Raw genomic sequence first — 72,089 nt, forward strand, 5'->3', positions numbered from 1 at the left:
AAGTATGTTTTGTGTCTCCAAGTTGACCAAGTCAGCCCTCCATAAGTCAAGTCGTCTTAGCCTTTAGAGACACCTTTTCAAATAAGGAAGCTACTATATATTGGCATTACTACTCCACCATTTGGTAACCAATTCACACTTCATCTGTGGTAAGGAAATTTGGAGATGTTTGAGGCATTATTCTTCTAAGAAATATGAGATACCTAAGGCATATTCTTCTATAATAAAGAATAAGTTTTTTGTGACACTAGGACAAGGACTGGGGATGGACTACAAGTTGAATTTTGGCCCTATTTAGAACATACATGAGGCACATCCTGGGATGACTTATAGTATATTTATTATGACTGTTGAAGGCTATTTTCATTCATGGAGGGCTGACGTGGTACTTGAATAATTTGCTCTACTAGTCAGGTTAGATGTGACTTGGATATTTCTCTTATTGGCAATGATTTTATGAGGAAGGTTTGCTAGGTTTTCCTCATTGTGGGTTTTCCCAGGGTAAACTTGTTTTGTCTTTTGGTGCATCATGATATTTACTATCTTTATACTTGCATAATTGAATGTATAATTTCTTATGACATAACTAGATGAAGTGAATTCTAAAAGAAAAGAATATATATATATATATATATATATATATATATATATATATATCAGTCACAAGTAATTATCATGATCATAAATTCTAGTTTGCAAATGAATTTCAACATGGTAACAGAGCTAGTTTCAAGAAGCTGTTTAAAATGAAGTTTGAATCACCTCTAAATTGAGGTCTGAATTATTTATGTTGTCTGTATTATCCCTGTGATGAATTCTGGAGGTTTTCAATATAAGTAACAAGTCCTCTCTATAGTAACCTGAACTATATAATGATGATTTGAGTATATGTGATAAGTCCAAACCTTCTCCTCTCTGTGGACACCTCCTCAATAAATCAGAGCCTTTGTGAAACTAGTAAGGACCAAACATCTGTGAAAATTTGATGAATCTGAACCTCTGTGGGACAATGAAATGACCATGCCTCCATGTTCAATATTATTAAATTTATGGAACATGATCATGTCATATAGGAAGAATCATTTTCCCATAATTGAAACCAAATCTAGTTAACGATGATCCATGTATTTGTTTAGATTTGATCCTTATGCAAGAATGGTTGAGTCCCTATGATAAATCGAACATCTAAGCTCTCTTTATAGTGGTATTGTTTCATATTTTTGAGCTACTATCCAAATTTGTATATCTGAAGAATGATCCAAACAGAAGTCCAAGTTTGCTAAAAAATCTAAGCATATTACAATATTCACTTTTTAAGAGCACATTTAATAAGTCAAAGTTATCAACATGACTATGAGCTAACTCTGAGATTTGTAGCATTCATCTAAGGTTTGTGGAAGGGGTCTAGTTAGTGCACTAATTTGAGCTACGACGAAAATATACGAGCATTATTTTCTAAGATATAAATAGAAGTTCGAACATATTCTATTTTTTACGTATAAAGACTAAGCCCTAACTCTATGATATTATGGAAAAATCTAAAACAACATATTTCTGTGAAAGGAGACCAGTCTCAACCTTTTGATATATGAAGAAAAGTGACATGTTTGAGCCCTGAGTCTTGTGCATTCTTGTTATGGTCTGACCTATAACCTTTTGGAGGATAAATAAGCCATTGTGTCAAGCCCATATAAAAGACAAAGTATCTCAGGATATTCACACCATTACACATAAGGAATTCAAAGACAATAAAGCCTAATAGGCCAAAAAAGTAAGATAATAAAGGATCCAAGACCATGGAAATAATTCAAGAAGAATCCTTAAGTTAAACCCCATTGAAACCCTTGTTGCTATTCAAGGACTGATGCAAGATATAAGTGTAGATACGATGTAATATGTCCTATTTTTGATTCGGTAATTACAAACCATAATTATGTCAAGAAAACTAGGGATATCTCATCTCCTTAAACTTGTCATATCATTGGATTTATGGAAGGATGTTAAGGGTTTAAACAAGGAAAACTTAGGGTTTGTAGACAAAAACCTAGAACTGGTCGTTTTCGCTGAATAAGAAGCCCTAGATCTTGGGAATGACAAAAATAATATCATGCTGATGTGAGGACAAGGATGGTGAAGATTACAAAAGGTCCAATATTAAGAGGGATTTGACTTTTCTCAAAAGATAAGTATTCTATAACTTTCCTCTTTGATTAAAGTTATTGCTACTAATTTTGTAGTTAGTCTCTTGTCTATATATGGCTTGGCTGTAATCATTATTTAATATCCTCTCAGAGAGGATTGTAAGAAAATGGCTAGGGTTACCGAGGCATTGGCGGTAGATGAAAAAACTAGAAGAATGAAGCAAAGGATGAGAAATTTTATGATGTGTACTAGAATAAGAATCGAGTTTGAGGGGAGCGAGTAATTTAAAGTATGTCTTGGTTATCTATGCCTAAGAGAAGTCAAGATCTAGTATGCAAAAGATGGAAGTATAGAAGCAAGAAGGTTCTCCCAATAAAAGGAAAAGGTTCATACAAGACATTGACCTCAGAGGGAAGAGTTACCTCCGATTTTTGAAGGACATGAAAAATGAGTCTCATGATTGAAGAAGATTTTTTAGTTTGATATTGATTGATTAGAGCAAGAATGATTTTAATAATTTGTTTCTAATGAAAGGAATCGTGAATCAAGGGGTATTGCCTTTAGATGGAGCTGAAAGAAAAATTTGACATGAAGGATCTTGTATTGATACACTACTACCTCGGACTTGAGGAATCATGTGAAAAATATCCTCATGTAGTTTGGATTACAAACCCATGACAAACCAATTTGAAGAAGTGGAGAAATTCTAATTCAAATATTGTTGATCCATCATTGTACTGGAAGCTGCTAGGTTCTCTGATGTATTTGATTCGATTACTGTGATGGTAGTGCTGATGATGAGAAAAAGTACTACTAGTGGTTTTTTTTGCTTGGGATCTGCTATGGTTTCTTGGAAGAGAAGGAAGCAAGATTTTGTTGCACTAGGCACTCCTCAGGAAAAATATATGGTAGCTTGTGTAGTTAGCTATGAAGCAGTTTGGCTCCATAAAATGTTTGATGGATCACTTGATGGTGTGATGGATTCAACTGTGATACTTTGTAATACATTGTATGAATATTTACATAAAACTTGGTTCTTCATGGAAGGTCGAAGCACATTATGATGAAGTACTACTATTTGAGATATGGTATTTATGGGTGCCCAGAATCTACAATAGATCTCCATGGATAAACATGTAGTTGATGAAAGGAAAGCATGAGTATTTTTGAGACAAGCTTGGACTTGTGGATAACTCCTCCTAGATTGAGAGGGAGCGAGGATGGACACCTAGTTTCTCCCTGTGTCATGTACTATGACTGATTAGGATTAACACCCTAAGTCAAGTACATGGACTCGGATAGGGAGAATGGTAGATTGGATAAGCATCATGGACTAACATTCTTGTGTCATGTACTATGACCGATTAGGATTAACACCCTAAGTCAAGTACATTGACCCGATTTAAGAATGGTTTGGTGGATTGACATTTCCTTGTGTCAAGTACTGTGACCGATTAGGAATGGCACCCCTAAGTCAAGTACTGTGACACCGAATTAGGAAATGGTCCTGTGGAGAATATGTTTTGAAGAACCTAGGTGAAGTATGTGCATCAAAGAGGTGATTGTGTGGTGTCTTATTGAATGCCTCCCAACATGGTGCCCTGATTTAGTGGAGAGATAGAGCTTACTTGAAAAGGCCTTGGTAATTTGAAAATGTTGGTTATGATGATGTTATTGATGATGCTTATCAATCTGGATCATTTCTTATAGAATATTTCGACTAGATAATATACCGATGAGTCATTATGAATACCTCCCTAGTTAAGAGGGAGTGTTCGAATTGTAACTAGGTTCAGTCTTCATAATATATATCTTATAATTATGATTTTGTAAAGAGTAAAAAAGAAAATTATTTTAGCATGTCCCATTTGGAAATTTAAAAGAAAGAAAATTGAATTTTTAAAAGTATGTTTTTGTGTCTCCAAGTTGACCAAGTCATCCCTCCAGAATTCAAGTCAACTCAACCTTTAGAGGCACCTTTTCAAATGAAGAAACAATTATATATTGGCATCACTACTCCACCATTTGGTAACCAATTCACACTTAATCTGTGGTAAGGAAATTCATAGATGTCTGAGGCACTATTATTCTAAGAAATATGTGCTACCTGAGGCATATTCTTCTGTGATCAAGGACGAGTTTTCTGTGGCACTAGGAGGAGGCTTGAGGCTAGACTACAAGAAGAATTTTGACCCTATTGAGAATAGCAATGAGGCATATCCTGGGAAGACTTATGGCATATTTCTTATGACCATTGAAGGCTATTATAATTCATGGAGGGATGACTTGGAATTTTAATAATTTGGTCTATTGGTCAGGTTAGATGTGACTTGGATATCTCTCTTGTTGACAATGATAGACACTCTTCTACCTTCACTTGGGCTAAATGTTGTGTTTATGACCTCTATCCAAGCTTAAATAGAGGCTTGGCCTTAAAGAAATATCATCGCCAATGCATAGAAAATATACCACATCCCCATGCCCAAAAAGCTTCTTAGAAACTCGTCCTCTACATCTTGGACTAGAACTCAAATTTATCCTCCTCTCCAACTCGGCTAGGGCTCTTACAGCCTACAACTACCTCAAAAACATTCTCTCTAAATTTGTGAGTTCATATGTTCTCAAATGAGCCACACTGATTGGTTATATATAGTCATTTTGGGACGTGGCTTTTCACATAGGAGGCCAACTTGAACTTCTTTGAGGTTGACCTTGTAAAACACAAAATATAAAATTTTCTCTTGAAATATTTACCAAATGACTTGATGATGCTAGCCCACATAAATTTGTGCCTCATTAAATAATAGAGGGAGAGGATCCAAACCAATTAATAATAATTCCATTTATCCAATTAGAATTATTTCTTTGGGGTGAGAGGGGCTTCTTTTGGGTTATATGGGTTTCTCATGGGAAATTCATCCCATAGCTAGCCCAAATTTCAACACCTTGCACCACCCAACCTCCCTAAATATAATGATAAAATAGAGAAATAACTGTGGGCTATTGTACTAGGGATAATGGCCCACTTACAAGAAAATTCAGCCAATTCTCCTTGCTAATGTGACCCTCAAGAATCTTAAGAAATGCCTCTAAATAAAAATGCAATTGAAATGCAAAGACTGAGAAATATATGTAACTTTAGTCCTATGCCACTATTATACCTGTAGATTGCTTTAGATTTACTAGATGCTTGGAGACTTTGAAAAATGCCATTGATATCTTCAACCAAGTTATACCTCTAGTCAATTTTCACTTCTCCTAAAACAATGACTTGAAATCCCTGAATGATTACAATTTTATATCTAGATTCCTGCAGACTGCTCAATGTATGGGACAAGGATATAAGTTTTCTCCACAGGTGGATATCCATATAGTTCCTTAGTGTTGAAATTGTAACTAGGTTCAGTATTCATAATGTATATCTTATCATTATGATTTTGTAAAGAGTGAAAAATGTTTTATTTAAGTCAAAATAAAATTATATCCCATTTGGACATTTAAAAGAAAGAAAATTGAAATTTTAAAAGTATGTTTTGTGTCTCCAAGTTGACCAAGTCAGCCCTCCATAAGTCAAGTCGTCTTAGCCTTTAGAGACACCTTTTCAAATAAGGAAGCTACTATATATTGGCATTACTACTCCACCATTTGGTAACCAATTCACACTTCATCTGTGGTAAGGAAATTTGGAGATGTTTGAGGCATTATTCTTCTAAGAAATATGAGATACCTAAGGCATATTCTTCTATAATAAAGAATAAGTTTTTTGTGACACTAGGACAAGGACTGGGGATGGACTACAAGTTGAATTTTGGCCCTATTTAGAACATACATGAGGCACATCCTGGGATGACTTATAGTAGATTTATTATGACTGTTGAAGGCTATTTTCATTCATGGAGGGCTGACGTGGTACTTGAATAATTTGCTCTAGTAGTCAGGTTAGATGTGACTTGGATATTTCTCTTATTGGCAATGATTTTATGAGGAAGGTTTGCTAGGTTTTCCTCATTGTGGGTTTTCCCAGGGTAAACTTGTTTTGTCTTTTGGTGCATCATGATATTTACTATCTTTATACTTGCATAATTGAATGTATAATTTCTTATGACATAACTAGATGAAGTGAATTCTAAAAGAAAAGAATATATATATATATATATATATATATATATCAGTCACAAGTAATTATCATGATCATAAATTCTAGTTTGCAAATGAATTTCAACATGGTAACAGAGCTAGTTTCAAGAAGCTGTTTAAAATGAAGTTTGAATCACCTCTAAATTGAGGTCTGAATTATTTATGTTGTCTGTATTATCCCTGTGATGAATTCTGGAGGTTTTCAATATAAGTAACAAGTCCTCTCTATAGTAACCTGAACTATATAATGATGATTTGAGTATATGTGATAAGTCCAAACCTTCTCCTCTCTGTGGACACCTCCTCAATAAATCAGAGCCTTTGTGAAACTAGTAAGGACCAAACATCTGTGAAAATTTGATGAATCTGAACCTCTGTGGGACAATGAAATGACCATGCCTCCATGTTCAATATTATTAAATTTATGGAACATGATCATGTCATATAGGAAGAATCATTTTCCCATAATTGAAACCAAATCTAGTTAACGATGATCCATGTATTTGTTTAGATTTGATCCTTATGCAAGAATGGTTGAGTCCCTATGATAAATCGAACATCTAAGCTCTCTTTATAGTGGTATTGTTTCATATTTTTGAGCTACTATCCAAATTTGTATATCTGAAGAATGATCCAAACAGAAGTCCAAGTTTGCTAAAAAATCTAAGCATATTACAATATTCACTTTTTAAGAGCACATTTAATAAGTCAAAGTTATCAACATGACTATGAGCTAACTCTGAGATTTGTAGCATTCATCTAAGGTTTGTGGAAGGGGTCTAGTTAGTGCACTAATTTGAGCTACGACGAAAATATACGAGCATTATTTTCTAAGATATAAATAGAAGTTCGAACATATTCTATTTTTTACGTATAAAGACTAAGCCCTAACTCTATGATATTATGGAAAAATCTAAAACAACATATTTCTGTGAAAGGAGACCAGTCTCAACCTTTTGATATATGAAGAAAAGTGACATGTTTGAGCCCTGAGTCTTGTGCATTCTTGTTATGGTCTGACCTATAACCTTTTGGAGGATAAATAAGCCATTGTGTCAAGCCCATATAAAAGACAAAGTATCTCAGGATATTCACACCATTACACATAAGGAATTCAAAGACAATAAAGCCTAATAGGCCAAAAAAGTAAGATAATAAAGGATCCAAGACCATGGAAATAATTCAAGAAGAATCCTTAAGTTAAACCCCATTGAAACCCTTGTTGCTATTCAAGGACTGATGCAAGATATAAGTGTAGATACGATGTAATATGTCCTATTTTTGATTCGGTAATTACAAACCATAATTATGTCAAGAAAACTAGGGATATCTCATCTCCTTAAACTTGTCATATCATTGGATTTATGGAAGGATGTTAAGGGTTTAAACAAGGAAAACTTAGGGTTTGTAGACAAAAACCTAGAACTGGTCGTTTTCGCTGAATAAGAAGCCCTAGATCTTGGGAATGACAAAAATAATATCATGCTGATGTGAGGACAAGGATGGTGAAGATTACAAAAGGTCCAATATTAAGAGGGATTTGACTTTTCTCAAAAGATAAGCATTCTATAACTTTCCTCTTTGATTAAAGTTATTGCTACTAATTTTGTAGTTAGTCTCTTGTCTATATATGGCTTGGCTGTAATCATTATTTAATATCCTCTCAGAGAGGATTGTAAGAAAATGGCTAGGGTTACCGAGGCATTGGCGGTAGATGAAAAAACTAGAAGAATGAAGCAAAGGATGAGAAATTTTATGATGTGTACTAGAATAAGAATCGAGTTTGAGGGGAGCGAGTAATTTAAAGTATGTCTTGGTTATCTATGCCTAAGAGAAGTCAAGATCTAGTATGCAAAAGATGGAAGTATAGAAGCAAGAAGGTTCTCCCAATAAAAGGAAAAGGTTCATACAAGGCATTGACCTCAGAGGGAAGAGTTACCTCCGATTTTTGAAGGACATGAAAAATGAGTCTCATGATTGAAGAAGATTTTTTAGTTTGATATTGATTGATTAGAGCAAGAATGATTTTAATAATTTGTTTCTAATGAAAGGAATCGTGAATCAAGGGGTATTGCCTTTAGATGGAGCTGAAAGAAAAATTTGACATGAAGGATCTTGTATTGATACACTACTACCTCGGACTTGAGGAAGCATGTGAACAATATCCTCATGTAGTTTGGATTACAAACCCATGACAAACCAATTTGAAGAAGTGGAGAAATTCTAATTCAAATATTGTTGATCCATCATTGTACTGGAAGCTGCTAGGTTCTCTGATGTATTTGATTCGATTACTGTGATGGTAGTGCTGATGATGAGAAAAAGTACTACTAGTGGTTTTTTTTGCTTGGGATCTGCTATGGTTTCTTGGAAGAGAAGGAAGCAAGATTTTGTTGCACTAGGCACTCCTCAGGAAAAATATATGGTAGCTTGTGTAGTTAGCTATGAAGCAGTTTGGCTCCATAAAATGTTTGATGGATCACTTGATGGTGTGATGGATTCAACTGTGATACTTTGTAATACATTGTATGAATATTTACATAAAACTTGGTTCTTCATGGAAGGTCGAAGCACATTATGATGAAGTACTACTATTTGAGGTATGGTATTTATGGGTGCCCAGAATTTACAATAGATCTCCATGGATAAACATGTAGTTGATGAAAGGAAAGCATGGGTATTTTTTAGACAAGCTTGGACTTGTGGATAACGCCTCCTAGATTGGGAGGGAGCGAGGATGGACACCTAGTTTCTCCCTGTGTCATTTACTATGACTGATTAGGATTAACATCCTAAGTTAAGTACATGAACTCGGATAGGGAGAATGGTAGATTGGATAAACATAATGGACTAACATTCTTGTGTCATGTACTATGACCGATTAGGATTAACACCCTAAGTCAAGTACATTGAACCGATTTAAGAATGGTTTGGTGGATTGACATTTCCTTGTGTCAAGTACTGTGACCTATTAGGAATGGCACCCCTAAGTCAAGTACCGTGACATCGAATTAGGAAATGGTCCTGTGGAGAATATGTTTTGAAGAACCTAGGTGAAGTATGTGCATCAAAGAGGTGATTGTGTGGTGTCTTATTGAATGCCTCCCAACATGGTGCCCTGATTTAGTGGAGAGATAGAGCTTACTTGAAAAGGACTTGGTAATTTGAAAATGTTGGTTATGATGATGTTATTGATGATGATTATCAATTTGGATCATTTCTTATAGAATATTTCGACTAGATAATATACCGATGAGTCATTATGAATACCTCCCTAGTTAAGAGGGAGTGTTCGAATTGTAACTAGGTTCAGTCTTCATAATATATATCTTATAATTATGATTTTGTAAAGAGTAAAAAAGAAAATTATTTTAGCATGTCCCATTTGGAAATTTAAAAGAAAGAAAATTGAATTTTTAAAAGTATGTTTTTGTGTCTCCAAGTTGACCAAGTCATCCCTCCAGAATTCAAGTCAACTCAACCTTTAGAGGCACCTTTTCAAATGAAGAAACAATTATATATTGGCATCACTACTCCACCATTTGGTAACCAATTCACACTTAATCTGTGGTAAGGAAATTCATAGATGTCTGAGGCACTATTATTCTAAGAAATATGTGCTACCTGAGGCATATTCTTCTGTGATCAAGGACGCGTTTTCTGTGGCACTAGGAGGAGGCTTGAGGCTAGACTACAAGAAGAATTTTGACCCTATTGAGAATAGCAATGAGGCATATCCTGGGAAGACTTATGGCATATTTCTTATGACCATTGAAGGCTATTATAATTCATGGAGGGATGACTTGGAATTTTAATAATTTGGTCTATTGGTCAGGTTAGATGTGACTTGGATATCTCTCTTGTTGACAATGATAGACACTCTTCTACCTTCACTTGGGCTAAATGTTGTGTTTATGACCTCTATCCAAGCTTAAATAGAGGCTTGGCCTTAAAGAAATATCATCGCCAATGCATAGAAAATATACCACATCCCCATGCCCAAAAAGCTTCTTAGAAACTCGTCCTCTACATCTTGGACTAGAACTCAAATTTATCCTCCTCTCCAACTCGGCTAGGGCTCTTACAGCCTACAACTACCTCAAAAACATTCTCTCTAAATTTGTGAGTTCATATGTTCTCAAATGAGCCACACTGATTGGTTATATATAGTCATTTTGGGACGTGGCTTTTCACATAGGAGGCCAACTTGAACTTCTTTGAGGTTGACCTTGTAAAACACAAAATATAAAATTTTCTCTTGAAATATTTACCAAATGACTTGATGATGCTAGCCCACATAAATTTGTGCCTCATTAAATAATAGAGGGAGAGGATCCAAACCAATTAATAATAATTCCATTTATCCAATTAGAATTATTTCTTTGGGGTGAGAGGGGCTTCTTTTGGGTTATATGGGTTTCTCATGGGAAATTCATCCCATAGCTAGCCCAAATTTCAACACCTTGCACCACCCAACCTCCCTAAATATAATGATAAAATAGAGAAATAACTGTGGGCTATTGTACTAGGGATAATGGCCCACTTACAAGAAAATTCAGCCAATTCTCCTTGCTAATGTGACCCTCAAGAATCTTAAGAAATGCCTCTAAATAAAAATGCAATTGAAATGCAAAGACTGAGAAATATATGTAACTTTAGTCCTATGCCACTATTATACCTGTAGATTGCTTTAGATTTACTAGATGCTTGGAGACTTTGAAAAATGCCATTGATATCTTCAACCAAGTTATACCTCTAGTCAATTTTCACTTCTCCTAAAACAATGACTTGAAATCCCTGAATGATTACAATTTTATATCTAGATTCCTGCAGACTGCTCAATGTATGGGACAAGGATATAAGTTTTCTCCACAGGTGGATATCCATATAGTTCCTTAGTGTTGAAATTGTAACTAGGTTCAGTATTCATAATGTATATCTTATCATTATGATTTTGTAAAGAGTGAAAAATGTTTTATTTAAGTCAAAATAAAATTATATCCCATTTGGACATTTAAAAGAAAGAAAATTGAAATTTTAAAAGTATGTTTTGTGTCTCCAAGTTGACCAAGTCAGCCCTCCATAAGTCAAGTCGTCTTAGCCTTTAGAGACACCTTTTCAAATAAGGAAGCTACTATATATTGGCATTACTACTCCACCATTTGGTAACCAATTCACACTTCATCTGTGGTAAGGAAATTTGGAGATGTTTGAGGCATTATTCTTCTAAGAAATATGAGATACCTAAGGCATATTCTTCTATAATAAAGAATAAGTTTTTTGTGACACTAGGACAAGGACTGGGGATGGACTACAAGTTGAATTTTGGCCCTATTTAGAACATACATGAGGCACATCCTGGGATGACTTATAGTAGATTTATTATGACTGTTGAAGGCTATTTTCATTCATGGAGGGCTGACGTGGTACTTGAATAATTTGCTCTAGTAGTCAGGTTAGATGTGACTTGGATATTTCTCTTATTGGCAATGATTTTATGAGGAAGGTTTGCTAGGTTTTCCTCATTGTGGGTTTTCCCAGGGTAAACTTGTTTTGTCTTTTGGTGCATCATGATATTTACTATCTTTATACTTGCATAATTGAATGTATAATTTCTTATGACATAACTAGATGAAGTGAATTCTAAAAGAAAAGAATATATATATATATATATATATATATCAGTCACAAGTAATTATCATGATCATAAATTCTAGTTTGCAAACGAATTTCAACATGGTAACAGAGCTAGTTTCAAGAAGCTGTTTAAAATGAAGTTTGAATCACCTCTAAATTGAGGTCTGAATTATTTATGTTGTCTGTATTATCCCTGTGATGAATTCTGGAGGTTTTCAATATAAGTAACAAGTCCTCTCTATAGTAACCTGAACTATATAATGATGATTTGAGTATATGTGATAAGTCCAAACCTTCTCCTCTCTGTGGACACCTCCTCAATAAATCAGAGCCTTTGTGAAACTAGTAAGGACCAAACATCTGTGAAAATTTGATGAATCTGAACCTCTGTGGGACAATGAAATGACCATGCCTCCATGTTCAATATTATTAAATTTATGGAACATGATCATGTCATATAGGAAGAATCATTTTCCCATAATTGAAACCAAATCTAGTTAACGATGATCCATGTATTTGTTTAGATTTGATCCTTATGCAAGAATGGTTGAGTCCCTATGATAAATCGAACATCTAAGCTCTCTTTATAGTGGTATTGTTTCATATTTTTGAGCTACTATCCAAATTTGTATATCTGAAGAATGATCCAAACAGAAGTCCAAGTTTGCTAAAAAATCTAAGCATATTACAATATTCACTTTTTAAGAGCACATTTAATAAGTCAAAGTTATCAACATGACTATGAGCTAACTCTGAGATTTGTAGCATTCATCTAAGGTTTGTGGAAGGGGTCTAGTTAGTGCACTAATTTGAGCTACGACGAAAATATACGAGCATTATTTTCTAAGATATAAATAGAAGTTCGAACATATTCTATTTTTACGTATAAAGACTAAGCCCTAACTCTATGATATTATGGAAAAATCTAAAACAACATATTTCTGTGAAAGGAGACCAGTCTCAACCTTTTGATATATGAAGAAAAGTTACATGTTTGAGCCCTGAGTCTTGTGCATTCTTGTTATGGTCTGACCTATAACCTTTTGGAGGATAAATAAGCCATTGTGTCAAGCCCATATAAAAGACAAAGTATCTCAGGATATTCACACCATTACACATAAGGAATTCAAAGACAATAAAGCCTAATAGGCCAAAAAAGTAAGATAATAAAGGATCCAAGACCATGGAAATAATTCAAGAAGAATCCTTAAGTTAAACCCCATTGAAACCCTTGTTGCTATTCAAGGACTGATGCAAGATATAAGTGTAGATACGATGTAATATGTCCTATTTTTGATTCGGTAATTACAAACCATAATTATGTCAAGAAAACTAGGGATATCTCATCTCCTTAAACTTGTCATATCATTGGATTTATGGAAGGATGTTAAGGGTTTAAACAAGGAAAACTTAGGGTTTGTAGACAAAAACCTAGAACTGGTCGTTTTCGCTGAATAAGAAGCCCTAGATCTTGGGAATGACAAAAATAATATCATGCTGATGTGAGGACAAGGATGGTGAAGATTACAAAAGGTCCAATATTAAGAGGGATTTGACTTTTCTCAAAAGATAAGTATTCTATAACTTTCCTCTTTGATTAAAGTTATTGCTACTAATTTTGTAGTTAGTCTCTTGTCTATATATGGCTTGGCTGTAATCATTATTTAATATCCTCTCAGAGAGGATTGTAAGAAAATGGCTAGGGTTACCGAGGCATTGGCGGTAGATGAAAAAACTAGAAGAATGAAGCAAAGGATGAGAAATTTTATGATGTGTACTAGAATAAGAATCGAGTTTGAGGGGAGCGAGTAATTTAAAGTATGTCTTGGTTATCTATGCCTAAGAGAAGTCAAGATCTAGTATGCAAAAGATGGAAGTATAGAAGCAAGAAGGTTCTCCCAATAAAAGGAAAAGGTTCATACAAGACATTGACCTCAGAGGGAAGAGTTACCTCCGATTTTTGAAGGACATGAAAAATGAGTCTCATGATTGAAGAAGATTTTTTAGTTTGATATTGATTGATTAGAGCAAGAATGATTTTAATAATTTGTTTAATGAAAGGAATCGTGAATCAAGGGGTATTGCCTTTAGATGGAGCTGAAAGAAAAATTTGACATGAAGGATCTTGTATTGATACACTACTACCTCGGACTTGAGGAAGCATGTGAACAATATCCTCATGTAGTTTGGATTACAAACCCATGACAAACCAATTTGAAGAAGTGGAGAAATTCTAATTCAAATATTGTTGATCCATCATTGTACTGGAAGCTGCTAGGTTCTCTGATGTATTTGATTCGATTACTGTGATGGTAGTGTTGATGATGAGAAAAAGTACTACTAGTGGTTTTTTTTGCTTGGGATCTGCTATGGTTTCTTGGAAGAGAAGGAAGCAAGATTTTGTTGCACTAGGCACTCCTCAGGAAAAATATATGGTAGCTTGTGTAGTTAGCTATGAAGCAGTTTGGCTCCATAAAATGTTTGATGGATCACTTGATGGTGTGATGGATTCAACTGTGATACTTTGTAATACATTGTATGAATATTTACATAAAACTTGGTTCTTCATGGAAGGTCGAAGCACATTATGATGAAGTACTACTATTTGAGGTATGGTATTTATGGGTGCCCAGAATTTACAATAGATCTCCATGGATAAACAGGTAGTTGATGAAAGGAAAGCATGAGTATTTTTAAGACAAGCTTGGACTTGTGGATAACTCCTCCTAGATTGAGAGGGAGCGAGGATGGACACCTAGTTTCTCCCTGTGTCATGTACTATGACTGATTAGGATTAACACCCTAAGTTAAGTACATGGACCCGGATAGGGAGAATGGTAGATTGGATAAGCATCATGGACTAACATTCTTGTGTCATGTACTATGACCGATTAGGATTAACACCCTAAGTCAAGTACATTGAACCGATTTAAGAATGGTCTGGTGGATTGACATTTCCTTGTGTCAAGTACTGTGACCTATTAGGAATGGCACCCCTAAGTCAAGTACCGTGACATCGAATTAGGAAATGGTCCTGTGGAGAATATGTTTTGAAGAACCTAGGTGAAGTATGTGCATCAAAGAGGTGATTGTGTGGTGTCTTATTGAATGCCTCCCAACATGGTGCCCTGATTTAGTGGAGAGATAGAGCTTACTTGAAAAGGACTTGGTAATTTGAAAATGTTGGTTATGATGATGTTATTGATGATGATTATCAATTTGGATCATTTCTTATAGAATATTTCGACTAGATAATATACCGATGAGTCATTATGAATACCTCCCTAGTTAAGAGGGAGTGTTCGAATTGTAACTAGGTTCAGTCTTCATAATATATATCTTATAATTATGATTTTGTAAAGAGTAAAAAAGAAAATTATTTTAGCAAGTCCCATTTGGAAATTTAAAAGAAAGAAAATTGAATTTTTAAAAGTATGTTTTTGTGTCTCCAAGTTGACCAAGTCATCCCTCCAGAATTCAAGTCAACTCAACCTTTAGAGGCACCTTTTCAAATGAAGAAACAATTAGATATTGGCATCACTACTCCACCATTTGGTAACCAATTCACACTTAATCTGTGGTAAGGAAATTCATAGATGTCTGAGGCACTATTATTCTAAGAAATATGTGCTACCTGAGGCATATTCCTCTGTGATCAAGGACGAGTTTTCTGTGGCACTAGGAGGAGGCTTGAGGCTAGACTACAAGACGAATTTTGATCCTATTGAGAATAGCAATGAGGCATATCCTGGGAAGACTTATGGCATATTTCTTATGACCATTGAAGGCTATTATAATTCATGGAGGGATGACTTGGAATTTTAATAATTTGGTCTATTGGTCAGGTTAGATGTGACTTGGATATCTCTCTTGTTGACAATGATAGACACTCACCTACCTTCATTTGGGCTAAAACTAGGCCTACAAGGCCTCCTCCTCCAGCGTGGAAGAAATACACTCAAGTGAAGGAGAAGGGCATATACCACCTAGCAATACTCTCCACACATGCGAGAAACTAGGGCAGCAGAATAACATAATAGTCATACATTCAAGAAGGATCTCAGTTGGTCAAAATTGAAGGATACTTGAGCAAGGGATAGAAGAGGAACATCTCATCTAGAAGACTCACTCAAGGAAGGTCTATCTCTAGACAAGAATCATAGTAAGAGAACGAAGTGCCAGAAGAAGGAGGATGAAGTGCCGGAGAACAAAGTGCCGGGGAATAAGGTGCAGAAAGAAGGAAGGACTTGACTTATGCTTGGAGGATACTCTTGTCAGGGGTCTAGGGTTTGGCATTGATCAATATAAGCTTCAATAAGAGAAATTCACTAAAGGGTTTTCCTCTCAAGAGAAGAGAGGTTTTGGCCCTGGCAGAGAGCCAACATCTTGTGTTCTTGTTTTTATGTTTTGGTAGCAGTTTGATGAAGTACACACATATGCACTAATAATAATAAGAAGAAGAATAAGCTAACAAGAAATTGTTATCAAGTAACGAAGAATCACACTACACTACTTTTCCCTAGATTCTTCAACACAAATGAACTTCAAAAATGAGATTTATATCAAGCAATCCTTAGACACAAATTTCCACAAATATATGATTACAATATGACCACAAAAATCCTCAGAGATTATGCTACAGATAACACTGAAGTTACTATAATGTTGAGCAGGTGGTCATTGATCAAGGCTCAATTTATTCAATTCACATGTCATAACTTTCCTCATAAATTTACCTTCTTAGCAATACTGAGAGTTCACCCACATAATCATACTATATTATCAATTTCAAAAGAGATAACAAAGTTTTATTTCAGAGCAGATGACAAGTTTAATGTGAGTTTTTGGCAGGTTAAAAGTGACCTCAGGAGCCACTAAAATTAACTCAAACATGTATGCAAAATTTCAGTTAAAGGTTTGAATAGGTCTCTTCATATTAGTCAAATCCAAACCCTAGGCAAGTTGATATAGGGGTGAACCATACCTTGAAACTTCAGTGAGTAAAGCCACAAATGCCGCAAATATGTCAGTGAATGATTTGATCCCATGTGTAAGTGCATTGAATTACGATTGTGTTAACTATATATTTAAATGATAAAGTTCCTCATATATATGTGTGTGTGTGTGTGTGTGTACACACACACACACACAGATTCATTTTGTTGCTCATATAATTTGGTTGATTACAATTGTGTTGAGTTCAATAATGTTGAATAATGTAACTAGGTTTGGTCTTCATAAACATATTTAAGTCTCAATATAATGTATTTATGAAAAGAAAGAAAATGAAATTTGATTATTATTAAAATTGACTTATTAAAGCATGGGTTTCGTGCTTAGGTCAATTATTTTTAGGTCAAAGCCTCCATTGTAGGCTTCTAGGGTTTGTGTCAAGTGTCCTTGTCCATATCATAATGTAAATAACCCTTCTTGGGAATTATTTGTCAAGCAAGAAATTAATTTTCTATCAAAATAAGTCTTCTAGGCCTCCTCCACCAAGTCGGCGTCAAACTAGACAAGTCGACCCAAATCTGGGCAACATAATCACTATATAAAGGCAGTAACTCAACCTCATTTTTCACTCACTCACAACAAGTTTGATCTGTAACTTTTGGGGCCATAAAAACTGTGAAATTCAAGGAAGAAGAGGAAGAAGGATAACAAAGAAGGAGGAATCTTTCAAGCATAAAAGTCAAAATTTTCTCTCTTTCCCACACGTGTGAAGTTGTGCAGCTGCTGGAAGGGAGCCAAAATTATGCAATTACTGGGAGGCTGAAATTCTACTACTAGGGGTCGAAATTCTGCATCTGGGAAGTCGAAGTGTTGGATTGTTGCTGGGTTGAAGCTGCTGGATTAGAAGAGTCTACTACATCATCTTGGAAGGATGATTTGGTGGAGGAAGGTCTCTTGGTCTAGGGTCTTGGTCCATCTCAATTTGAATTACTAGTGGAAGAGTTCTTGACTGGGTTTTCCCCTATATAAGGGTTTTAGCCCTAATTGTCCGCCTACATTTGGTGTCCCTGATCTTCATATTTTTCTTTTGATAATTTCTTGATGAAACAAAGATAAAATAAGAACATAAGAAAGTTAATAAGAACAAAAAATATCACAAGTAATTATCAACATAAGAAAATATTTCTACCTTTATGATTTTCTAACATGGTATTAGAGCTAAGGTGAAAGAAGGAAGGAAAAAGGAAGCTTGAAAATCTATTGAAGAAAAGAATCAAGGAAAGGTAATTAAAGAGGATAATATAAGGGTATAATTCTACCATATACATGAACAATGACAAACTCAATGAAGGCAGAGAACAAACTAAAAGGAGCCTCCAACTAAAGGGCCTGGAAAAAGAGAATAGATATGATTCTCGAGAGAATAAATTCTTAGACCTTGTTCGAGGAAGAGTCAAGAAGCCTACTGATGAATCAAGTAATGCAGATAAATTAAGTTTAGAGAACTTGAAATCATGGCTATGAATCTAATATTATACAGAATTAAGGATAACTTAATTCCATACATATCTAACATAAACTCTGCTCAAGAAATGTATGAGGCTCTCTCTAAGTTATTCACAATCAAGAACATTGGTCAAATAGAAAGCCTCAAGAATGAACTAAGAACTGTCAAAATGACAAATGATGATATTGTTTCATCATACTTCATAAGGATATCTAGAATCAGGGATGAACTCCAAGTAATAGATGAAATTGTCCCGGAAAAGGAGTTAGTAATTACTGCCCTTCTAGGAGTACCTAAATCTTGGAGTTCCTTTGCATAAGGACTCAACAGTTGGAAGGATATGCCAACATTTGAACAAATGTGGGACGCATGTAGCCAAGAAGAAGCCAGAATATTGATGGTGAACAACAAAAAGGAGAATGAATAAGAAAACACCTCAAATGCTTACTCTGCTCATCATAAAAGGGAACCTTCAAGAAGTTCAAAGGTCAAAAGAAGAAAATGGACCTATCCATGGTTGAATGCTACAATTTCCACAAGTTGGGAAATTACCAGAGTTATTTTCCTGAGAATCCAAGAAACAAGAAAAGAAATAGGGATCAAGAAAATTTTGTTGATGAAGGACCACCAAAGAAGAGAAAGATGGAAGAATCTGAAGTCAAAGATCTATGTTCTAGGGACTTTTTGGGACTCTATCCCTTACATATCCTTCTATTATAAGTTTTGAATTATTTTCATTTATGTTTTGATCTCTAGAATTTGGAGATCAAATAGGTATTGTTAGAACACGTTTTATTTTGATAAAGTTGTAGGTATCCCTCAAGACTGGATTAACAGGGAGCCCTCACCATTTTACCAAAGATAAGTATCTTACTCCTTGTCTTATATTATATGTTTGGTTTCTATCTATTATCAAGATGTATTTTTATTATATGCTAATAATCTTTGTCTTTATATTTTTCCTTGGATAGGAACTCTTGCTAGTTGCTCAAGGATAATGGAGAAGACTTCAAATGATAGACTTGAAGCATGGAAGAAGGTCTTCCCTTCAAGAATTGTTGTCATACAAGGTTTGTTAAGAAACAAATCGAGGTATGTCTTAAAACTATAAGTTTTGTTATAAAATTATCTTCATGCAAAAGGATCAACCATTCTTTCTTTTAATTTTTTCTCTACATTACTAACATTGTTATGTATAGGGATTTGAATCGTGGGAGATTCTTATTTAGGTGATTAATCAGTATATTGAATCTACCATCATTATATTCATTTGTACGGAACTCTAAAAGGTTCTCTATAAAACCCTAACCTAAGGGTATGTCTATGGTTATGAAACCACAATCTACTTAAGGTTAATGTTGAAGTCCAGAAGTCCTACTCTCTTGTCTATAATCTTGGTATTGTTATGATAAAAACCCTAGTCCTTTAGGGTTTGTTGTTAATGTTTAAAATGAATCCCTAAACCTTTAGGGTTTGTTGTTAATGTTTAGAATGAATACCTAGACCTTTAGGGTTTGGTAAATTAGGTTGTATGACCAAAACCCTTATAATATCTATGGTAAGATCCTAATAATGGAGCCCCAGGTGTATGTTTGTCTGTCTGGTCAAAACCCTTACCTGGTCAAAATTGTTGTATGTCTAGATTTAATGTATTGATATTTGTGTCTTAGTATATAATATTGTGATATGATTGTGCATGATTATGAAATCCTAGATATGTATATATGCTAACCTAATTATTGATGAATTCTAGGGTTTGTAACTAAGCCCTAGTAGGAGTTTGATATTCTAGGATGATATTGTTTCCAATATGATCTATGGTTTGCAACAAACCCTAGTAGAGTCTAAATTGTATAGTAGGATTGTTATTTAATTGAATGAATGATATCTAAGGCCTTGTATCTCTTGCTAGAAAATGTAACTATGTTCGGTCTTCATTAATGTACTTGAGTCATTATGTAATGTACTTGTCAGAAGAATAAGGAAAATAATAATAATTATTATTATTGTGACTTATTAAAATTAAAACATGGGTTTCATGCTTAGGTTACCACATTTTAGGTCAAAGTACCCATTGAGGACTTCTAGGATTTATTCTGAGTCAATAGAGTCATTGTACTTTTAAATAGACCCTTCTTGGGCTTTTGAATCATGTAAAAAGGTTAAGTATTAAGTAAAATATGATTTATGTAACCTCCATACCATGTTGGCCTAGAAGAAGATCAAGTTGGCCTAAGGAATCTATTCGACCTCACATGGAGCTTATAAAATCAAGCTCATCGAATTCATTTGGAGTATCATTCTCACACACAAGTTTGAAATATCTTGTAGCTAGGAGAATGTGTGAAGTCCTCTTGTAGATGGGAAAGAATGCAAAGTCTGTTGCCGGGAAGATGAAATGAATGCGAGTTTGGGGAAGCCTAAGGAGAAAGGAAAAATGAAAATTTTGATGCCTCTCTCTCTCTATTTCGCGGTCTGGATTAAGAGATCGAAGTATCCTAAGTTTTTTTATTGCCGGAAGCTTCTTGTTGCCGAAATATGCTGCCTAGTCGAAGTTGCTGGAAGGTGTCGAAGATCTGGGAGGCTGACTTTGTGTGGAGGGAAAGTCTGGTCTTGGTCTAGGGTGAAGAGTCTCAAAGAATACTATTGAAAGGAAGAATTATCTTGATTGGGTTTTCCCCTCGAGGGGGGTTTTTCCCTGGCATGTGCCTATATCTTGTGTCTCTTGTTTTGTGATCTTCATAAACAAATAATATGGTAATTGCTTGATGAAAGATATGATAATAAAGAAGTAAAATAATCCAACACACTCACAGGTAATTATCAAGAAAGGAGAATCAAACCCTAATATAATTACTTTGATTTTCTAACATGTTATCAAAGCTAAGTTTAGGAAGAATTGAAGATCACTTTGTTGGCATGGATTCTTCCTCTATGATGAACTACATAAGAATGGGTTTCAACACTGCTGGACGTTGGATTAAGAAGGTCATCTACCACTTGTTCAACAAAATTAAGAGTTAAGGATTCATGGATGCTCTTATAGGTTCTCTTACTGATGACTATGTCGTTAGAGGCTTGGGATCAACATCGTTGAATTGGATAATGGATCAAAGATGCATTATATATGTTCCAGGGTTGAAAAAGAATTTGTTTTTTATTGTTTAGAAGATAAAAGGGAAATAATTGTTTTTGTTGACGGAAAAGTGTTGGTTTGGGGAAAAGACTCTAGTATTGATAATTCTAGGGTTATTGGAGTTCGTGAAACTAGACCACATCCATTCCGATGTTTGTGGGCCCATGTCTGACAAATCACTTGGAGGTCATCTCTAATATGTAACATTCATCGATTACTATTCTAGAAAGACATGGCTCTACCCCCTCAAGACAAAGATGAAGTATTTGATAAGTTCAAGGAGTTTAGGGCTAAAGTGGAAACCCTAACCGAAAGAAAGATAAAAACTTTGAAGTCTGACAACGCTGGGAAAGACACTTCTAAGGAATTGATTTCATATTGTAAGGAATCTGATATTAAGAGGAGCTTATTCTTCCCTAATATCCTGAACAAAATGGATTGACCGAAAGGAAGAATAGGTCAATTGGAGAAGGAATTCAAACTATGCACCTTAATCAAGATCTACCAAAGTTTTTATTGGAAGAAGCGGCGATGATAGTCGTATACATTCAAAATAGGAGTCCTCATAAGAGTCTTGATAATAGAACACCCGAAGAAGTATTCACAGGAAAGAATCCGAGTGTGGAACACCTCTGAATATTTGGAATGTTGAAATGTGGCAACAAGAATATTCCAATTTAATTTGTCCTTGAATTAAATTGAGAATTAAAATCGAATTTAGTCTTAAAAGCTACTTGGAAATAATTAATTAAGTTATTTTGACTTAATTAGTTGGAGAAATTCAAGTTAGAAGTCTTTCTGCAGTCATGCAAGAGTTATCCCTAAAATTTAGGAGATAAGGTTGAGTTATATTTGAGTTGTAATTAGTTAACTCAGTTTACTGAGTTAAGTCTAGTTAAATTAGTTCCAAACTATTTGAGGAACTAATGGTGAGTTATCAGTCAGTTGATGCATGCATGCACTCAACTAATGTACTCCAGTTAACTGAATATTCCCTCATCAGAAACTCATGCATGTCTATTCTGAGAAAGACCCAGTTGAGATTAAAGTCAAGGACAGTGTACTATCAGTTGCATGTGTTTTCCTATAAAGAAAACTCATGCATGCAGAAGGAATAATTCCTTGAGGATTGCACAATTCTGATAGTGTGTGAGAGCAGTGTTCCACTTGGTGAGGTGAGAATCATCCACTAGGAACAATGCAAGGAAATAAGATCTTGGAGGGTAGAGAGGAAGGCTTGTGAGAAGCCAGGATTTCCTGTGAGCATCTATGAGGATTGTACTGAGAGCTGGATAGATGTGAGAACTAAGGTTTTGTATGATTCCTATGTATTTCCACCTTGTATGATAATACAGATAGTGGGGTTTTTAGCTGAGGCTTTCACCAAAGTATTCCCATGTGTATTATGCATTGACTATTCTTCTTCTGGTTATATGTGTTCAACTCGATCTTTAAGCTTCTGCAAATTGATAGTAGAAGTAGGTTATAGTATTCTGCTTTGGTTATATTTGCATTATCGGGTTAATCTACAGTCAAATTTTCTACATTGGTCTCAGAGGAGCGAGATTTGTAGAGAGAATTTGCAGAACTTCTACATGGTATCGGAGCCAAGTTTATCGGAGTTGTGAATAGTATATTGAGAAGATAATTTGAAGGTTTAAGTTTGGGGTTGCAGGTGCAAATCAAATTCATATCATACTTCAAGGTTGGCCAATGGCATTCTATGGCTTGAGACTTGAGTATGCCTTGGAAGTTAGCTCGAATTACATAGCATGGAAAGATAGAATGGAGGCGCTATTAGAAGACAATGGCTTGAAGGGTTTCATTGATTAAGAAATCCCAAAGCCAGCTTCAACTAATGCACAAGAGTTGGCTGAGTGGAAGAAGTGTGTGGCGAAGGCGAGACAGATCATCCTTGAGGGAGTTCGAGACCATATTGTCTCGAGTCTCCATGGGAAGGATACTGCATTTCCAATGTGGAAGACATTGAAGGACCTCTACCAGAACAGTAACGACCAGAGGAAATTGGCGCTCAAGGATAAGCTTCGAAGAGTCAAGATGGAGAAGGGCGATACTATTTCCACATATCTGAACAAGCTCACCACATGCAAAGATGAGCTTGGAAGTGTGGGAATAACTACTGCTGATGATGATATGGTGAGCCTCGCTCTCGTTGGCCTTCCAAAGATATGGAATAGCTACCAGGACTCTGTGAATGGAAGGGAGAAACTTCCATATTGGGAACGAATGTGGTTGGATCTTACACAGGAGGAGATGAGGAGGAGCACTCAAGATGGTTCTTCATCCAAGGATGATGATGAAGAAAATCTGGCCTTAGCAAGTAAGGCAAGGAAAGGGAGGGGAAGGCTTCCCATTCCAAATCGAATTCTTCTAATGGAGGGAAGAAGGGTGACAAGTGTAAAGTAAAATTCTTTAATTGTCACGAGATGGGACATTATGCGACTAATTTCCCATCGAAGAAGTCCAAGAAGGGATCCTCAGAAGGATCGGAAGGTAAGGCATTAGCCTCTCAGTTCAAAATGGACTTTACCCTCATTGCATGCATGGTGTCATCGATGACGGGTTGTGTTTGGTATCTTGATAACGGAGCCTCATTCCACATGACCGATGATAAAAGTTTATTTAGTACCTTGGAGGAGAAATAACTCAAGATGCGCATAGAGATGGGTGACGACGAAACGTATAGTGTTTCAAGAGTCGGCACGGTTGCTTTTCAAAGGGAGCATGGAGCTCCTATCACCTTGACAGATGTGAAGTATGTGCCTGGACTGAAGAATAACTTGGTATCAGTTGCGATGTTGGAGGACAAAGGCTACGATGTTGTCTTCAATAAAGGAAAGGCGTCCCTAAGACACATAGCCATGGGTCAAACCAAGAGGATAGGGATTCAAGTGAAGAATCTTTATAAACTAGAGGTAGATGATTGTGCAACATTGAGTACGAAAGCAGAATTGGTGCAAAGCCAAGACATTGGCGAGTTGTGGCACAAGCGGTTGGGCCATTTGCATCATGGGGCTTTGAAGATAATGCAATAGATATCTATAGGAATTTCCAAAGGTAAACTTGAGCAAGTTGACACATGCAAAGGTTGTACCTTGGGAAAGTACACCAAGTCTTCCTTTCATGAATGAGACACTCGAGCAGAGGCTATCTTAGAGTGAGTTCATACTAATGTGTGTGGACCATTCTCGATGACATCCACAATGAAGCAAAGGTATTATTTGATTTTCATTGATGATTATTCTCGTAAATGCTGGATTTATTTCATGCAGAAGAAGGACCAAAACTTCTCAAAGTTTTGTGAGTTCAAAGCTTTGGTTGAGAAAGATTAAGGGAAGAAGATCAAGGCCTTGAGAAGCAACAATGGTGGAGAATATGTCTGTCAAGAGGTTAAGGACTTCTATGCAGTGGAAGGAATTAAATGGGAGATGACGGCACCTCATAACCCACAACAGAATGGGGAGGCTAAGAGGAAGAACATAACTATTGTAGGGGCAACACGAGCAATGCTGCATGACCAAGGCCTACCACTTCATTTGTGGGCTAAGGAATGCAACACAATGGTCTAATTGCATAATAGAAGCCCGCATCGCATACTTGGGATGAAGACACCAGAGGAAGCTTTCTCCGGTAAGAGACCAGATGTGGGTCACTTCAGGATCTTTGGCTTATTGGTATTTTTTCATGTGACAAAGGATGCACGGAAGAAGCTTGAGTTGACAGTAGAGTTGGGGATACTTGTGTGGTACACTGATACACCTCACAACTATCAGGTGTACTTGCCACCAGTCGAAGGACAGTGGTCCACAGAGATCTCAAGTTTGATGAGCAGAAGGCCATGCGAGTTTCCCTTGAGAGGGAGCTCTAACTACAGGCTATGGAGGAACTGTTGGTTCCTAAGGAGGAGGAGCCTCAGACTGATGCAGAGCAGCCGCATGCAGAGGTTCCAGGAGTGGAGACATCCACTCAAGCAGAGTCTTCCAGAGATGGATGGAAGCGCACAAGAGAAGCTGACAGATTGTTGAAGGATGCGAGAGAGAATGTGGGAGCACCATCTTATCAATGCAGACAGAGGAGGTCACTTGAGAGGTACACTGGATACATGGCCTTTGCTGGGGAATGTGTTGAGACCGAGCCATCTTCCTTTGAGGAAGCAGTGCAACAACCGATTTGGGTTGATGCTATGGTGGAGGAGTATGACTCCATAGTTCGTAACAGTGTTTGGGACGTGGTTCTGAGACCGGAGAACAAGTCAATTATGAGTTCCCATTGGCTTTACAAGGTAAATAAAGTTGCTGATGGAAGTGTGGAGAAGCATAAAGCAATATTTGTTTCCCGTGGCTTTTCACAAATCGAGGAGGGTCATGTTGCTACAGTATATATTTTGACAGAGGAGCAAGATGCTGACACTTTGACAAAGGCATTGTCAAAGTGTAAATTTGAGTTCCATAGAGACAGGATCGGGGTGGAAAATAATCCCTTTCTTGTTGAGAGGGAATGTTGAAATGTGGCAACAAGAATATTTCAATTTAATTTGTCCTTGAATTAAATTGAGCATTAAAATCAAATTTAATCTTAACAACTACTTGGAAATAATTAATTAAGTTATTTTGACTTAATTAGTTGGAGAAATTCAAGTTAGAAATCTTTCTGCAGTCATGCAAGAGTTATCCCTAAAATTTAGGAGATAAGGTTGAGTTATATTTGAGTAGTAATTAATTTACTCACTTTACTAATTTAAGTCTAGTTAAATTAGTTCCAAACTGTTTGGGGAACTAATGGCGAGTTATCAGTTAGTTGATGCATGCATGCACTCAACTAGTGTACTCCAGTTAAATGAATATTCCCTCATCAGAAACTCATGCATGTTTATTCTGAGAAAGACCCAGTTGAGATTAAAGTCAAGGACAATGTACTATCAGTTGCATGTGTTTTCCTATAAAGAAAACTCATGCATGCAGAAGGATAATTCCTTGAGGATTGCGCAATTCTGACAGTGTGTGAGAGCATTGTTCCACTTGGTGAGGTGAGAATCATCCACTAGGAACAATGCAAGGAAATACAAGCTTGGAGGGAAGAGAGGAAGGCTTGTGAGAAGCTAGGATTTCCTGTGAGCATCTGTGAGGATTTTACTGAGAGCTGGATCGTTGTGAGAGCTAAGGATTTTTATGATTCCTATGTATTTCCACCTTGTATGATAATAAAGATAGTGGGGTTTTTAGCTGAGGCTTTCCCCAAAGTATTCTCATGTGTATTGTGCATTGATTATTCTTCTTTTGGTTATATGTGTTCAACTCGATCTTTAAGCTTCAACAAATTGATAGTAGAAGTAGGTTATAGTATTCTGCTTTGGTTATATTGCATTGTTGGGTTAATCTATAGTTAGATTTTCTACATTGGTCTCAGAGGAGCGAGATTAGTTGTAGAGAATTTGTAGAATTTCTACATGGAAGTCCAACATATATTCATGTTCCGTAAGAAATTTTCTATATTCTCAAAAATTATGAAGGAGAACCTCTCACGACAAAGTAGGTCAAGGAAGAAAGGTATGCTTTAAATACATTGATTTCTTTATACTGAAAAGATTATTATTTTGAAAGTCTATTACTAACATTGTTATGTCTAGATATATTGAATCATAATGATTCTTTTTTTTGGGTGATTCATCTCTTGATAAATCTACCCACCCCTCTCATATTCTGAATTGATTTTGTAAAAACCTAGACAAGTTCTGGAAAACCCTAACCAACGTATGCTAATGTAAATGTCTGAAACCCTGAACTGCTTAGAGATATTGTGAAATTTTGTTTGAAGTTTGATGATTTCATGTTTGGGATTTTGGTATGATCAGGAAAACCTGACTTGTAAGGGTTGAATGATAAGGTCTAAAATTCCAAACCTTTGAAGTTTTGGTAATGTTGGGTTTACTATGTTTATACATTGAAACCCTAGCTCATTAGGGTTTGGTGGAATGTGTGAGCAAGACCCTTATATTGTCTTAGAAATGATTTCCTTGGTATGTGTGTGTTTGTCTGATCAAACCCTAGTCAAATCAAGTTTGAATGTCTAACTCTTATTTGATATTTTCTGTGAAGTTGGGTTTGACTAACACATGATATGGAATGTATTTGCATGATGATGAAATCTAGGCATATATAGATATGTCCTTTTGATTGAAACCCTAGCTTGGTCTAGGTCAAATGTATTAATGTTATCAGACATATGATATGCTTATGTATGGTTATGAATTCCTAGATATGTGTGTTGACCTAGTTATTGATGGTCATAAGTCTTAGGATTTAATGGAAGTCATTGTCTGAGATTCTAGGATGATGATATTTGGTAATCTAGGATTTTGCAGCTAAATCCTAGTAGTAACATTGTCTAGTATGTAACAATCTGAAATCTATTTAATGATTATTGAGATTGTGAAAATGGAATTCTAGGGTTTTGGAGTTAAACCTTAGTAGAAGTAGAAATCTTTGATGTATGATGAATATATGATAATTTGAGATTTGTGGAATATTTTTGAAATCTTAGTTTTTGGTTGGGATTGATGGTTAGTAAGAAATATAGGGTTTGAAAATAACCCTATTGGTCATGTTAGTGACTAAGCTGTGATTGGTTTTGATTGATTCCTTTATGAAATCTAGGATTTGTATGAAACCTTAGTGAGAAGTCTAACATATGAATTTTGAAAGGTTGTTGGATGCTTTATATTTGTCTGAATTGTTTCTAGGGTTTCTATATGTTGTAGTAAGGTATGTCATACCTTTGGAAGTAACATTGAAACCCTAGATGGAATGAAAGTTGTTATGAAGAAGTCTAGGGTTTGTGACTAAGTCCCTAGCAAGATGATGAAGAGTATATGTCTCTTGTTTGTAAATTAAGTTTGGGTATCTGATATGTATAAAGTTGAAATGCTTCCGTGATTTTAATATGGCTAACATCATGCTTCTATAGATTTGGTTGTACTTGCTATCTAAGTTGTGCAAGTACACAATCTTCAATTTGGTGAAGATGCTCATTGATAAGCATGATGAGGATGATAGTAACTCTGATGAAATGGTTGGAAGCCATGAAAGATTCTCTGATGACAAAAAGAAGAAGCATAACTCCCTAAGTTAAGAAGGATTTTGGATGAGATCTCCCTAGGTTAAGAGGGAGCTTGAATGGGAGTTAACCGTAAGTTTTAGTTAAGGCCATGAGTAGGAGAAGGAAATTGGAGAATGAATTTTGAAGTGTTGCTAAAAGAAGGAAAGCAGGATCTAATTGAAGAATATGTTATTGCATATGAAGTAGGAGGAATAATGTATGATTGAGGAATATTCTGTCAAAGATTTGATTGATAGTCCTACTATGGAAAGTTGAGAAGCAACATCTGCTGTCTCGAAAACCCTCGAGGTTTGTCTTTGAATATATACATGTGAAAATATTATTGATTGGGGTTGTGCTTGTACATATGAATCTTTTGAAGGCTTTTATAGCATGTTGGTTACCGATCAATTTGATCGGGAGAGATTTGTGGTCCTTGATCTGATGGATCAAGGGGTGTTGAGGCTTTGTGAGTGAAGCATTTTCTGGGAAGACATTTGGCTGACACTTTGGGTTGATGTCTGGGTCCCGAAGTTGACAATGTGGTGTTGGTTATTGAGATATGTCTTGGAATTGTGGTGCCTAAATTGTTGAGAGACCACTTGGATAGATTTCCCTGGTTAGGAATCTAGTCCATGGCATTGTGGTGCCTAAAGTTCTTCATGGTACATATAGTTTGAGATCTTCCATTGTATTTTTACATTATTAATACCTCCCTAGTTAAGAGGGAGTGTTGGAAAATATAACTATGTTCAGTCTTCATTAATGTACTTGAGTGATTATGTAATGTACTTGTCAAAAGAATAAAGAAAATTATTATTATTATTATTATTATTATTATTGTGACTTATTAAAACTTGGGTTTCATGCTTGGGTCACCATTTTCGGTCAAAGTACCCATTGAGGACTTCTAGGATTTATTACGAGTCAATAGAGTCATTGTAATTTTAAAGAGACCCTTCTTGGGTTTTTGAATCATGTAAAAAGGATAGGTATTGAGTAAAATCTATTTTATGTAACCTACACACCATGTCAGCCTAGAAGAAGATCAAGTTAGCCTAAGGACCCTATTCAACCTCACATGGAGCATATAAAAGCAAGCTCATCAAATTCATTTGGAGCACCATTCTCACAAGTTCAAAATCTCTTGTAGCTGGGAAAAAGTGCGAAGTCCTCTTGTAGCTAGGAAAGAGTGTGAAGTCTTTTGCCGAGAAGCTAAAATGAATGCGAGTTTGGGGAAGTCTAAGGAGAAAGGAAAAATCGAAATTTTGGTGCCTCTCTCTCTCTATTTCGTGGTATGGATTGGGAGATTGAAGCCTCCTAAGTTTCGTTATTGCCGGAAGCTTCCTGTTGCTGGAAGCTTCTGCCTAGTCCAAGTTGCTGGAAGAGGTCGAAGATCTGGGAGGCTGACTTGGTGTGGAGGGAAAGTCTGCTCTTGGTCTAGGATGAAGAGTCTCAAAGAATAATAATGAAAGGAAGAATTATCTTGACTGGGTTTTCCCCTAAAGGGGGGTTTTGCCCTGACATATGCCTATATATTGTGTCTCTTATTTTGTGATCTTCATACACACATAATATGGTAATTGCTTGACGAAAGATAAGATAATAAAAAGTAAAAGAATCCAACACACTCACAAGTAATTATCAATAAAGGAGAATCAAACCCTAATATAATTACTTTGATTTTCCAACATCTCTAAGATGGAATCTAGGGTTTATAATGGATCATAGTAGTATCTATCATATATCTCTGAAAATAATATTGAGGCCTTACATAGAATGATACTGATCTAAGTTAATTTATGTTGTAGTCTAGGGTTTGTAGCAAAACCCTAGTAAAAAGTTGAAGTTTAGAAGTATATGTCTCTTACTGATTATGACCCTAACTAGGTTTAGGTGTTTGATGTCTAAAGTAATTGATGCTTCCACTATATTAACATGACTTTGATATTGTTAACTTCATGCTTCTATATATGTGTGTGTGGTTGTACTTGCTATTAAAGTTTTATAGGTACACATGATGTCGGTATAAGCATGATCAAGATAACCTTTTTGAAGTTATGAAAGGTCGAAGCTTCTCTAATCCTATAGTAGAAGAAAGTAGTTAAGAGGGAGCCGAGATAGAAGAAAGGGTATATCTCACTAGTTGAGAGGGAAGGCATATTATGACAATGAATACTTTAAAATAAGAAAAAGTGTTGAAGAATCTAGGGCATATGAGTAATGAGATTCTTCTTGACTTGATAACTATTTGTGAGGCTTTTTAATTTTCTTATTACCACAATCTTCTCTTTAACATTATTAAAGTGTGTGTTTCGTATTTCATCAAATAGCTACCAAAAGGAAAGAGACAAGAACACAAGATGTTGGCATTTTGCCGGGGCCAAAACCCCTCCCTCTTGGAGAGGAAAACCTGCACATAATTCTTTTTATAAAGATTCCAATTGACGAACACCAAGACCAAGACACAATATGCCACTCTAATACCAAGACACAAATCCTCTTCTTTGTCACTGTTGAGATCATCGTCATTGCTACACCATTGAGGTCTTCATTACTACTGCAACATTATTGGTGTACCTTCATTGAGGACTTCACCATAACAATGAGATCATTGTTGCTACACCATAGTTGCTCCTTCACTTATATCTTTCACTATTCTGAAATCATCATGAAAACTATGAGATCTCGATATTGAGTTATCTGTATATATATCTATGACAACTACATCAATATCTTTCCATGATCAATACTGAGAATGAGATCATGTCTTCGTTTAGTTCATCACCAATGTGTTGACACAGAGTATGTTGTGGATGTGTTACTGTAAGATCACAATAGTACCGAGACAAAGATAATATATATCGAGACAGTAAGTGTGTTCCTTGCACGAGGATCTTCATTATATAACTACACTGAGACTGTTGGTATGTCACAAGCATTCCAAGAAAGAGGAACTGGTTCAATGAAGAATGTTTATATAGTGAGGAGGATGAAACTATGTTCACTGTGCCTAAGTTCTTTTTATTGCACCGAGATCATTATTACGTTGAGATCAAGATTTCGTCCTCCTGTCATCATAGATGTTCTGCGTCTATTTAACATTCCGAGAGTAATTTTTCTCTATACCTATTGTGAAATCCTTATTAGATTACCCATCCGAAGAACTGAGATTGCAAGGTCTTACTCACTGTAATTGTCTGAGATCCTGTAGCTATATCTCTGAAGAATCCGAGATGTCTTGCCTTACTTTTGCGCAGATCCTATTGGGTGTATATAGTGGTATGTCCTGTAGGCAAACTGACTTGAATTCATGAATAGATATTTCATTTCAATTGAGCCGACATGATTGTTCTTCAATATACATTTTGAGGCTGACTTAACTATTTTCTTCATTGTCTTGCTAGCAATCTTCGTCTTGGAGGATGGTTCTTGTCTTGGAGGGCTACTTGACACTAGGTTGACCATATTCATGTTCAAGAACATGACTTTGATTCTTTGACCTTTCCTAGACCTATGGAATGAGCAAGAAACTCATTCAAATAATTTATAAAAATAACATTTCTTTTCTTGATAAGTACAAAGATCAAAATTTCATTTACAAATACTAAACCTAGTTACACTTTTCTTCAACACTCCCTCTTAACTAGGGAGGTATTTACAATGGTACTTGGTCATTCTTAATCTGAATAATTTCTCATAAGAAGAATCAGATTGGTAAACCCATCTATATAGCATCATATCAACGAACATTGTCATAGTGCAAGACCTTGACTAATAACTCCATCTCTCCACGAGACCATGAGCTACAATGCCGGCGAGACCAATGATTTATAGACACCTTCATCATTTTCTCTCAAGGTACATACCCACCCAGGTGTTCACTAAAAATGACCTTCTAGGTCTATTCTTATATTGGGTTCCTAACCCTCAAAGAATATTGGTCCTCTTACCTACTCTTATCTTGGATTCCCTACACATCCTCAAAGAGTATCGAATGCCAGATGATCACCCAATCCTCCCATTCTTTCTTCCCAAGTGAAGAAAAGAATGTTGTGTCTATCATGTGTCTACATTTCCATTCATGGACTTCATCTAGAATTATGGTTGTTGGTCCTAGTCTAGTGCATGACAAATGAAATGGAAAAACACAATTGTCACTCCTTTGTAATCGTGAGTGATCTAATTCAAAATACCTCTTGATCAGGGACCTGTCAGAGCTCCCTCGTAGCTAGGGACTCTTTTATACATCAACAACTTCTTCTTCGTGGGTTCTTCATATGCTTGATCAACTTCTCTCCTTGATGTCATGAAATTTAGTTGAGCTTCTTCCTTCTAGGAAAACAACCATCAACCAATTTCCTTCTTATTTTGTCATGTCATTCCTTTCTTCATGGAAAGTGGCCTTCTTGGCATATATCTGGAACTTTCTTCATATTGATACTTCTTTTCTCTCCATGCTTCTTTCAAGACTTTCCATCCATCACATGAATGCTAGTTGTACTTGTACTTAAAAGTCTTGTTCTAGTAGCCCTACATGAACTCATCCGGATATTACAAGAAATCAAAACATCATATTAAATTAAATCACACCTTATGAGATGGATCTTCATCATGACATCTTCCTATAGGTATCAACATCCTGCATACATGTTGACACATCTCCCAAAGATATCTATTGTCAAGGGTCTTCATATTTTTTTTCAGACTTTCATCAGTCTTCGTATCTTTCCAAAATATTTCCTAGTCAAATCTTCTTGGTATTTTGTATGTTGATTGCCTTCATCATGGTTACATATATCACAATCTCTTCCTTCCTCACACATTCCATTTCCAGGAGATTTCAATCATAGTTTCTTAGTCAACTATCTCATACTTCATATGCGGAAATGTTATGTTGATTTCATCTAGTGTGACTTATTCCTTCTCGCATTCTTTCAGAGGAGAAGATATCTTGATCATGTTTCTCAAGATAGAAGTAATGTTTCATGTTACCTGCAACCATATGACATGACATTATAATATACATGCATACATACCTCATTTTACCTTTAGGTCATCTAGGCTTCTTCCAGTAGCTCCCTTGATTGGAAAGATCTTAAATCCCTTGATCTGCTTCATGTCATCACAACATTATCCCATGAATTCCAGAAGTTGGAGTTCTTGATGAAACACTTTCTCCCTCTCTAGATTAGTGAATCCTCTGATGAGGATTCCTACAGAGAATCTTGAGGATCTTGCATATCCCTATCTGGAAGATGTTTCCTTTTTGCCTTAATGTATGATGAGCCTTGTCCTGGATGACATTTTTCTTTCCTTCAATGTTCAATGAGATTCCCAAGAGCTATCTTCATGTTTGACTTCCGTGGGTTTTGTTCCTTTTGTCCTTCATGATATCCATGGTGATGTAACGAGCTCTTGCTTCTAATGCTTTCATGATGCCATGATGCATCTTAGTATCATTTTCATATATGATAACACAAGATATAGGAGCTTATGATAGGATCCTTTTGTGAGGGATAATATCTTACTCATAGGAGAGATTTGATACTCCCTCTTTCCTTGGCCCTTTTCTTTAGCTTCCTCCATATTTCAGTGATATGAACTTCCAAAATCTTTATTAGCATTAAATCTTAGCTATACTTATTTTTGTCTTTCCTTGAGGTCCAACCTTGCCTTTCCTTTTTTCACATGGTTGAATTATTTTATCCTTTAATACTATAGACTGTAACTTGTCTTTCTCTATCTAGCATAGAGACCACAAATTTCTAGGTGCAATCATCCTTCCCAGATCTCTCAATTGCGATCTCATGAAGATATTTCTTCATTCTTTGATACCTTTATTTTTGTGTAGGTCTAAGTCATGTGACCTTGCTTACTATAATTCAGAGAGTATATCTTCTAGCATGTCATATATCTCTCTTTATGTCTCCTCTTTTGCTACATAGGCATGAGAGGACCTTTGAGTGATTTCCTATAAGTCTCTTGTTGCATTTCAAACAATGTTTGACTTTCAGAGACCTTTCCATAGGCAACAATTGCTTCTCTTTTCTATGAGGATTATAACAATCCTCCTTATTCTATGCAAGGACTTTCGATGACATCGACCTATAGATATCCTTGCAGTCATGAAGTCATTTTACCAAATTGATAAATGAAGTATACTTACTTGATTTGTGAAGAAAAAATATTCACCTTGATCATGTTGATGAAGATTGAAGAGGGCTTCTTCTTGAATGATCTTATTCTAGGGTAAGGAAATGATCCTTGCTTTCTTGAAGATGATGACAATGTTGTCTTGCTTTTAATATGCTTTTCCTTGTAGATCAGAACTGCTTCTAGGGTTTTGACTTTCTCCAAGCTGATGTGATCTTCATTTTGAGGTCCTTTGAGCTACGTTGCATTGTGTATAACTTGATGAGTGCCTTGATGGCCTTTTGATGATGACTATGGAGATAAGAGCTCTTGTTGTTGTAAAATGTTATTTGATCTAGGGTTTGATCAAGGTTAGGGTTTGATTATGCAATGTAGATCTTGATGTCCTTAAGCTTACTTTGATGCCTTGCTAGAAACTTGATTCTTAAATGTCTCCTTTCTTCCCTTCCTTCGACTGTAACCATAGCTCTGATACCATGTTGAAGAATCTAGGGCATATGAGTTAATGAGATTCTTCTTGACTTGATAACTATTTTTGAGGATTTTTAATTTTCTTATTACCACAATCTTCTCTTTAACATTATTAGAGTGTGTGTTTCATATTTCATCAAATAGCTACCAAAAGGAAAGAGACAAGAACACAAGATGTTGGCATTATTCCAAGGCCAAAAACCCTTCCTCTTGGAGAGGAAAACCCACACATAATGATTCTTATAGAGATTTCAATTGACAAACACCACGACCATGACCCTTGACTTAGTATGCCACTCCAAGACCAAGACACCAATCCTCTTATTTGTCACTGTTGAGATCATCATCATTGATTCACCACTGAGGTCTTCATTACTGCTGCAACATTATTGCTAAACCTTCATTGAGGACTTCACCATAACAAAGAGATCATTGTTGCTGCACCATAGTTTCTCCTTCACTTAGATCTTTCACTGTTCTAAAATCATCATTAAAACTATGAGATATTGATATTGAGTTATATGTATATATATCTATGACAGCTGCATTGATGTTTTTCCATGATCAATATTGAGAATGATATCATGTCTTTGTTCAATTAATCACCAATGTGTCGAGACAGAGTATGTTGTGGATGTGTTACTGTAGGATCACAGTAGTACCAAGACAGAGATCACATATATCGAGATACTAAGTGTGTTCCTTGCACCAGGATCTTCATTATATAATTACGTTGAGACTGTTGGTATGTCACAAGCATGTCGAGACAAAGGAACTGCTTCAATGAAGAATGTCGATATAGTGAGGAGGCCGAAACTATAAGAAGGTCGGAACTATGATCGTTGTGCCTGAGTTAGCTTCATTACACCGAGATCATTATTACGCTGAGATCAAGATTGCATCCTCTTGTCATCATAGATGTGCTACACCTATTTAATATGTTGAGAGTAAGTGTGCTCTCTTCCTTCTATGAAATCCTTATTAGATTACCCATCCGAAGAATTGAGATTGCAAGGTATTACTTACTGTAATTGTTTGAGATCTTGTAGCTATACCTCCGAAGAATCTAAGATGTCTTGTCTTAATTTTGTGCAGATCCTATTGGGTATATATAGTGGTATGCCTTGTAGGAAATTTGACTTGAATTCATGAATAGATATGTCACTTCAACTGAGCCGACATGATTTTTATTCAATATATATTTTGAGGCCGACTTAACTATTTTCTTCATTGTTTTGCTGGCAGTCTTCATCTTGGAGGATGGTCCCTGTCTTGGAGGGCTACTTGACACTAGGTTGACCCATATTCATGCTCAAGAATGTGACTTGATTCTTTTACCTTTCCTAGACCTATGGAATGAGTAAGAAACTCATTCAAATAATTTACAAAAATAATATTTCTTTTTCTTGATAAGTACAAAGATCAAAATTTCATTTAGAAATATTGAACCTAGTTACACTTTTCTTCAACAAAAAGTACTATTTATGTATATGAAGTTGCAAACAAAAATAATTGACAAGTACTAAGGCTATATTTGGTGTTGTTGAAGAAGTGGTAGAAGAAAGCTTCTTATAATATGTATTATAACTTGATATAAGTAGCATTCAAATGAATGAAGACACCAAAGTTTTGTGTCTACTTGTATGTATATTTGAAAGTTTATTATTGATTGGGGTTTGTGTTTGCACACGTAAATCTCTCCATAAAAATTTTGAACACTTTGAAATCATGCTTGGACAAATGAGTATATCTAGTTTGATAAGGAGAGTTGAAGCATCTAATGGTGGAATCTTGGGAGGACATTTCACTGACCTGTGTGTGTTTGATATCCTAATCCGGAAGAGGGAGGGTTGAATTGGTCTTGGAGCTCTGACCTTGGATGCACGCCTATATCCATGGGTTGATGGTTAGTTAGTAAGCCTGATGGTATCTAGAGTGGTTGAAAAATTTAGTCCATCTTAGTCTCACCCGGATAGATAACCCTGGTCCAATATATAGTCTATGGAATTGAGTTTGTCTGAAATCTTCGTAGTTCATATTGGATATCTTCCATGTACCTCTGTATGGTTGTGATTATGAATACCTCCCTATTTAAGAGGGAGTGTTGAAGAGTGTAACTAGGTTCGGTCTTGATAAACATATTTAAGTCTCAATATAATGTATTTCTCAAAAGAAAGAAAATGAAATTTTATTATTATTAAATTGACTTATTAAAGCATGGGTTTCATGCTTGGGTCAATTATTTTTAGGCCAAATCCTCCATTGCAGGCTTTTAGAGTTTGTGTCAAGTGTCCTTTTCCATGTCATAATGTAAAGAACCCTTATTGGGAATTATTTGTCAAGAAAAAAATCTATTTTCTATTAAAATAAGTCTTCTAGGCACCCTCCACCAAGTCGGCCTTAAACTGGAAAATTCGACCTAAATCTGGGCAGCGTAATCACTATATAAAGGCAACAACTCGACCTCATTTGTCACTTACTCTCAACAAGTTCGATCTGCACCTTTTGGGGCCATAAAAGGTGTGAAATTCAAGGAAGAAGAGGAAGAAGGATAACAAAAAAGAAGGTCTCTTTTAAGCATAAAAGTTGAAATTTTCTCTCTCTTTCCCATACGTGTGAAGTTTTGTAGCTTCTGGAAGGGGGTTGAAATTTAGCAATTACTAGGAGACTGAAATTCTACTGCTGGGGGTCGAAATTATGCATCTAGGAAGTCGAAGTGTTGGATTGGTGTTGGGTTGAAGCTGCTGGATTAGAAGAGTCTACTACATCATATTGGAAGGATGAATTGGTGGAGGAAGGTCTCTTGGTATAGGGTCTTGGTCAATGTCAATTTGAATTACTCGTGGAAGAGTTCTTGACTGGGTTTTCCCCTATATAGGGTTTTAGCCTTGGTTGTTCGCCTACATCTAGTGTCCCTGATATTCATATTTTGCTTTTGATAATTTCTTGATGAAACAAAGATAAAACAAGAACATAAGAAAGTTAATAAGAAAATACAAATATCACAAGTAAATATAAACACAATAAAATCTTTCTACCTTTATGATTTTCTAACAAATAAGATATAAGATTTATTGTATGCAAATTTCTTCATTTGTTCACCACAAGATTGAGAATGGAAAGATTATTTTATGATATAGTCACCATTTAGAATGCAATCAAATTTTTCTTTTTGCATCATCATTAGATTTCATATCATGTAATTCCTAATCCATTCAATTGGGGTAACAACACCTTTCCTCCAAGCTAGTTGAAGTTAGATTAGTTTGCTACTTTTTCCTTTCATTCAACTGAGTTAACAACTCACTTCTAGGTTAATTGAATGTAGTCTAGTATTTTGCTATTTCCTATGACTCAACTAGGGTTACAACACCTTGCTTATGGGGTTATTGAATCTACTTTAGTCAAAATTGATATTAATTTTCATTCAATTGGGGTAACAACATCTTGCTTCTAGGCCAATTGAAGTTAGATATGTTAGCTTCTATTTCCTTTGGTTTAGTTGGGGGAAATAACACCTTGCATCCAAGCCCAACTAAAGTAGCCTACCTTTCTTGTAGTAGGTTTATCTTCTATTCGCTTTAGCATTGGTAACTTTTTCACAGATATCTTTCAACCCTTATCTTGTGTTCATTCATTTTTACTGCAACTTCACAAATAGAACAATAGACAAACATATTGTTATGGCACAAATAATGTATGATGGTTTGCAAGTATCATATGAATCCCTAGTTTTACAAGTAAATGAACAGTCTTTCCAATTACCTTTTGAAACAATCAAAAGGTAATTAGAAGGTTCGTTATTTTTGGCATTACTGTTGGGGAAATGTCAATAGTGAAACCTTTTTTTCTTACTATTTCTAGCCTTTGGTAGAACATTTTGAAGGGTTTGTTTTACTTATATTTTTTTGTTGTTGGTGTGTTTATTTCTTATTGACATTTAGGATGTTTTTCAATGAAAAAGAATAGAGACAAAAGAATCGATTTAGACACTCTATGAAAACCCCCAACAAAATATCATTGTAGGGAAATCAAATCAAGGAGAAGGATCTAGTCAACCAAATTACTAGAAGCCAACAACCAACTTTCTACCTAAAAGAATTCCAGAACCTCAAATCAAACCATCTAGTCAAACCCGCAAGAGCTAAATCCTCAGTGCAGGTGGACATATTTTTTCTTGTGGATTCTAAGGAAAACAAACAATCAAACCATAATTTTGAGTCACCTACTAGTTTTTTTTCAAGCAATTTAATTTCTTAAATTGTATGACATTATATTATCAATCTGGGAGTTCGTAGAATTGGGAGATGTAGGTACTCTCTGTGTAGGATCATAGGAAATACCTAACAAACAAATCAAATTGAAAGATAATCCTCCACATTAGAACTACAATTTAGGTTTGTTTCATTCAATGGATGAGTTTCAAATTACATGAACAATTGATTAGTTGAGGAAGGAAATTACACATACTTGTAAATTGAACCAAAGATATAAGTGAATTACAGAATCCTAGCTAGAAAATAAAGCATTTATATCTAGCCTAGCTACATAATTGGATTGCAATGCAAGCGAGTTTGAGGGACCCTCCCAACCAAATTGTGTTGTAAAGAATTACAATGTTATAAACAAACTATGCACACATACATATAATTGATTCTAAAATATCAACATTGCATTAAGTCACAGGTTTACAAATATGGAGATAGATTCCCCTTTGTCTTTGTTGTTATATCTCTATATTCTCTATAGACTCCCCATACATTCCTCTCATATATTCCTCTTACATACAACCCCCATTTCATCGAGACACCATACATTCTTATATAGATTTTCTAATACATGGAGTCATAATTGTCTGATCCTGAAATTATGGATTTTAACTACTTATAAGAACTACATGCCTTGATGGAGAAATAGTGTGAGCAACTAATGGTAATAAAATATTTCATCACCGGAAGCATGAAATCTCATTCTCTTGCTCTAAACCTTGTGTGCTAGCAACATTAAACAAATATTTGACTGATATCTTACAACTTTGATGGTGAGTTCTAGGATCAAATAAACAATAATAAACATTCCCATTATCCTTACAAACATAACACGTGTCCTTGATTTGTTCCTAGAATAGCATGCATGTGTAGACCATTGAGGTGCTACCGAAATTCTAGAAATCTGGTAGCATCCATCTTCTACTACCAGAAATTATGAACTTTTATAACAATCTGTCCAAGCCACTAGTCATGAGATAAGACAAATTCTAATCTAATAGATAACTAAAAAATTAGAAAAGTAGTTAAAAATCATAAATTGGTTACTTAATAGAGCCCTTTGAGGATGCACCTTGAGAGGAGTTAAACATGGTAATGGAGGCTACAGAATGGTGGAGATAAAGGAGTATTGAGACTAAAAATGGTTTATTTTCATTGCAAAAAATGTGACAAAATTTAGGCACAACATCTCCACCATGCCTAAGTAATTCCATGTCCTCATGCAACAAACTCCTCTAAAAAAGTGTAGGTTTTAACCCTGTACAAAAATTCCTTGCAAATGAATTCTTACAAATAGAAAAACAATATGAAATGGCGAGAACATAAAAATATATACAAATATTTTCTCCTGGAACCCAAAACTAGGAAAACCATATTGACTTTGTATTATATTCCTTTCAATGTTACAATACATTATATACATGTTGAAGCATTCATAAACCCCAATCCATTAACTTTGGATTATAACATAACCATAGTTCCCTTGACCATATCTACAAAATACCATGGGAAAAACCATCATGCCCAAAACCATGCGCAAAAACTATGCACAAAACCATGGATGGGTTCGCCCACCATCCTTGGGTCCGCCCAATCATTATTGGGTCTGCATAAAAAAAAAAATATCAGATCGTTGCCTTGGACCCTCTGCACTTACCCAACAAAAATGATCCTTTCCCAAGAATTCACAAATTTATGTCTCCGTCCTCAATCATGCATGCCCTGTTTCCTTAATTAGGATGTCAATGTTAGATGTGGAGATTGCCCTTTCTTGTTGATAATTATTATGTTTCCATGTAAGCTTGATCTTATGACGTCCTCTCCACAATGTTGTAAGATTGTGCCACCTCTTAATTTTCAGAAACATGATTTTGTATTTGAAGACTATTTATTAATGTGTCTTATTCAATTGAGCAATCCTCTCCTTCAAAATCTTGTTTTCACCTTTAATATGCTCATCCAAGAGCTCATACTCCTTGACTTCATGTTTGAGTTTCCATCTTCCTATTCTTTTGTTGCAATCTTGATGAACCAAGAGAGTATGGAGGAGTAGGATGGACTATTTGCTTAACAACATTATACTCATTAAACTCTGTAAATTCAAAATGAGGGGAAACTGGAATAGTGTCTTTTGTTACTAGATAAAAAATTTCTATCTTGGGCTTGTTAATATCTTGTGTTGGATCCATGTTTTCTGGTAATACAAGTGAAGAAGGAACATCTTTGGACTAATAATGAGTGTGAGGTCTTCTAGGCACACTCTCAATGACAACCACCTCATCTTCTACCTCATTTTGTTTCTATCGACATTCCTGATTTTTTTTTTCTTTCTTGACTCCCTATAACCATATGTCTACTTGTATGTTCTACCTGTAGGTCACTCGTTGTTCCTTGTTGTTCATATATAACTTTATCCTTTTTCCCAGCATCCTTGGAACTAATTGTGTTTGGTGTACTGGAAAAAGTTTTAGTATGAGATCCTTTTAATCCAAATTTCTTCTTCCTAATATCCCTATAATTGGTTGTGTATGGTGTGTCAACCAAATTTTTTGTGTGTAGTTCCTATACTCTTGCTTTCCTTCTTCTCGAGTAACTTTGGAGCTAGTTGTGTTTTGCGTACCATCCATAAATTTTGTATGAGGTTCTTCTACATATGTTGTTGTTTTTTTAACTGTAACCTTCTTATTTTTATTGGTTAGGGTGGATTTGATCCTTTCAAAAAAATATAAATTACTTTTGGAATCAAGGTTCACTGTTGGGGCTCAGTCTCCTTGAATCCTATCTCTAGACACAACGTGATCCCACGTCTCATCTTTCTTATTTAATTCCTCCACAATGAGTAATTTAATCAACCTATGGTGGAATAAATTTCATTATGAATTATCAAGGTGTGATCGAACGTGTGCTACCATTTTGGTCAAGCTTTTCCACAAGAAAAAGGGAAGATTGATTTTCTTTCCTTCAAAATGTAAAAGGAAAGACAACATAGCTTCCTTCATATGTAATGAATCTTTTCCAATCATCAAAATTTCTCTCCATTCTTCCTTTGTCCATAATCATGGGATACCCTTGCTCCAATCAAGTTTTTTATGAGATGAAAGTAAATACCTATTCCAATTTTGGTCCTTTAATCCCCATCCTTTTAAATTATTGTTTACTCTCCTGAGGAAGTTCAATGACAATTGATATCAATTCCTCAGAGATCGAGAGGTCCAAAGTTCCAATCCTATTTGTGTTCCCAATGAAGCTCTTTGCAAATTACTTCATAGCATCATCATTATACCCCATGTATTTTATCATAAAATATGATCCATCCTACTTCATGAAATAATTATCTACTCATCAAATAAAAATAGCTCGAGTGGTAGATAGTAGATTTAATTCTCCCTCCACCCGGGTTCTATTCTCCGGAGACATGCTAGCCTATGTAGCAAAAATTTGAACATGTTGAAAATCATGACGAGTAATTCCTAGAAGCCCGAAGGGGTAGGAAAAATTTGAATATCTTGTTACTAACGTGAATAGTGGCAACCATTGTAATTAAATCCCATGTCTTGCCCAAAATAATACTCAAAATTTACCGATTCACCAGTCACCATTAGAAAAAAGAAATAACTATTTACTCTTCTAGTTCCCCTTGAAATATTCTGTTGAAGAATCTGGGGCATGCATATTAAGTTGATTCTTCTTTTAACATGATAAAAATTTGTGAAGTATTTAAATAATTTATCTTAGTTTGATGTTTACTTCATTATTAACATGTGTTTGTTAACTTCTTCAAACTGCTATTAAAAAAAAGACACAAGAACACAAATGTTTGGCTATCTGCCAGGGCCAAAACCTCTCCCTCTTGGAGAGGAAAACCCACACAAAAATTTGTCTTATAGAGATTGCATTGACGAATACCAAGACCATGACCCTTGACACACTCTGCCACTCCAAGACCAAGACATCAATCCTTCATATTTCTTAACATTGTCTTCACTGCATCCCTGAAGTCAATACATCTACATTACTATGATCACTACTACATCACAAAGATCCTCAATATTTCTTGATGAGATCTTTCATACTAAGATCATCATGTTCTTGACATCACACAATTACTGCATCTTCACTTGATGCTCTAGGACCCTTATTGATCTACATCCTTGGAACAATGAGATCACTATCCATGCTCATGATAAGGTTATGTATGTATATATATATATATATATATATATATATATATATATATATATATATATATGTATATGTATATGTATATGTATATGTATATGTATATGTATATGTATATGTATATGTATATGTATATGTATATGTATATGTATATGTATATGTATATGTATATGTATATGTATATGTATATGTATATGTATATGTATATGTATATGTATATGTATATGTATATGTATATGTATATGTATATGTATATGTATATGTATATGTATATGTATGTATATATATTCTCGAGATCCTCTACTCATCGAGGTGCTAGATCTGAGTTTTATTACTAGATACAATCATGCCAAGATTCTTTCACTATACATATCTTATTAGGACTATGACATCATCTTAGATTATCACCCTTATGTTCATTGCGGTACAACTATGAATATGAGATTACTATGATCAAGACTGCAGCTTCGATTTCAAGAACAATGTCAACCATTGTGGATTAACAAGAGCGCAGATCTATGAGTCAGGATTGCTATGCGAGATCCATCTTTGTCTGAGATCCTTATCACTGTGCATTCGTCCGAGATCCTTATCACTGTGCCTTCATCCGAGATGGTTATCAATGTGCCTTTATCTTAGATGGTTATCACTGTGCCTTTATCCGAGATCATTATCATCATTGTGCCTTCATCTTAGGCCGAGACTGCAGAGAGGGTTTCACTGTCTTAACCGAATCCTTGCCTACGACCATGTCATGTTCAAGGTTGCACCTACCTACACCCATACGAAATATTCGACCTGTAACCCATCCGAGACCCAAGCCATGCCTTCCTGCACCTATTGACATTTCAGAAGATAATGCGAGTTCTCTTCTTTGCCATTTGCGGATAACTTCATTGGGTATTTATAGTGGTTTGCGTCATCTTATTTGAGCCGACGTGAGCCACGAACTATTGTGTCTCTTACCCAAGCCGACATGACTTATATTAATTTATTTAATTCATAATGGAGACAACATTACATTCCTTTGTTGTTTTGCTTGCAAATTTCTGTGAGCTTTCTCTTGGAGGATTCTTCTTGGTCTTGAAGGGATGGTTTGACACCAATACATTTTACATAGGCTCCTGATCCAGGTGGATCTTCAGATACAGTGGCATGGAAAATCTCAAAATTCAAAGTGGTAGAAAAGCAAGTATCCTAACATCAGATCGAAGTGATCGTTGCCCTAATTCCAATGGTGCAAACGACACTCCAATCTGAGTCCGGATGATGAAGTTGTGGCAGAAAGAGTTTGCCTTAGTTCCTTTGGAAAATGAGGTTTTTTCTTATAAAAATGGGTTTTTAGCCTTATGAAGGCAAATCGCAATCGGAGGGTCCAGAGGGGCGGACTTAAGAAGTAGCAGCAGAACACCCCGATCAGCGATCTCCGACTAAATCGCAATCAGGGCAGGAAATCAGCAATATCGGGATGGAGTGGTCGGAACTAGGCAGAGCCGACTTGCGATCGCGATCGGCGATCGGTAGGACCAAGGACCAGGACCCCTGAGCCGCAGCGATGCGATACGCCGATATTAGCGATCAACGATCAGCCAGATCAGTGATTGGTGGATCCTCGGGATAAAGGGAAATTTCATCAGCGATAAGCCGATTGCAATATCGAGGCCGGACCTGATGGGTCTATGAGCCTGATTTGATAAACTTTGAGATCCAATTGTTGAGGTTTTGGGTCGAAATTATTAGTGTTTAACAGGTTTTGTGTATTATCATTTTAAATGATAAAAGGCTATTTTAAAGGGTCTATTGTGCCCACCGACCCTTCTACCTAAATGACTTATATTCTGAATGAACAGGCCCCCGATTTGCAAGCGACTTTGTGCTATAAAGCCCGATGAATGAAGAAAGCATGGGGAGAGTATTTTTCAGCACGCAGTTCGAGGCAGGAGAGATTTCAGGTGGCCGATAGTGTACTTTGTCTGATTTGGACAAGTTTTATATGTTTTCAGCCCCTCTCAACGTCACGAACGCATTGGTGCTATCCATTTCTCCATCTGAGGTCTCCATTTCACATCCATTTTCCAGAATGGAGGTATAGCCTCTTTTGATGCAACTGATGATTGTAATTCTCTTCTTTTCATGCCATTTAATATATGAAGGCCTCCCCACTAATCGAGCAGGGCCTAGAGACATAGTCCGAGTTGGATGAACTTCGTTATCAAGTCTTGTTGTCTTCTTGTTATGCCTTTATGTGTTCTCTTCTTCTTTCTTGTGTGCACATTAGATTTCTGTGTTAAGCTGCAATTTTCACATGTGATTCTTTTCATACATCTATAAGCAAAAGATTTCTGGATCAAGTGGTATCAGAGCAGGTCTTTTTAGATGTGAATTGCATGTTTGTATGCTAACAAGAGATAGACTCCGAAGAGGCAAAGGGGAATTAGAGCCTTTCGATCCCAAAGTAGGGTGTGCACATCGAAGGAGAAACATGGCAGAAGATGAAGCTCATCTTGAAGAGGAGCGCAATTTCCGCAAGACCTTCTATTCAATGGTAGAGAATATCAGTCAGCTGGTTTTAAGGCTGGAGAAAGCAGAGGAGAGAAACCCAGAAGGACAAGGTTCAGCACATGGGAATGGTGGAGAAGAACCCCCTCCTTCTCCTTCCGGGAGTGAAGGTTCTCCTTCCTCTCACCACCATAATCATAGAAATTCAAAGGATGCATCTAAGAAGCCTTTCTTTAAATTAGATGTTAAATTTGATCTTCCCATGTTTAATGGTGAAAGCAATGCAAAAAAGCTTAATAATTGGATTAGGAAGATTGAGGTCTACTGCAGGATTCAATAGATCATGGAGGATGAGGCAAAGATTCAGTTGGCCTCTCTATGACTGAGCAGAACCGCTCTCGTTTTGTGGGAGAGAAAATTGTAGCACAGTAAGAATGTGGGTAACCTCTTTTCCTCATGGCTTGATTTTATTTCTACATTAAAAGAATAGTTTTATCCCTTAGGATACAAACAAACACCTTTAATGAATTGGCAGTATTTAAGGCAAGGCAAAGGCCAGGATATTTAGAGTTTTACAGAGGAGTTTGGAAAGTAAGAATTAAATCTGGGTATTACACTTGATACACCTGAAGTTGTAACTAAGCATATTAGCTCATTGCATAGTTACATTAGGCATTCATTGTTGTTGTTTGAACCAACCACTATTGACGCAGCCAGCATAAAAGCAATTCATATTGAGAACAGGGGAAAAAATGAAAGAGATGATCATTCCATAAAACCACCTTTCAAACCTCCCAAAGGCAAATCTAAAGCGAAATGGAAAGGAAAGGAGAAGAAGATGGCAGCAGCCAAAGAAGGAGAAAATCCGTATTGCAATCACTGCAAAAAAGAAGGCCACGATGACGATCACTGTTGGAAACAGCACCCAAAAAAGCGTCCAAAGAAGTATGGAGGAAAAGGGAAGCAGAAGATAGTGGCAACTGCGCAGCAAGACCTTGGATTGGATTCCAGAGATGAAGTGTTAATCATAGTCGCGGGAACAAAAGGTACTCTTACACCTCATGTTAATTCCGAATCGCATGAAGGCACTGGTTCTGTAAATGAGTCCCTTCCTAATGATTGAAAGAGAATTGAACTGTTTCATATCAGAGTTATTGTAAATCATACTAAAGTTGAAACTCTGTTTGATACTGGATCCCAAGCAAACTTAATCGCAAAATCCCTGGTAAAGAAACTTGGCTTAGAAACAAAACCACATCTAAAACCTTACCCACTTGGATGGATACATGATAAAGCAAAATCGAATGTAACCTAGAAGTGTAAAGTCAAATTTGTGATCGCTTCTAAGCTAGTGGACAAAGTAGAACTGGATGTAATTCCATTGGATATCTGTGGCATGGTGTTGGGGGGTCCGTATCTATATGATAGAAAGGCAGTCTTTTTCCGTCATGAAAACAAATACCAAATCACAAAATATGGGGTAGAATATTTACTAAGGGCTCATCGAAATAAAATCAATGCTAGCCTTGTAAGCGCTGGACAAATGAAAATACTAGTGAATTCTAGTAAGGGTTGCATGCTTATGGTTGTAAGGGAAAAAGAGGCAGAATTAGCTGACGCTTTCCAGGGTTGTGATTAGGAACATAAACAGGAACTATCTGAATTAATTTCTAATTATGATGAGCTATTTCAGGAACCGAAGGGATTACCTCCGAAGAGGGAAATCCAACACAAGATCCATTTGTAGCATGACACTCCTTTGCCAAATATTGGCATGTACAGGATGTCGACTATTGAGATGGAGGAAATCAAGAAACAGGTGCAGGAATTGCTAGACAAAGGGGTCATCAGGCCGAGCACTTCTCCGTGTGGCCCACTGATTGTCTTAGTCCCAAAGAAAGATGGCACATGGAGGATGTGCGTGGATTACCGTGCACTAAACAAAATTACGGTGAAAAATTGTTACCCTTTTCCATGCATAGATGATTTATTAGATCAGTTAAAGAATGCTGTTTTTTTCACCAAGTTGGATTTGCGCAGTGGTCATCACCAGGTCCGAATTGCAGAGCAGGACGTGTGGAAAACCGCCTTCAAGGCCAAACAAGGGTTGTTCGAATGGATGGTGATGCCCTTCAAACTTTGCAACGCTCCAGCCACTTTTATGAGGGTCATGAATGATCTCTTTCAGCCTTTCATTGATGAATTTGTTCTTGTATATTTAGATGATATACTTGTCTTTAGTAAAAGTTGGGTTGAACATGTGTGTCATGTAAAGAAAGTGCTTGATGTATTGAAAAAAGAAGAACTCTATGTAAATTTGTCAAAGTGTGAGTTCGGGAAAGCCTCTTTAGGTTACCTAGGTCATATTGTTGGTCATGGTCAGTTAAAGATTGATCCCTCTAAATTTGAAGCAATTGTAAATTGGCCTAAGCCTACTAGTGTAACTGAGGTCTGCAACTTTTTAGGTGTAGTCCAGTATTGAAGGAGATTTATTGCTAATTTCTCTATTATTGCAGCACCTCTGCACACATTGACAAGTGTGAAACAGGTCATCCAATGGGGAGGAAGACAGCAGAAATCCTTCGAAACATTGAAGGAAAATATAAGCACCACGCCAGTCTTAGCCTTACTCGATCTCCAACAGCCATTCGAAATCGAAACCGATGCCAGCGGTTATGCCATGGGAGCTATACTGATGCAGCACAAGTAGCCGATTTGTTACCATTCCGAGAAGTTTTCTCAAGCTGTGATAAACTATCCCACTTATGACAAGGAGATTTATGCCTTGGTGCAGAGTGTGAAAAAGTGGAAACACTACCTGATCGGCAAGGAGACCATCATCCATACGGATCATCAACCCTTGCAGTACCTTCAGTCACAGACCAAGTTGCAACAATCTCATCATTTCAGGTGGATGGGTTTTCTTCAACAGTTTCATCTAGTAATAAAGTATAAGAAGGGCACTAGCAATAAAGTGGCCGATATGCTATATCGCCCTCCTATTTCTGCTTCTGTTATTTTTCATAATGCTTCATTGTCTTTTGAGAGTTATGCCAAACAATATGCTAACGATGATGAATTTAAGGAGATTTATGCAAAACTAACCCATGGTTCACAGGTGGACAATTATCATTTGCAAGGGAAAATGTTGTATCACCTTGGTAAATTGTGTATTCCCACAAGGGAAAGAGTACATGTAATTCGAGAGGCCCACACCTCTCTGGTGTCTGGACACTTTGGTGTTGAAAAGACTTTATGTCATGTACAAAGATTTTGTTTTTTGCCTCATATGAAAAACATTGTGACTCACTATGTAAAGTGTTGTGTGATGTGTTCTATTTCAAAGCCCTCTAATAGAAAACTCGGGCTCCACACACCACTCCCTATTCCGAGTCATCCATGGGAAATTGTATCAATGGACTTTGTAGGAGGGTTGCCTTTGTCTAGGAAGAGTCACGACTATTTGTATGTTGTTGTTGACCGATTTAGCAAGATGTGTATTCTTATGCCTTGTAAAAAGCAGATTACTGTAGAGCAGACTGCTTCTCTTTTCTTTCAGCATGTTTGGGTCCATTTTGGATTACCCACATCTATTGTGTTAGATCGGGACTCTCGCTTTCTCGAAGAGTTTTGGACCAGTTTGTGGAAGATGATGGACACCAAATTGAAAAGAAGCACAACATTTCATCCATAGATTGACGGACAGACAGAGGTTGTCAACCATACCATGGTACACTTGTTACGAGGCTATTGTGGGAAACATCCCAAGTTGTGGGATGAACATCTCCCATATGTACAACATTCCTACAACCAAGCAGTGCATTCATCTACGTAGCGTTCACCTTTTGAGACATGCTTTGGTTACCTACCAAAGGACCCTTTTGATATGGTCTTTGAAAGGGAGGATGGCTCTAGTGGATGTAATGATAGGGACAAAGCTCATCAGTTCATTCAGCGAATCCAATTGATTCACCAAGCTGTGCAAGAGCAGTTGGAGAAAAGTCAAGCTCGTTATAAGGCTCGACATGACAAACACTGAGTCGACCACCAATTCCATGTGGGTGACAAAGTTTGATTCCACATCAGCAAGGACAGGATGAAGGGAGAAGGGAAGAAGTTGCAACCCATCCGGTATGGTCCATTCACCATATTGGAGAAGATTGGAAACAATGCCTTTCGTCTTGATTTGCTGGTATATATGCAGATGTACTCAGTAGTGAATGTAGAGAACTTAAAGCTGTATGAACCACCATTGATTATGGATACCGATGAGGTAGGCACAGTTCCTACAATTGATGATTTTGCACCAGAATATCTCGATGAGTTACCTGAAGACATCATCCTTGACAGAAGGACTAGGACTTCACGACAAGGAGATGTGGAATACCTTCGAGTTGGTTTCAAGGGAATGCACCCCAGCAAGGCCAAATGGCTGGAGAAGGAAAGGGTGAGGGAACAATTCCCTCACTTGCCAATTGACTAGTGAAAGCTTTTGGTGGTCCAAAAGCTCCTCAATGGGGAGGATTGATCCAGGTGGATCTTCAGATACAGTGGCATGGAAAATCTCAAAATTCAAAGTGGTAGAAAAGAAAGTATCCTGACATCAGATCAAAGTGATCGTCGCCTTGATTCCAACGGTGTGAACGACACTCCAATCCAAGTCCGGATGATGAAGTTGTGGCAGAAAGAGTTTGCCTTAGTTCCTCTAGAAAATTAGGCTTTTTCTTATAAAAATGTGTTTTTAACCTTATGAAGGCAAATCTCAATCGGAGGGTCTAGAGGGGCGGACTTAAGAAGTAGCAGCAGAACACCCCGATCAGTGATCTCTGACTAAATCGCAATCGGGGTAGGCAATCGGCGATATCAGGATGGAGCGGTCGAAACCAGGCAGAGCCAGCTTGCGATTGCGATTATGATCGACGATCAGCAGGACCAAGGACTAGGACCCCTGAGCTGCAACGATGCGATACGCCGATTCGATCGGGCCGATGCAATACGCCGATATCGGCGATTGGCGATCAGTGGATCCTCAGGATAAAGGGTCATTGCATCAGCGATATGCCGATTGCGATATCGGGGCTGGACCCGATGGGTCTATGAGCCTGATTTGATAAACTTTGAGATCCGGTTGTTGAGGTTTTGGGTCGGAATTATTAGTGTTTGACGGGTTTTGTGTATTATCATTTTAAACGATAAAAGGCTATTTTAAAGGGTCTGTAGAAATTCCCACTGTAGATCAACATATTATGCAATATACTAAAGAAAAATACAAGATCTACTTCTACAACAAACTTTGCGGAAACTTAATCGAACATGAGCAACATCAATAAGAACACATATGACTGATATGGAGAAATCAATCACACATAACACAGAAGAATTTACCCGGGGAAAGACTCAGCCTAAAACCCCAACTCTGTATTATCATACAAGTGGAAATATAGTCTAGATTACAAAAAGAATAAGCTCACAAGCTATCCTGCTCTCTCTACAATCCCTCTATTGCTCATAGTCAGTCAAAGGCCTCTCTCAAACCTTCTCCTCTGCCCTCCAAGCCTCTTATTTCCTTGCGCAATTTTGATTGGGGTTCAGTGCAACCACTTGTGTGAATTGGCCTCTTCACACACTCACTAACCTCTGATCCAACTACACAGTCCTTGTAAAAATTTCTGTTTTCCCACCCCGGTTTTCAGTTTCTCCTTATTTCTCCCATGTAGTTAAATGCCCATTCCCATAACCATACATTTAACAAACTGAAAAAAATAAATATTGCTGAAAACACAAATTCTGGAAATTTTTCAGAATGCTGGAAATTGCAGAATTAAAAATCAGCAATCAAAAACAGCCATTAAAACACATTAAAACACTGATATTTTTGGTCAACTTGACCCTGGAAAAACCCCCTACAACTCTTGGGGAAAACCAGTTTGAGAGCTCTTCTTTATTTCTGAAAATTGCCTTTTTACAGTGAGAATTATTCAGCAAAAAATCAGCAAGCAAATTTACAACTTATCTCCTTTCCCGTGCCTCACAGCAATCTGGAAATTACAGCAAACAGGACAGCAATAAATGATGTACGGCCTCCGTTTTGTGTGCAGAAAAAATCAGCAAACTGCTCCTCGATTTTTGTGCAAAAATCTGCCTTTCACTATGTGCTGAATCAACTGTACAAATATGCTCAACTGCTGCCTTGGAATGTGTGCCAAGCTGCTATCTCCTCCTCCCTGCTCAGAAATCTCTCTTGCTCTCTTGCTCTCCTTCTCCCAATCTGCTCATGAAAGAATGAATGACCTTTTCCTCCTTTAATATAACTCCAAGTGACTTTTGGGTGATCCAAGTGACTTTTGGGTGATCTCTAAATCAAATGGCTGAAATAGATTTAGATCAATGGTTGAGATTAAATGCTCATTTAAATCTCACTTTCTATTTTTTAATTCACCCCACTTTAATAAAGACCCACATAGTCATTTATTTCCAAAGTCACTTTTCCTTTCTAATTTTTCATTTACTTTAAAATTAGACTTAGTAACTTTATCACTTAAAGTCACTTTTAAATTAGATTTAACTTTATAAAATTATAAAGTCACTTTAGGAGAAAAATTAAATTCTTTTGGACACTTTTCCCTAGGCCAAAGATCAAAGCCTAAGGGAACCACCTGTCCTCTGGTACCAAATTTCAACAGTCCTAAAGGAGATAAATCCTCATCATGGATGAGCTTCTTTTATAGGAAAAATATTCATCCAACTGATAGTACATTGTCCCTTCTTTGATCTCAACTGGGTCTCTGTCTGAACTGACATGCATGAGTTATTCATGAGAGAATCTTCAGTTATCTGAAGTACAGCAGTTATGTGCTAGCATGCATTAACTAACTGAAATTACTTAATTTAAACAAACTATTTGAATCAAATATAACTAGACTTGCTTAGTTAATTGAGCCAACTATTCACTACTCAATATAGAACTCATCCTTATCTCTTTAACTGATGGATAAATTCCTCAATTAATAGATAAATTGTTGCATGTCCTCACATAGACTTCATGTTTGATTTTTCACAACTAATTAACTCATGGAAAATTAATTAATTTATTTTCAAACAGCTGTTAAGTTCAAATTCGAATTTTACTTCCTATGTTTAGTCCAGGGACTGACTAAAATAGGAATCCATCCTAAACTGCTAAAAATAGAATGCTATTTTTAGCACTTCCATTTTTCATTCCCTATTGTCCAATCCAGCACTGCTACCCAAATTGCTATTTTTAGTAGTGCTATTTTTAGCATTTCTTGTTGCCATTTTTCAACACTCCCTCTCAACAAGAAAGGCTTCAACACGAACCCGATCCTGTACCTTTGGAATGTTCTGCATGCAACACATCTACCAAGTGTGGTTGCTCCAGCAACTCTCGGAACAAAAAAAACTCCCCACTGACCTCTCTGTTGGGCTAGAAACATACTCTGATGTTGAAGCTCTACCTGCTGCTGACAAGTGCTCCCTCTCTAACCTCTGAGCTGCTGCAACACTCCATGCATCTCGCACCGTTGCACACCTCTCTGTGCCATCCTGCACTAGTGCAACACTCCTGTGCCTCTCGCATTGTTGCAGCCTGCTAGCTCTACACAGTCTTGGGACTCCTGCACTGTAGCTCTCTCTGCCACTCCATCCGCATCTGTCTCTACCCAATCAGTCAGTCCTGCTACTCCTCATCGGGGCTCCTATAGCAAAGTCGAATCAAAGAGGTTGGGTACCTCAAGGATCTTGCCCCTCCTTGGGACGATCACTCCACATCGCCCCACCTCCTACTTGGAGGTATGGATGCATGTGATCCCTCTACCCACCTGGCTCGAAATTTCCCCCTACTGGAGGTCTCTACATGAGTGGATGCCTCCACTTTGTCTCCTCTTGGCTTCCTTAGTTTTGGTTGCTCCATAACCTCCTGAAGCTGCTTCACCAATCGTGGCTCCTCCACAATTGTCTGAGACTTCTTCTGGCGCTGCATGTTGAGAGGTAATTTACTCTCCCTCTCAACCACCAAGTATCTAACCCTTGCCTTGCTTCTTAAGGCTTTGCATGCATCTTGTACCTCAAGTGCATACAGGTTCTTGGTTAACACACCAATCTGTTTCATATTTCTCGCCATCATGAAATTTTCTGGAAAAAGAGCTGATTTTAAATTAGCGATATCTCCCTCCTCCGAACTCCGATTCAGCCGAATTTTTTTTTTTTTGATTTTGGGTATTTTTCTGTAAGGAATCCAAATCTGCTATTTGTTTCTGAAAATTTTATATAGAAGTTTTCAGATATGCTCTGCAAACTCTCGGCCCAAAACTCAAAACTTTGATATCTCCTCTCAGAATACTATTCTCTCCTTTGATCACCTTTGCTCTGATACCATGTAGAAATTCCCACTGTAGATCAACAGATTATGCAATATACTAAATCATGCATTAACTAATTGAACTTACTTAATTTAAACAAACTGTTTGAATCAAATATAACTGGACTTGACTTAGTTAACTGAGCCAACTAATTACTACTCAATATAGAACTCATCCTTATCTCTTTAACTGATGGATAAATTCCTCAATTAATAGATAAACTATTGCATGTCCTCACATAGACTTCATGTTTGATTTTTCACAACTAATTAACTCATGGAGAATTAATTAATTTATTTTCAAACAACTGTTAAGTTCAAATTCGAATTTTACTTCCTATTTTTAGTCCATGGACTGACTAAAATAGGAATCCATCCCGAACTGCTAAAAATAGAATGTTATTTTTAGCACTTCCATTTTTCATTCCCTGTTGCCCAATCCAACACTGGTACCCAAACTGCTATTTTTAGCACTTCTATTTTTAGCATTTCTTGTTGCCATTTTTCAACAGGGTCTGTCGTGCCCGCCGACCCTTCTGCCTAAACGGCTTCTATTCTAAACGAACAGACCCCCAATTTGCAAGCGGCTTTGTGCTATAAAGCCCGATGAATGAAGAAAGAACGGGGAGAGGATTTTTTAGCACGCAGTTCGAGGCAGAAGAGATTTCAGGTGGCCGATAATGCACTTTGTCTGATTTGGACAAGTTTTATATGTTTTCAGTCCCTCTCAATGCCACAGACGCATTGGTGCTGTCCATTTCTCCATCTGAGGTCTCCATTTCACAACCATTGTCCAAAATGGAGGTATAGCCTCTTTTGATGCAACTGATGATTGTAATTCTCTTCTTTTCATGCCATTTAATATATGAAGGCCTCCCCATTGATCGAGCAGGGCCTGGAGACGTAGTCCGAGTTGGACGAATTCTGTTATCAAGTCTTGTTGTCTTCTTGTTATGCCTTTATGTGTTCTCTTCTTCTTTCTTGTGTGCGCATTAGATTTCTGTGTTAAGCTGCAATTTTCACATGTGAGTCTTTTCATACATCTATAAGCAAAAGATTTTTGGATCAGCTCCAAAGGAGCTTCTCCATTCACGACATGACTCTTTGACATAACAATAAATCATAAAGACATCAAGAAGAAGTCTTTTACCTAGAGACACTTCTTTATCATGAAACCCATGTAGCAAGATTACAAAAACAATTTATTTCCTTTTATTACATAACATACAAAGATCATGTCATCATGAGTACCAAACCTAGTTACACTTTCTTCAACACTCCCTCTTATCTAGGTAGGTATTCATAATGGTACTTGGTCATTCTCAATCTGAATAATTTCTCATAAGAAGAATCAAATTTGCAATGCATATGTTATAGCATTTCAACCAACATTGTTTCCATTTAGCAAGGCCTTGACTAACATCTCTATCTCTCACTTAAATTAGAGCACACAATGTTGGCGAGACCAATTACTGATAGACATGCAACATCATTGTCTCTCTAAGGGCCATACCGACCCGGGTGCTCTCCGAGTATGCCCTACTATGACTATTCTCATCTTGGGTTCCGAGCCCTCAAGAATATCGGTCCTCTTGCCCACTCTTGTCTTGGAATCCCTACCACATCCTCAAAGAGTGTCAGATGCCAGATGATTACACAATCCTCCATTCTTTCTTCCAAAATGAAGACAAGAATTCTGTGTCTAACTCTCCCTCTTAATCAGGGACAAGTTCCAAGTTTCTATTTCCTCATAAACTTGCTCGAGTTCATTTGCTTATAGGAACTTCCTAGAGCTCCCTTTTACCCAGGGACTCCATCATTAGCAATGTTGCACGAAGCGGGAGCGAAGCGGAAGCGTTTTTTGGAAGCGGGGACGCCGAAGCGTCATTTTCCAAAAATCTAGGAAGAGAAGCGTCCGCGGAAGCGTCTGCTATATATATATATATATATATATTATATTTTTTTGCATTTATACTCAAAACAAACATCCCAAATACCAAATTAATTGTAGAAGACATGAAAACATGCATATTTTTGCATAAATCAAGATAGATATAACATCCATTGTACATTAATGATCTAGAATCTAGATTCTTCTCCTCTTGTCTAGCCTTTGCCTCTACCTCGATTGTCTAGGGATATTAGTCAACATTGCCCAATTTTGATCAAACTACCTAATTCAAGACTTAAAATATGGTAGAAAAAGCTTAACATGTTTGATCGATGATTTTGACTTGATTGAAAGGTAATTTTTTGCTAAGGGTGTGCCGCGTGACAAAGGAGTTCAACAATTAACACCACCAACACCAGGGTACATATAGGGCTTGGTGCTCTTGATTAAATGCTAATCGCATACCTTCATACTTGATATAATCTAATGAAATGCCACAATCCCATTGATCCTGAATACCTGAAAACTGTTAAGTCTGCTGAATTTTGAATAGGATATGAAATTCTATTTTCTCCATATGAAGTCCAATGAGGCTGGAACCACTCTCAAACATTCTGAGTCATTTCATGGTAATGTTAAAAATTTAAGTAAAATGATGAAAATGAAAAATAAAGGAGAATGTCACTTTTACTTTAAGAATTTAACATTACCATGAGGGAGCATCTGCTATATTTATATTTTTTTTTTGCTTTCATTTGTCACCCTAACCCAAGGTGGACCCACCCCCAACAAGAAAACTCACCTAAAATTTAAAAAAAAATTGAAAAAAAAAACGATTTTCTAAATGCTTTTCCGGAAGCTTTTCTGGAAGCGTACGGAAGCGTCTGGGAAGCGTCTGGGAAGCGCCTGGGAAGTGTCTGGGAAGCGTCTGGGAAGCGTCGTACGAAGCGCGCTTCGGAAGCGCCAGCGCTTCCCAATTTCCAGGAAGCGTCTAAAAATTTAAGAAGCGCGCTTCCGACCAAGCTTCCTAGGCGCTTCCGTACGGGACGCGCTTCGGGGCTTGGAACTGGGGGGGCGCTTCGTGCAACACTGATCATTAGTGCTTTATAGGGTCTTCTAGTTGACTGACGATCCAAGACTTCAATGTCATCAATTTCTTCACATGTAGGGTTCAACCATCCATCAGTTTCCTCCATCATGTCATTCCTTCTTTCTCGGAAAGTATCCTCCTTGGCTTTACATCGGGGGCTTCCTTCATAAGATCATCTGCCTTCACTTTTCTTCAACAGTGATTTCTCCATATCACAAGGTACATAGTTGTGACATCCTTCACAACTCTCCTTTCCATGATCCTGCACACATACCCAGACTTTTCAAAGAGGTCAGTCACTAAAAACAAATTACATACTACCTTTTGGTGATGGCCTTCTTTCAGCGACATCTTCTTGTAGGCATCAATCAAAGTCTACCCATCATTCTGGGAGGTTTCCTGGTCAAGTCTTCCTGATCCTTTGGATGTTGACTGCCTTCGTCATGGTTGCATGTCTCACGATCTCTTTCATCCTCATGTCTTTTATTCCCAGGAACTCTCATAGTTCTTCAATGGTCATCAACTACCTCATACTACATTATGAGGACATATTATGTTGATTTCATCTAGTCTGACTTTTTGCATCCTTTCAGAGGGGGAGATCTTTTTCTTCTTGATCATGCTTGATCCATTTTATCTGCAACCACAGAACATGACATCACAATACAAAGACAATATAATCATACATACCTTATTTTCTTTAGGTATCTTTCAATAGGGTTCTTCAATCCCTTGATTTGCTTCATTCTTCATGTCATTGAACCACCATCTCATGAGATCCAAGAGTTGGAATTTCTGCTGAAACATTTGCTGCCTTTCCGAACTCGGAGATCCTTCGTTGAAATCTCTATCAGAGATCCTTCATGATCTAGTATATCCCCATCTGGCAAATGTTTCCTTTGACCTGGATGAACTCTTCCTCTCCTGCAATGTACAACAAGATTCCCAAGAGCTATGTTCTTCATGATTTCGTACGAGCTCTTACTTCCATGATGCCATGATGCATCTTCTTACTATGTTCATATCTGCAAGGACTTCTAATAGGATCCCTTTGAGAGGGACACCATCTCATTCATAATGGAGATCTATTACTCCCTCTTTCCCTGATCCTTTCTTCAACTTTCTCCATCCTTCCGACGATATGAGCTTCTCTTCCATAGTATTGTTTTGTCTTATCAACCTTTTACTTATCTGCACTTATATGTGACCTATTAGCTTGCCTTTCTCTATCTGACATAGGGAACAAAGACTGTTGATTGAGGTAACTTTCTTGTTTATGGACATTTGTCACCTTGCTTATTAATGATGATCATCTATTCATCATTTTTCTAGATCTCTTAATTGAGACCTCTTGAAGATGTTCCTTCATTCCTTCTGTACTTTATTTCAGAGAGTATGTCCTCTAGTACTTCTTGAATTCTACCTATGTCTCCTTTCTTGTTTCATAGAACCCTACTAGTTCTTATGAATTCAAAGGAGACCTTGATGTTCTGACTTCTCTAAGGATAATGACAATCCTCCTTATTCTATGCAAGAACCTTTGACGACCCATACAACATATAGATCTTCTTGCAATGAAGTCATTTAAAAAATAATTAATGAAAAATACTTACTTGAGATGTGAAGATAAAATCTTCACCTTGATCATGTTGGAGTAGGTGTGTTGATGCTTCCTTTGGTTGAGATCTGTGATAGGCAGACTGCCTTCCTTCCCTTCGAGCCATCTTCATTGATATATCAACAAACTGCTGATATAATTGGGTAGAATGCAACATCGACTTGTGATTGCAAGTGTGTTACCATTGATATCCAAAAACCCTTGCTATTGTAAACTGCTTCCTAGGGTTTCAAGAAGGTGTAGGCTTCAATTTTAAGATCCTCCAGGCTGCCTTGATCTTGAGGCAATTAGATGATGATTACTTGAGACAAAGTCTCTTGCTGATATAGACAGTAACCCTTGTTACTGTTGTTGTAGGTTGATCCTTTGATCTAGGGTTTAGATCTTTCTTGCTTTGATGCTCTGCTTCAAAACTTGATCCCTGCATGTCTCTTTTCTGCCCTTTTCCTTGACTGCTGAACCAATCCCTCTGATACCATGTTGAAGAATCTAGGGCATGCATATTAAGTTGATTCTTATTTTAACATGATAACAATTTGTGAAGTCTTTAAATAATTTATCTTAGTTTGATGTTTACTTCATTATTAGCATGTGTTTGTTAACTTCATCAAACTGCTATCAAAACAAAAGAGACAAGAACACAAATGTTTGGCTATCTGGCAAGGCCAAAACCTCTCCCTCTTGGAGAGGAAAACCCACACAAAAATTTGTCTTATAGAGATTCCATTGAAGAATACCAAGACCATGACCTTTGACACACTCTTCCACTCCAAGACCAAGACATCAATCCTTCACAATTCTTAACATCGTCTTCACTGCATCTCGGAAGTCAATACATCTACATTATTGAGATCACTGCTACATCACAAAGATCCTCAATATTTCTCGATGAGATATTTCATACTAAGATCATCATGTTCTTGACATCACACAGCTACTGCATCTTCACTTGATGCTCTAGGACCCTTATTGATATGCATCCTTGGAATAGTGAGATCTTCTCGAGATCCTCTACTCATCGAGGTGCTAGATCTGAGTTTTATTACTAGATACAATCATGCCAAGGTTCTTTCACTATACATATCTTATTAGGACTGTGACATCATCTTATATTATCACCCTTGTGTTAATGCCGAGACAACTATGAATACAAGATTACTATGATCAAGATTGTAGCTTCGATTTCAAGAACAACATCAACCATTGTGGATTAACAAGAGCACATGTCTATGAGTCAGGATTTCTATGCGAGATCCATCTTTGTTTGAGATCCTTATCACTATTCATTCGTCCGAGATGGTTATCACAGTGCCTTCGTCCGAGATGGTTATCACTGTGCCTTTATCCTAGATCATTATCATTGTGCCTTTCTTCGAGATCATTATCATCACTGTGCCTTCATCTTAGGCCGAGATTGCAGAGAGGGTTTCATTGTCTTAACCAAATCCTTGCCTGTGGCCATGTCATGTTCAAGGTTGCACCTGCCTGCACCCATACGAAATTTTTGACTTGTAACCCATCCGAGACCCAAGCCATGCCTTCCTGCACCTATCGAAATTTCAAAAGATAATGCGAGTTCATTTCTCTGCCATTTGCAGATAACTTCATTGGGTATTTATAGTAGTTTGCGTCATCCTATTTGAGCCAACGTGAGCCACGAATTGTTGTGTCTCTTACCCAAGCTAACATGACATACATTAATTTATTTAATTCATAATGGAGCCAACATTACATTCCTTTGTTGTTTTTCTTGCATATTTGGGTGAGATTGCTCTTGGAGGATTCTTCTTGGTCTTGGAGGGTTGGTTTGACACCAATACATTTTACATAGGCTCCAAAGGAGCTTCTCCATTCACGACATGACTCTTTGACATAAAAATAAATCCTAAAGACATCAAGAAGAAGTCTTTTACCTAGAGACACTTCTTGCTCATGAAACCCATGTAGCAAGATTACAAAAATAATTTATTTCCTTTTATTACATAAAATACAAAGATCATGTCATCATGAAGACCAAACCTAGTTACAATTTCTTCAACATATTCCACTATGTTCGGCTCTCATTTCCCACGCCGGTTTTCAGTTTCTCCTTATTTCTCCCATATAGTTAAATGCCCTTTCCCATAACCATACATTTAACAAGCTGAAAAAAATAAATTTGCTGAAAACACAAATTCTGGAAATTTTACAGAATGCTGGAAATTGCAGAAATAAAAATCAGCAGTAATAAACAGCCATTAAAACACATTTAAACACTGAGATTTTTGGTCAATGTGACCCTGGAAAAACCCCCTACAACTCTTGGGGAAAACCAGTTTGAGAGCTCTTCTTTATTTCTGGAAAATGCCTTTTTACAGTAAGAGAAATGTTCAGCAAAAAATCAGCAAACAGACTTTTACAACTTATCTCAGCCTTGCTGAAACTCAGCCTTGTTGATACACCGCTGCTGATACTCCGCAGCTGTTACACCGTTGCTGATCTGTTGTTGCTGATACACAGATGCTGATACACCGTTGTTGTCGCTGATACACCGCTGCTGTTGCTGATACACCGCTGCTGTTGCTAATACACAGCTGCTGATACACCGTTGTTGTTGCTGATACACAGTTGCTGATACACCGCCCAGAAATCTCCCTTGCTCTCTTTCTCTCCTTCTCTCAATCTGCTCATGAAAGAATTGAATCGAATGTGATCTTTTCCTCCTTTTCCTCCCTTAATATAACTCCAAGTGACTTTTGGGTGATCTCTAAATCCAATGGCTGAAATAGATTTAGATCAATGGCTGAGATTAAATGCTCATTTAAATCTCACTTTTTTTTTTTTTAATTCACCCCACTTTAATAAAGACCCACTTAGTCATTTATTTCCAAAGTCACTTTTCCTTTCTAATTTTTCATTGACTTTATAAAAGTCACTTTAAAATTAGACTTAGTAACTTTATCACTTAAAGTCACTTTTAAATTAGATTTAACTTTATAAAATTATAAAGTCACTTTAGGAGAAAAACTAAATTCTTTTGGACACTTTTCCCTAGGCCAAAGATCAAAGCCTAAGGGAACCACCTGTCCTCCGGTACCAAATTTCAACACTCCCTCTTACCGAGGAAGGTGTTCCTCACCACACCCATCTTGTCTCTGAAGTAGACATGCTTGCCCCGTGGTAAGGCTTTGGTAAGAATATCTGCAACCTGCTCATCAATGGAAATATACTCAAGCTTCACAACTCCCTTCTGAACATAGTCTCTGATGAAATGACATAGCCATTGCCATAATAACATCATCGCCATTACCTAGTCATTCACATCATTGTTCATTGTGAACTAGAACTAATGCAAGTAGGTAGCATAGGGGACACATCCATCATGGCTATCATCATCATAACATCAATGGAAACATACATACCCATCAAGCTATCAACATTGTAACATCAATAGAAAACATACCTATCCATCAAAGCTATCATCATCATGATATCAATAGAGAGAATACATATACTTTAGTGTTATCATCATCATAAATTCAATAGAGAACAAACATAACCATTTATGCCACAATCATCATAATATCAATAGAGAACGTGCATAACCGTTAATGTTACAATCATCATAATACCAATAGAGAACATACCTAACCATTAATACTATCATCATCATAATATCAATGGAGAACATATATAAACATCACAACCACTAATATCACAATCACTAATAATAGAGTCATGTGTCTGGATCCTCAACTTGAGGTCCTCAAAGAATAAAGTATCTAAGATAATGTCATATTAGGGTCAGGAAACTAGAGGAGTGGGCACTATAGTTCCACTTTTTTTTTTTGTCAAGTAGTCTGAGTTCATCATAGATTACATCAGGCTTAACCTCTGGCTTGAGAACCACACCCAGGGGCATATGATCCGTAAAAATCACCAAAGGATCACACCTGGCATGGGCCACACCAACCCTTAGCATCACTGGATTTTTTCCCATGATGTTTCAAACCTGTGAACTTCACATCTAGGAGTGACTTAACAGTACACCCCATCACTTCTTATTCTATGCCTTGTGGGCTCAGGGTTCCACTTTATTTTTGGCATAACACTGGTCACATTTTCCTACGATTATCATGGTAACTACATGATGCATACCTCCTTGGGCCTGGCGAAATTCAGTCCTATGGAATAAAAGTTTGTTGGTGATCGACTTTTTCAACCAGTCCTGATGATCGATAGTGAAGAAAAGTGAAATAATGAGCTAGGATTCCATGAGATGGCCATCGACATTTTCAGTGGTTACATATATGTGGTCTCAAAGCCTTCAGACATGTTTCTATAATAATGAGCCTTGGCGTTGATCGATCTATCAAGTAGCTCACGCAATTCAATGGCAGACATTATGGGTTGTCTCTCCTCTATTGAGAATTTGAGCCTAACAACGATGCATGGAGAGGAATGCACAAAACCATGCAAAGTTAAGACAATATTGTTGAAATGGCATAGACATTATTTCATGAGACTGTGCGGGGACAAGGAGCACAAAAAGAATAACAGGTTCTCTACACAGGAAGAGTTGGTTATGTAGTGCAGAGATAATGTCCAACATGGGTTTGAAAGTTGATTGACCAAGACTAGGTACAAAGCTGATAAGAGGGTGATTATTTTGGTTTAGAAATTGAAAACAAATTGTGCCAAGGGAACCACAACTTACCATGTGAAGAACCCAATTTTTTTAAATTTTGGTTATAGACCAAGCCTATGTCGAACAAATTGTGCCAACCAGGTTTTATTTTATGTTGTTTTTTTTGTTTAGTTATTTTTCAGCCCAACAAAGAACCCAAACAATGTAGAGATTAAGCTTAGGACCGAGTATATGGGCAATATTGATTAAGACTCCCACTAGGTGTTGCTAAATGGTCCTGTGCAAACTAGTTGGCACTCAACTGTCCCACAAAACCAAAATTTACAGAGACAGAAAACCAAACAACTTAACCCATCATAAAAAAAAGTATCCAACAATACTAGCAGGTGATTAAGAGCAAAGAGTCCAAGCAAGTACAATGAACATGGATAGTGGAAGAAGCGAGAGAAATAGAGAGTTGATTGCAGACTACAATAGACAAAGTAGAGTAAAGGTGAAGAGAAGAGGTGGGATCTTCCTAGCAGAGGAGGTTGGGACACCCACGAAAGAGGAGAGGACATGGGGTCATGCAAGTAGGACATTGGGATGCCTATAGAGGAAGAGTTTTTCAAGGAGAGAGGACCTAGTAGAATATAGTAGAGGAACAACCTATGAGTTCAACATTCAGAGGTGGTTTTGGATTGTACAGTATCAGAACAAGCGAGCGTGGATGTCTACCTGCAGTTGGCTCAAGACGAGCCAGGATTTCTGCTAGGGGCCTGTTGGAGTACAAGTTTAAATGTAAAATGAAATGTAAATGAATTTAAATTTACAATGGAGGGAAACGTTGTCACTATATATTTCCATGAAAACAATAAAATATTCCCTCCTAGGTTTAGGGTTAGGGGTTTTTTAGGAGCACAGAAGGAAGTTTTCAGGTTGTATTTTTGGTAGATGGTTGCATAGGGTATTTGAGTGTCAGAAGAAGATTGGATAGGTTATGTAGCCTCCATGCCACCATGGCAAGGAGTCCTGCATATATTGTAAATTTTTGTTCATGTTAATGAAAATCTGGATTTATGTTTGATGAAATCTTGTTTGCCTCCAATGATGTGTTTGTTTTTAGCAGATTATTTTGTAGCAATTGTGTTTATGTACAATAGCTTTGTTATGTGGAGTAGTTTACTAGTTTTGTTTGTTGTCCATGTAGTTTATTTGTTGCAGTTGGTTGAGTTTTCATTTCTGCAACGTGTTTAATTTTTTATTTTCTTTTTGTCGGCCCTCCTGGCCAAGAGGGCACACTCACAGACATCCTATACAGGATATATGATTATGTCCCTGATGCCCATAAACTAAATATCTTTCCTGCCACTCTAAGTAATTCTGCTCTTCAATGGTTTATGGGGTTTTGTGGGTATCGTATCACAACATGCGCTTAGATGAAAGGAGAATTCGTCAAAAAGTATTGAGACTATTTCAAAGATAAAGAATAGAAAGAGGAAATATTCAAGATGGTGTAGAAATAAGATGAGAGTTTGGAAGATTATGTAGAGAACTTCAGGTACAATTTACAAAGGTCAAGACAGGGCCAATTAGGAGGAAATACCTTACGAATTTTGTTGTTGTGAGGAATTAGGGATGACTGCATTGACATCCTTAATCTAATGAGTGGAGGTGATATATACCAACATGACTATGAAGTCATTTGCAACTTATGTTAAAGGTATCCAAGAGGGACTTCAGGACCAGGAAAAGGACCAAGAGACATATTTTTATGGAATAATAATACATCTAGTGGAGGTGTCACTCAAGCTGGAATCGAGAATTTTCTGGAGGATTTCAAATTAGATATACTTAGTTCCCTAAGCGTTCAATTAAATGCAATGCACTTAAAAAAGAAAGAGGAGGAGGATGAATTAGCTTTAACTATTTTCTACTCAAGATGTAGAAAGAAGCACCCCTTAAAGAAGTGTCCCCTCGATTAGATCGAAGTCTATGGGATTTGTGAAGAAAATCACTCCACTAGCTAGTGTCTGTCCTTACCTAGCCTAAAAATGGTCTACAAAGAAGCAAATGGGGAAGATGATAAATTGTGCCTTATCACACAAATGCAACCATGGCAACCGAGACTGCAAGGTATTCCTTCTAACCAATCTCAATATTTCAATCCTTATTATACTAACACTTCTATGTAGTATCCTCCTCAACAACGGTATCCACTTGATCCCTCAAATCCACAATGGATTACTCTATGAATCGCAAGTAATCCATGGCGACAAGGATGGAGGAACCCACCTTTTAGGGAAATTCAACAATCATTACCCCAACAACCTACAAAATCTCAACCACAACTGGTTTTCAGTTTCACCTTATTTCTCCCATGTAGTTAAATGCCCTTTCCCATAACCATACATTTAACAAGCTGAAAAAATAAATATTGTTGAAAGCACAAATTCTGGAAATTTTACAGAATGTTGGAAATTGCAGAAATAAAAATCAGCAGTAATAAACAGCCATTAAAACACATTTAAACACTGAGATTTTTGGTCAACTTGACCCTGGAAAAACCCCCTACAACTCTTGGGGAAAACCAGTTTGAGAGCTCTTCTTTATTTCTGAAAATTGCCTTTTTACAGTGAGAAATATTCAGCAAAAAATCAGCAAGCAAATTTACAACTTATCTCCTTTCCCATGCCTCACAGCAAATTGGAAATTACAACAAACATGACAGAAATAAACGTTGTACGGCCTCCTTGATTTTCGTGCCCACTTTCAGCATTAAATGCTATTGTACGGCCAGCATTAAATGTGTTGTATAGCCCTCGTTTTTCATGCAGAAAAATCAGCAAACTGCTCCTCGATTTTTGTGCAAACCACTCCTCGAAAATCGTGCCAAAATCCGCCTTTCACTGTGTGCTGAACCAGTTGTACAAATCTACTCAACTGTTGCCTTGGAATGTGTGCCAAGCTGTTGTCTCCTTCTCCTCCCTGCTCAGAAATCTCCCTTGCTCTCTTGCTCTCCTTCTCCCAATCTGCTCATAAAAGAATGAATGACCTTTTCCTCCTTTTCCTCCCTTAATCTAACCCCAAGTGACTTTTGGGTGATCCAAGTGACTTTTGGGTGATCCCTAAATCCAATGGCTAAAATAGATTGAGATCTAAGGCTGAGATTAAATGCTCATTTAAATCTCACTTTTTATTTTTTAATTCACCCCACTTTAATAAAGACCCACTTAGTCATTTATTTCCAAAGTCACTTTTCCTTTCTAATTTTTTCATTGACTTTATAAAAGTCACTTTAAAATTAGACTTAATAACTTTATCACTTAAAGTCACTTTTAGATTATGTTGAGGGCCCCGAAATCGGGTCAACAACAAGGGGGATACCCACCCGGTCCGGAACCTGGTTGGCGGCTCCTTGCCCGTTTGGAGTAGCGGGTCCGACTGGGGGTAATGGGACCAGTTTCCCAATGTGAGGGGTGTGTGTGTGTGTAGAGTTTGATGGTATTGATCTAGGGGTATTTTAAGCTAATTTAATTCTAACTTCTAAACTAACTCTATGCTATTGTAATCTAATGAAAAACAATACATCTAATCTATGCTAACCCGGGGTATTTTTCTTCTATTATGCGATCTAAAAAGATTTCGAACAATAGCTGGTAATAAAGATCATTCAGCTATCATAAGAATAGAAATCCATTAAGATAAACCATTCTGCATAAAAAGTTAGGCAAAACAGTTGTGAAAAGCATATCGCATAATTAGTTATTCATATGTCAAGCACAAATAAATGACTCCACCGTACAGAAGTGCCAAATGGTAATACACACATTCATACATTAACATATAAAGAACTCAGCTGCATATCACTTTAGGAATATAAGTAGAAATTAGTCAAGAGATAAAAGTACCATTTATGACTGATTTCACTAATAAACTTCAAGCAATAACGATTTATTTATACTTGTTCTAATATCTGCTAAGAGTACAAAAGTGCAACATCAGTAACAGACATCAAAATGCAAACATAAATAAATCTCGATCCATCCATCAAAAACCCCCTCCGAGGGTGCAAAAGTGCATGTTCTGAGGACAAGTTTTTTGACAGATTTCCGGACCCTTCTCCAAATGCCATGAGAAGGGTTAAATACTACTAACTAATTAATCTTAATTACACAAATTTAGGGAACGGCTTCAAATGACCGCCCTTTTACTAAAAGCAAATTTATTTCTAAAAATCAAATCTAATTTCTAATCGTTTCTGTATCTGCTCCTTAGTGTTGTAAGCAATGCGTTGTTCGCCCTGAAAGAGTCGGCTGGTTGTCCTTTCCTTTTGTTCGAGCTTGAAAATTAGAAACAACAAGAGCTGGCACCTCTTTCTGACAGACTAGAAGATATTTTCGAAAACCTTTCTCTAGCTGGGTGTATTCGCTGTGCGTATACTTAGTACAACCCAGGTTCCTTTCGAACTGATTTTGTTGTTGCTATTTTGGTTTCCGGTCGTGCGAATGACTCAATGAGTTAGGATTCGCGTTGTCTGGACAATCCCCTGTATCGAGAATTGCTTCCGTTCTTTGTTCCAGGCTTTTCTGGAGCGTCCTCCTTCTTTTGCGTTTCTCTTTTTGCTTTACCCAGTCTGAGCTTCAAGATCTTTTGCAAACACGCTGCTTTTGTGCGCCTTTGACTCTGAGTCTTAGATAGTCTATTTTCATCAGCGCCTGTTGGGTGATACTCTGGAATCCGCGGTCCTGCTGCATGCGGCATCCATTTGCGGAGGCATCTTCTCTCTGTTACCCTATTGGCGCTTTCCTCTTTTCCTTAGATGTTTCCTGCATATAGGTTTATATTAGTTACATGTCTTGCAGTTTACGCAAAGAAGAAGAGAAATGACGAAAAGATTGACATGAAAGCATTAAGTTCTAATGAATGCGTAATTCTGACACTCATCATGATTTGACTCTTCGAAAAACGCGATACAATCATTCTTGGATACTCAAGCATGTGATCATTAATTTCCCTCAAGGTGCGCGCTCAATCTTGGGTTTACCGTTTATGTTGGAGAATTCTTGTGATGAGTCCTTTCTGCGATTGGAATCGCAGTATCGAGGACTGCGACGTCATTAAGTGTTATCGCAAATTGCCAATATCGCAGATCGCAATTTTGTATGATCGCAGATCGCAAGATCGCAAGATCGCAAGGTTTTCGCTTTATCGCTCTGTGCTGCTTATGCGACATTACGACGTGCGACGTCACATATCGGCCGTCGGCGATTCCTTAGGTTTTCCCTTTTTGAGCACTTTTAATGCACGCGATGCGATGGGTTCTTGCGTCGCTCTTTTTCAGTGTATTTATGCGCTTTGGGAAAACGCTTCTCTCTACCTTTGCGACACGATATAGCTCTTAGGGAGTTAATACAAAAGATTTTTTAAACAAAATATTTTTTGGATTTTTGGTTAAGGGTCCCCCTTTTCTTGGTGTTATTACTAATATCAAACAAAGAGGGGGGTTGTTGGTGACCACAACAATGGCGATTCACTGTGAAGAACCAGTTATCTCTGCTTTTCTATTGACCGTTCACTTCCGAAACAGCAAAATTTTTATATGTCTAAATTTTGTTATGGATAGATAGAGTAGATTACCCCTCACCTTGTCAACGATACTTTGTCTCAACCCTTTTTATATCCCAATTGCTTGCTTCCTCAGGCTTTTTCTTGCATTCGCACCAGACATTACTTGGTCTTGATTAAAGATAAAATAAGGTCTTCTCTGCGTACTGGCTTAAAAGTATGCTCATTTGTCGTAGGTAGAGCCTCTGCTGCTCGCAAGCGTCCATAGCCTCGACATGGTTACCATGTTTATCCAGCAATGATCCTTTTTCCTGCTTTAGTTTACTCGCAACATTCCAGAGAAAAATCCTTTTTGACACTTTTTCCTTTTTTTTTTCTCTAAAGAACAATGTCTTGGTTTGGTGGCCAAATTATGACACAGTCATTCACTTGATTTACACTTTTGCTGAACAAGCCGGCTCGTGATGAGACCTCTTGTCTTTTGATTGCAACAATCTTAAGGCGTTGCCCTGTTTTGATAGACAGTATTGGCAAAGTCAGCAAGTTATAATATATGTGATCATGATAAGCCGGCTCGTGATGAGACCTCTTATTCTTTGAGATATAGTGTTTTCCTTGGATTGTTTCTCTGAATGCTGCAATTTCCTTTTAGCAGGGAGGAAGTCATTGTTTTTCCTTAAGAAAGCTCTGGACGACAATAATAGAGTTTTTGAAAACAACAATTTTGCAGAGAATACTTATTTTATTATTGATGATACCTTTCATTGTGTTGATACAAAACAATTCTTTACCAAAGGTTGCTTTCGTCAAATTTTTTTGAGGTTGAAAATAATATCGTAATCAGGGTGAAGTTAACTCTATTTGTCAATAATAAAATTCAGATTTTTCAAAATTTTTGCTATTTGTACAAGCGAAATCAAAATCTTATAGAGAATTGGCGTGCTCTTTCATGAATCCTTTTAAATGATCATTTACAACCGGTTTTATTCATAAAAAGAGAAAAACAAAACAAAATAAAAACTAAAAATTAAATCTATCCTACAAAAATTAGAAGATTTCTCTTCTATGGAAAATATATTTTGAGAATTTGTCCATTCACAGGCAGAGAATCTCTCCTGCTCGTTAAATCCTGCAACACAAAAGTCGATGGGCCTATGACCTCTACAATCTGAAAAGGACCAAGCCACAGCTTCTGGAATTTCGTATGTTTGCCCTTTTCTTCATGAGCCTTATCCCATTTTAAAACTAAATCTCCCATCTGAAAAAAAATTCTGGTCATTATGTTTGAGTCAAAAGAGGATTTTATTAGCACTTGGTGGTGAGCATGGGTTTTCTTAGCTTGTTCTCGTCGTTCTTCTAGTTTGGTTATTTCCATTTGTCTTAATTGTAAGGAGGAAGTAGGTACTTCATCAATGTATTGCACTAAAGACAAAGAGGGAATGACTAGGTGAGTCGGAAGAACCGCTTCTCTCCCATAAACTAAATTAAAGGGAGAAGTGCCGATAGAAGCTTTCTTTGTAATTCTATGTCAGGCCAGGTTAACTCCAGAAATTATTGAGCGCAAGACAGAACTGATAATTTTATTCATTAGCCAACTATTATTTATACATACACAAAACGGATCAGTTCATCTTCTAGATGACTGTCCAGCTTCACCTCATCCGTTTCGGATTAGGTGTCAACATTCCCCCCCTTAATCTGAAGGGATGTTGGTGAGTCCAAGCATCGTTCTGAATCTTTCAAGCTTTTCTCTTCCAAGCGCTTTGGTGAAGATGTCTGCAATTTGCTCGTTTGTGGAACAATGACGGAGATGGATTGTTTTGGCCTCAACATGATGTCGGATCAGATGATATTTAGCATTGATGTGCTTAGTACGATCATGGAACTTTGGGTTCTTGGCCAACTTCATTGCAGAGGTGTTATCAATCATGAGTGGAGTTGATTGTATTTGTTTTACCTGCAAATCTTCAAGAATTTTCCTGAGCCACACAATTTCTTTCGTTGCTTCAGCTGCTGCCACATATTCTGCTTCTGTTGTGGAATCTGCTGGTACTGATTGTTTACGTGATCTCCAAGAGACAGCTCCTGATCCAAGACTCATAGCATATCCTGAAGTAGATACCCCAGTTTCTTTGTCTCCATCGAAGTCTGAATCAGAGTATCCAATCAAGTTGAAGTCGTCCACCTGTGTATACTTGATTCCAAGGTCTTGAGTCCCCTTCAAGTACCTTAGAACTCTTTTTGCAGCAGACCAATGTCCCTCACAAGGCTTTTGCATAAACCTGGAGAGGATTCCAACAGCAAATGAAATGTCTGGTCTGGTAGTAGTGAGGTAGATGAGACTTCCTACAAGCTGTCTATACTTTGTTGCATCCTCAAATTCCTTTCCTTCAATAGATGTGAGCTTCAAGTTTTGTTCCATTGGAGTAGAAAGAGGATTGCACTCTGTCATGCCAAATCTGTTTAAAAAATCTCCAATGTATTTCTTTTGAGAAAGAAATATGGACTTTGGGTGTTGGGTTACTTCAATGCCAAGATAGTAATGAACATAGCCCAAATCAGTCATTTCAAAAAAATTTCCTAATTCTTTCTTTATGGATGCAATATAGCTTTCATTGTTCCCTGTCATTAAAAGATCATCTACATATACCACAAGATATACAATTGTTTTGCCAACTTTCTTGACAAATAAAGTTTCATCATCAAGATCAAAATGATTGAAGTTGAGTTTCAGAAGA

The sequence above is a fragment of the Pinus tabuliformis genome, chromosome 5_2, assembly GCF_031772625.1.
Source record: "Pinus tabuliformis cultivar Carrire ecotype Pingquan chromosome 5_2, CPIR1, whole genome shotgun sequence".
Classification (NCBI taxonomy): Eukaryota; Viridiplantae; Streptophyta; class Pinopsida; order Pinales; family Pinaceae; genus Pinus; species Pinus tabuliformis.